General features: G+C 36.2%; 1 protein-coding gene across 1 annotated transcript; it reads left to right on the top strand.

Moving 5' to 3' along the window:
* The first annotated feature begins 47,967 nt into the window (after positions 1-47,967).
* LOC145562403 (uncharacterized) lies at positions 47,968-55,927 on the top strand. The gene is made up of 7 exons (XM_081622670.1): positions 47,968-49,728; positions 49,861-49,938; positions 50,599-50,842; positions 52,815-52,884; positions 53,493-53,661; positions 54,544-54,903; positions 55,353-55,927. The coding sequence occupies exons 1-7, from the start codon at positions 48,286-48,288 to the stop codon at positions 55,587-55,589; spliced, it is 2,601 nt and encodes an 866-aa protein (XP_081478796.1). The 5' UTR covers positions 47,968-48,285; the 3' UTR covers positions 55,590-55,927.
* The last annotated feature ends 16,162 nt before the right edge of the window (positions 55,928-72,089 follow it).

Genomic DNA, 72,089 nt, shown 5'->3' with positions numbered 1-72,089 from the left:
CGCGCAGAATGTGCGGGCGCACACGAGGGATGTGCGGCCGCACACCATGGTTGTGCGGGCGCACATCATGGTTGTGCGGGCGCACACCCCCTGTTGTGTGGCCGCACCAACGTGGGTCTTTTCCGATCGGATTTCGACGATTTTCTCTCTCTTCTTATACCTATTTGAACCCAATTTTTGTAAGAAGTTTTGATAATAGAATTAGATCATATTCTTAGCTTAGTTGAGAGCTTCTCTCTCTAGATTTTAGGGGTTAGTTTTAGGAGTAGATTTTAGAGAGAGAAAGTGAAGAATTTCAATGGTGATTGAGAGATTGAAGATCCAATGGTGACAATTGTATTGGAGATCTACTTTATTATCAATGAGCATTTCTAAACTCTATCTCATTTATTGTTTTGTTTAGTATTCATGTTTAGATTGTTTGATTTTGATTAGATTTTGATGATTTGATGATTGATGTTAGATTAGAGTAATTGTTGATTCTTTGATTGTAGATTGTTGATTTCTTAGTTGTTTGTTGAATTGATGATGTTTCTAGAGTAGTTGTTTGGTTAGGGATTTGGTGAAGCTTTTATTATGTAATGGATTGATGTAGATTGGGGATTTTGATGGAGTTGATGATGTGATTAAATTGGTTAATTGATTATGTGCATGTGTGTGTTTGATTTAGGCTTGATCACCCTAGTTATTCACACTAGATTGCATTGTAAGTTCACATTGATACGGACCATTGATTTGTGGCTTGCATTTACACGATTGAGGTGTCTTGTGATGTTTCCTAGCTAGAGTTTATCGTAGTTGACGCTAGTTAGACCTCTAGGAGAATAGCTTGATATGCTCTTTTGGTTGCATAATTGATCTTCCCTCACATTGCTTGACTTAGTCAACTTCCTAAACCAATTTGCATTGATCATTGCTAATATAAGTGAATCCTAATCCCTAGCATTTTACTTGTTTGGTTTCTTTGTCTTAATAGTTGTTAGTGTCTTCTTCTACCCTTCGTCTTCGACCTAGCTTAGGCACATAATTGAAAGCACTTAGACATTACCGTTCCTTTGGGTTCGACCCTTGACTTACCTCTATACTTGTATTTAGGTTTGTTGAGTGTTTATAAATTTTGTTTGGCTTAGGAGGATTAGTTCAACGACCTAATTTTCCCACGTCACATGATTGAATATTCAATTTTACCCTCTTATTTGAATATAAGCCATAAACCATAACTCGAAAGATTTATTTTATTAATAAAATGATACAAGCATGCAAAGCCATATTTTACTTAATTAAAAGTTAGTTGTCTCTTTATTAAGAAATGCATAAGGAATTTTTTCTCTTTCGAATGGTGATGGAATTAAAGCTTACACAAAAGTTCTTTAAAATGTATAAGGCATTCTATTCCAAAATAAATTATTTATAGTTTCCTTTTACATAACCATAGGATATGAAGAAGACTTGAGAAAAAAAAAAGGATTTAGTCTTAAGATGATACATATGTGTCTCTTTTTGGATGAGATTAATATTAACTTGAGGTATGAGCAATTTATAGCTTCATCAAATGACTTAACTTAAAATATTTTGAGAGAATATTTACCAGAGGTATATATAATAGGGTGACACAAATTACATAATAATGTTCATTCTTTTCTTCCTTAAAGTTCTTAAGGGTTTCAAGTTTCCCTAAACTTTCGGGCACCATAACTTATGTTATAACGGTTGGATTTGAGCATATGATAGATCTTTGGAAAGGTCTACCTGTCTTCTATAACATATCAAAAGTTGGAATCCATCCAACGGTTGAATTAAGAGATAATGAATTTTCTCTAAAATCACTCCAGTTTGGGACGTTCATGGGGAATTGGGTGATAAGGGTCAAAGTACTTCGAAATTGGCATTATCCTTTTAATGGTACATTAAGGACAAATATGTAGATGTTCTATAGGAAATTATCCCTTTTTAGATGTCATTGGATATGCCAAATAAAAAAAGGTATTTTTTATTGGGAAAAACAGCCTCAAACCAGTTTAATATTTTAATACTCCCTCTGTTTCATAATGTTAGTCACATATATAATCAATCACATAAAATAAGAAAACAAATATATTTGGAATCTAACATTAAAGTACAACAGATTTCATAATTAGTTTACCTTATTTAACTTTTTTTTATTTTTCATTAGGAAAGCACAAGTCATAATTGCATAATTTAAGATAAAAATTTCCTTACTTAGAGTCATGCCATCAATCCACAATCAATTAATTCCAAAAAAAATCAAGTTATAAATGAAATATATTCCATATGGGTAGATCTTTTTGAAACGAACAAAGTAGTATATGGGACTAACATTATGAAACGGAGGGAGTACCTTGTTTTGTAAAAATCATAGAAAATAAAGTATTCATCCTATGAGAACGTGTGACCCCAATTCAGAAAGCTTGAGTAATCTACTTTCTAGGTAGTTAATTCAAATTTTATTATTAAAAAATAATATTGGTCGAAATTGGAACATGGACAGACCTGTAGTAAGAAATTTGTGGTGTTACTAAGCCTTAATGTTTGATTTTTTGTGAATTGGTTAAAATTTATTTTTATAAAATTCCAAGTCTCATACACTCCTAAATACATAAGCTTACTATAAAAATTTTATTTTTTATTTTTATCATGGAAAACAATTTTTTTACATAATAAAAAGTAAAGTGGTCAAAAATAGTACTTTGCTAGAATTCCATCATTAATTCTTTAGAGCTTCCCTCATACATTTTGTACAATTATCATTGCTTCCATTTCGTGTTCTAAATAAACATACAAGAGGAACAATCAAACAAACTACGTATACTCACTCTCGAACTCACTCGCGGTCGGTCAAATTCTACTTGGTTTCCAAATTAGGAAACTGGCACGTATAGTGCCCTGGGAGGTTATGGAACACACAAAAGTAGAAAAGTTAGTAAATGTATGTAAAAAATAATTGGAAATCACAAATAAAAGGAAATAAAATATTATCTTTGACTTTGTGTAGCTATCTTGAGGAATTAGTAAAAGTAATGTCAAATATGATCGATGTAATTTTGGGGTCAAGTCCTTGTACAATATTTTTCTTATATATTTTTTACTGTAAAATTTTATTTTATTTTTTTTATTTTTAGATTAACCTTTTTTTTATCTAATAACAATGCCGAAATGATTTAGACTTCTTTTAAAAGTGTATTTTTTTTGGCAGTTTTCTTCGATTTTTTTCCCTTTTCCTTCTTTGTGAAGAGTGGGTGGTATTTATAGGAGCAAATGAGAGCTAAAATACAAAATACAAAGAATATACAGCTTATACGGAATAAATACGTAAGAATACAAGAGTTAGGTAGAAATGGTAACAAAATTCATCTTAATGAGGTCGGGGACAAATAGAATTAGCCTACTACTACATGCAAAACTTAATTACTAATTTGACTGAATAAATGACAAAGTTATTAATGACTAAAAATAATTAAAAGCACTAATATAATTTTAATACAATTATTATTTGATACTACTTTCCTTTGAAGAGTGTATTTTCATGTACTTACTCTTCGTATTTCAAACTTACCATAACCAAATCAGACTACTACGAAACCCACTTATCAGAAAATAACAAGGAGAAAAATGTTGTTTGCCATTGATTATGGATGGTCATATCACCTTACCGTTTAGGAAGAAACACAGCTCAGTGATACAACGTATTGTCACATCACACCATTTTCTGATTTTCGTTGCTAAATTACAACCATGGCTTACCATTTTCTTTTTCTGTAGGGATTTGACATATGAAATGAGTGGTAATGGCAGAGGTATCTTTGCTTAGAGACACTCTTTCACTGTCAAATATTGTCGTCATTGCAATAACCAGGAAGAGAAATAGCATGCATACTTACACTTGTTATTTCTGAGTATATGGAACAGAGAAAAGATGAGTCGTTCTATGGCTGTAATGGTGTTTTGGTGAGGATTTGAAAGGAAGGAAGAAGCTGAAAAATGGAGTAGTAGTACGTTATTAACAAAGTAAAATTAGTGGGATTAAAACAAGTTTAAATTAAGGAAGTTAAACAACAAAAAAAACTAAAAAATAAAAAATAAAAAATAAAATACAAAGGGAGAGCCGTGACTTAGTGCCTTGGTAATTGATTAGTATGCATGCATTACATGCATGCTTTGATAATGTAATGCATGCTTTTGCATTATCAAAGTATGCTCATTTGTCTTTTGTGATTTTTGTTTTCCCTTCTTTTTTTTTTTTAAAAAAAAAAAAAAAAAAAAAAAAAAAAAAAAAGAAGATAGAAAATATTAGAATAATAATAACAACAATAGGATACATAAAATTAGTAGCACTAAAGTTTTATCCAGGGTTAGAAAGTGATAATATAGAAAGGGTTGCGGTTTTAAAATTATGCGGATTAGAGGGTCAATATTTAATACTTCTGACCATGTTATGCCAAACAAAATAATTTTTACATATGTCAGTAGTAACAACATTGTTTTTTATTTTATTTTTAAAAGATAAATTTACTACTATTATTAGACTAAACGATTACACGATTGGGATATGATAAAAATACGGACAAGATTTATTCCCTACAAAAGGGAGATTTCCCTTATCCGAAATCACCATTCTCCTCTTATCTACCCAAAAACACACCCTTGCCTTTTCCTCTTCGGTTTCCATGGCTCTCTGCAACCAAAACTGACAAGCCCTTTCTCCGTTCGAGGAGCATTTTCGAATGCTTAATTTATATTTAGCTTTGATCATGGCGTTAGTGGTGCTACTGATGGTGTTGACGATTTTCATAATCATGAATAAATGACGACTTGATGTTTCCGGCACGGAGTGTACAAGGTTCGAGTTCATCGTGTTTTGTTCGTAAATTAGGAGTACAAATTGTAAGGGTTTTGTATACTCCGAAATTATAAATAAACACTACTTGAATTTGTCTCTTATGTCTAATTATTGCGGTTGTTGTTAGCAAAATTAAATTTGTTATTATATTATGAAATTACAAAAAATTTATTAGTTAATTGAAAATAAAAAAGAAAGTACCGAAAATAGGGGAATAAAATTTCGTGTCTACAGAATGCCCCTCATTGATCGAGTTTGGAACGAACGATGATCAATGATTAGAAAAAGATAGTAAATTTTTAACCCTAAATAGAACTTATAAAGAAACTAGAGTAAAATAAAACAAAACGCAAATAATTATCAAGCATTTGCTTAAATGTGGCGTGGGAATATTTGCGGTCAAATACGACGTATTGATTGTGGTTAAAACTTAATAGTCAATTAATTGCAGTTGAAAAACCAGCTTAAAAATTTTGATTAATTGACTAATGATCAGTTGTTGTTGAAAAAGCAGCTTTGATAAATCTCGATTGCGGTTGAAAAACCGGCTTAAAAAAGTCTTGGTCGATTAACCAATGATCAATGGTGGTTGAAAAACCAGCTTTAGGAATCTTGATTGCGGTTGAAAAACCAGCTTGAAAATTTTGATCTATTGATCAGTCATGGTTGAAAAACCAGCTTTGGAAACTTCGATTAAGAACTTAATCGTTCATTAATTACGGTTGAAAAACCGGCTTAAAAGTATTCATATAGCATGGAGATAATAAACAGCTTAAGACATATCAAAGTGCAACCGTAAAATTGGTTAAAAGGACATTCTAAAGATTAATTTGATTATGTTTGACTATCCTATTCATGTAACAAAAACAGCAAGTCTCACGGGTACTTTAATCATGAGAATATGGAGTAAAAAAACAATCGATTGTTGTCATAACACATGCATGTAAGAAAAGTCTGCATGAAGAAAAATGGCATGTTGTGGTGGGACTAAATGCATGAAAGCTTATTGGTGTTTCAATGTATGATAGGGTTTTTATTTGCCTATATAAGACGTGAGTTTGGGTGATCACAATCACCCACTTCTATTCTCCTTTGAAAACAAGAATACTTAGTTTTTCTTGTTTTTCTTTCCTCCTTTTCCTCAAATTTTCTTTCAAAATTATGAATATGAAAGAAAAAGAACCTAACTACTTGAATGAGATCAATGAAGTAGATTACAAAAACACTTTATTTTCCATGGGGATAGAGGTTGCTCTAGGAGAGAAAAGTTATGCAAAAATCTTCTTTGATTCCCTTCTTCCTCTTCTCAAACTTCCACTTTGCTATGACCTTATTTATGCTTCTACTAAATATTGGGATGAGAAAAAACATGTTTTTAAGTTTAAAGGTGGGGAGATGGTACCAATGATAGAAGAAATTGAAGGTCTCTTGGGTTTTGCTATGAGTGGACCATTGGTTACCACAAAAAAGTGTACTCCTACTAGTAGTTATTTACATGAGGCTTTAGGCCTATCTTATCATGATGGTATGACTTTTCATCACGAATATTCATCCTTATCAACTGTGTCCTTGAACCTTTTAAAGCAAAAGGTACCAATCTTGATCTTGATATTTCGTATGGCTCAGCACGAAGTCGAGCATGCTTGATTGCCCTTATGGGTCATTTGTTGTTCAAGGAAGATCTTGGGTTGTGTCATAACAATGTGGCTAGCTATGCACTACAAATGGTTTGTGGAGGCCGATTAGAGCCATTGATCTTGGGAGAATTGGTCCTTGGTCTTGATCATCAAAAGGAACATCCATACACCTTCATGAAGGGGATCCCACTAGTGCTTCACTTGTGGTTGATGGAGAAGTTTAAGTTGGTGAAACCTTTGAACAAAATCAAGTACCATCCTAAAATTATCCTTAGTAGGGGTTGTTCACCCTTATATCATAAGGTAAAGATAAATAATTCTTGGAGCTTTACTCTTGAAGGTGAAATCCAATAGGTAACCTCCCATTTAGGGATCAAAGAAGTCATATATAGTACTACTAACAAGAGGGGTGTGGTGCTTCCAAGTATCAACAAGATCACTTTTTATTATCCGTGGAGGTGTCTTCGACAGCTCGGGCAGCAATAAACCTTCCTAAAGGATCTTCCCACTGATGAATGTACTACTCATTAGATAGATACCAACATGTTGAGGGATCTGTTCAAAGTTTGGGAACGGGTTAAGAAAATTCCATTTCTCCCGGTCTTAAGAGATCCGACTATTGATGTTTATTATGAAGGGTGGCTTCTCAAAGATGTGGGTTCTTTTAAAAGGCCAAAGATAGAGGATGAACCCTCGATTAGCAATTCGAAGAGGATTAAGGAAGATGAGCGATAAAGTCAAGAACAAAATGATTCAAATGCCCCCTTTTTTTTGGCACTTGAACTTTTCACGTAATAAGTCTAGGGTTTCCTTAGCACCATGGGCATTTGAAGCATTGAATTAGGATCGAACATGATTAATGTTATTAATAAATTGATTAAACCGTTTTAGCCAATTGATTAGACTGACTCATCGTGAAGACTCGAGCAAACTACAAGCTGTCGTCAGACGACAGTACCGTCGCCAGACGCTGATAGCCAACGCCAGAAGATGAGATCGTCGCCTGGCGCCGGACACTAGCATGTAGCGCCACAGTCCAAATCTTTGCGCAAATCTGGAACATCGATTTGGACTTTTTCCAGTACTTTGCTCTAAAGGGATTAACCTAAAAGTCGTACTAAGTCGAGTTTGATCAATTTATTAGACTTTAATCATTATTATTTAATTAGCAAAGTCCTTTTAGTCATTGTTATTCATTTATTTAACTCATACACAAGTCAAACAAACGGTTAGGAAAAACACATAGAGTATGCACATCAAATAATGCACAAGTAGTCATATAGTCACGATATGATGCAATGAGTTTGCAACCTAACCATGGCTCTAGTTCTCTAAAGTTAAGGATATGGGTTAGTCAAAGAGGGTCCATGGTTATAAGTCCGGATGCACCGCGCGGAAGCCTTACCGTTAGAAGGGTTGGCGCGTGTGGATAGGACCCCGCGAGTTAAACTCGCTTCCATGCACTACTAGAATAAGCTCATTTACCGATGGGAAATACCGATGGCCAGTAAAATCCATCGGTAAAAAAATAATTTACCGATGGTTTTTTCAAGCCATCGGTATTTTTAGAAATACCGATGGCATAACCATCGGTATAATTTTTCTGATGGCTTTCTTCCATCGGTAAAATATTACTTTTTTACCGATGGCTTTTTTCCATCGGTAAAATAAATACCAATGGATTTTTTCCATCGATATTTTATGGATGGCTTGTAGCCATCGGTATTTTACTTAAAAAAGTTTTAAAAAACATAAATAATCCGGGTTTTTTACTCCCAAACCCTAACAGCCCACTTTAGTTTTCTATCTCCCTCACCCGCCTCGTCCTCTCTTCTCTTCTCTCTCCTTCTCATCCTCACGTTTCTCCTACTCCCTCCTCTCTTGTTTCTCCTCTCCTCTTTCTGTTCCTGTCTCTCTCTCCTCTCTTTCTCTCTCCTCTCATGTTTCTCCTCTCCTTCTCTCTTCTAGCAGCGAAATAAGTTTGTTTTTGTAGAAAAAACAAGTTTGCGAATGAAGTTTTCAAAGTTTATGTTGTTTTTGGTCGAATTCGACCATGAAAATTCCAGATTTGGAGTTTTCATGGTTGAATTTGACCATTAAAACCTAAATTCAGATGCAATAATTGAAGGTACGTTGATTTTCATTGATGTTTTGTGGGTTTATTTCGTGGGTCTTTTTAGTATTGATTATTGTGGTTGTATTTCGTTTTTTTTTGGTTGATTTGTTTAATTAAATTTCTAACATTTTCGTAGTATAGGTTGTTTAATTTCGTATTTTCGTTTTTTACTTTAATTTTCGTTTATGTTTGATTTTTTGATGATTTTTGGTGGTTGATTTTTGTGTGTTGATTTTTTGGGGTTTTTCGAGTGGTGATAGGTGGTGTTGAGTGGAATTATGGTGGTGGCGGTAGGTGGTGCTGGGTTCTTGTGGTTTAGGGTTATGTTGCGGTGGTGGTAGATGGTGTACTGGTGTTGGGTTCTTGTGGTTTACGGTTGGGTTGCGGTGGTGGTGGGTTGGAGTGGTTTACGATGTGTTACGGTGGTGGTGGGTTGGAGTGGTTTACGATGGGTTGCGGTGGTGGTGGTTCTGGGTGGTCGGGGATGTAGGCAGTAGGGCAGGGGGGAGTCGAGTGGGGTAGGGGTTTAATTTTTTTTTATTTTTTGTAAAAAATTTACAGATGGCCTTAGCCATCGATAATCGAAAAATACCGATGGCTTTTGACTATCGGTAAAAACCACCAATGGTTTTTGCCATCGGTATTTAAAAAATTTCGATGGGTTGTTGCCATCGGTAAAACCATCGGTATCAAGTTTACCGATGGCTTTTCCATCGGTGTTGTCGATTTTTCCGATGAATAGTTATCCGATGGCCAAATACCGATGGCAGCCATCGGTAAATGGAATACCGATGGTATTTTATCCAATTACCGATGGTTTTTGACCATCGGTATTTGGCTCATTTCTAGTAGTGATGGTTTGGTGAATTCAACAATCTCGGATGTACCCTTCGTTGCCAGGAGCGTTCGATTGGGTAGATGGAGCATGAATTCCCAGAGGGTTATATCCATATGTAAAACACATATGGGTTTTAGAAAATAAGGAAAAACTCAATCAGGAAGCAAAACCAAGCAAACAGTACTAAAAAAATACTCAGAACAAGAAGGTAGATTTCTGGCTCGGTAGTGGAAGAATTCGGCGTGAGAAAATAGCGTCTGTCGCCAGACGGCAAGTACTGTCGCCAGGCGACAGAGCCATCGCTCGGTGCTGACTCTGTTTTCTCAGCGCTAATTCCTACATGCCTCGGCAGCTTTCTGTTCTTGAATTTTCCAGTTTTTTTCGTAGCATTATTTCGATTCTAGTTGTGAAAGATATTTCCCTAGATTCCTACGTGTAAAAATCCTATGTTTTTTACTCATTACGGATGGTCTTTCCAATGAGAACCTTTTTTATGCTTATGCCAATAATGTCATTCAAAATTACGCACATGAAATACTTAGAACTTTTCGAGTCTCATCCACTCATTCTAAATTATTGCCAAAATAAATTTCAGGAATTAAAATAGAAATCCTCCCTAGTGGAGTCGCCAAAAAACTGTAGGGAATATTTCAAGCATCCCACACTTGAGCCCCACTATGATCATACACTTAAGCATGGTGGCGTCCAAAGGGAAGGAAGCTAGAGTAAAAGAGTCGCCAACAAGTTTTAGGAACTTGTAAACCGTTCACAGGGTGAAGGTTACACCCCTTAACGATCCATGAGATCATCAACTCCAATAGATCTGGAACCAAGACTGGAAGTTCGGGGATGAGGGTACGAATATAATCTAAAAGAGAAAGAACTCGCCCTATAAAATAGGCCTCTACTTTATTCTTCTCGTATTCATGTGCGCTTTCTGACAAACATGCAATCATTAGATTAACCCTAAACCTGTGTAATCTATGTTGGTTGAATATTAATGCATATAAAAAAACTATTATTTGCGATCACTTGAATTATAATTATATTAGCCTAAACAAGATTATTAATTATCTTATTAAGCGTAATTACAAGTACAAGTTCCCTTTAAATCCTGTAAGAGAGGGCATGATGAGTGTCATTTATGGCACTCATAGGGTAGTCTTTTAGGGTTATTTCTTTCCCTTTTTCATGCTTTCTTCTCTTTTTTTTTGGTCCTTTTTCCTTAGGTTTCTCTTCCTCCTCTTTTCTTTATGGTTCTCGTGTTTTCCTTTCATTTGGCTCTTTTTCCTTTTATTTCCTTTCTTTGTTTGCTTGTGTAGGTATTTGGAGAATCACCTTTGCAAAGGAATCAAGTTGGGACCTTAATGATCAAGTAAGGAAGAAGCATTTGGCTAAAGAGGGCTTAGAGAGGCCTTGGAGAGGCCTCGGAGAGGTCTCCAAGGTATTTCCAGCAGGCCGCGGGAACGGGCGCGGGCTCAAGAAGAGCAAATTGCAAGATATTAGCAGGAGCTTCCCACGGTTGCCCCGTGGGCTCTCCGCGGGCGCGGGAAATCTGGAGAGGGCGCTCCATCTCAGAGAGACCGCGGCCCCCTGATTGAGTTTTGGAAGCAAGGGATTAGCCGCGGGCGCGGGTGTTGCCCAGAAAGCTCACGGAGGGTTCCGTACCCATTTCTCCGCGGCCGCGGATTCATCGAGAGAGGCCGCGGGATTTGCCGGTTTCTTCTTTACCTATAAATAGAATTGTAATTCCTTTTTGAAACCGACTTTTTTTTTGATAATATTTCATCAGCTTAGTTTTAGAGAGAGAATTTAGAGAGAAGTTAGAGAGAAGTTCTTGGTTTTGGATTTGTAACTCAACATTTGATCAATCAAGTTTGGATTTCTTCATTTTCAATCATCAATATTAGTGAGAATCTCTTCCTTCTTTCATCTCTTACTTACTTGCTATTTGATTTATGCTTGTTGCTTGTTTTTCTTTGGATTTGAATTTGAATTTGATACTGTTGAATCTTTTTGATTTCTCTTAGATTTTGATATTAAATGATGATTAATGCAATTTCTAGTTATTTGTTCTTGAATTTCACCATGATTAGTGAGTAGATTAGTTGCTAGCGAAAGGGGGAAGCATGTTTGATTAATGAGATTGCTAGTTGATGCTCTTTGATTGATTGATTTGTTGCAATTAAATTGGTTGACATAGTTTTGCATGTGATTGATTAGACTAGGAGTGATCAAGCTATAAGATTAATCTAGATTGCATTGCAACTCTTAATGACATGAACAGTTGAATTGAAAGTTGCTCTAATTGATTGGGTTTTCTTGTGATTCTTCTTGATTTGCCTTTCAAAGTGATTCCTAGATTGGCCTATAGGAGATAGCATTTGAACTCTCTTGATTGCTACAATTGTTTGTCCATTGCAATACTTGAATTAATTGATTGAGCTCTAAATTAGCATTATCATTGAACTTGCATGTGGAACCCATATCCCTAGTGTTTAGACCTTTGATTTACTTGATTAGACTTGTTTTAGTTTACCATAGTGCCAACCATAATCTCAACTCCATCTTCGAGGTAGCTTGACTTAGACTCTAGTTTTCATCATTGCATTCCCTATGGATCGACCCTTAACTTTCCCTATATTCATATAAGGTTGGTTAGGTGTTTACAAATTTAGTTTGACTTGGGGGAAGGGTAGATAACGACATACATTTTCCTCCTGTCAAAATGGCGCCGTTGCCGGGGGAAGGGTAGACTTGTATGCAATGGACTTTTGCTTTTGAATAATAGTCTTCCTAGTTCATAATGGTATGCACGGTTTGAGATTACGTTTGGTTGATTCTAGGATAAAGCATGCTAAGATAGTTGTCTAGAACTAGGGGGATCATGAAACCGGATTCTAATCGTTTGTGGCATGTTGGTAGTTGCTCCCTATCTTTGATTTGACAACCTTAGTGAGTTTTTGCTACAACCATGTGAGATGCATATTTGTTCAAGCTTTCATCAAATTCTTGCATGAGCGGCATGGATCCTTGATTTTCGCAAACCTAATCTAGAATCTTAGCGTATGATTCCTAAGACCGTGACCGAACTACCTAGGGAGGACAAAGGCATTTTTTCGGGGAGGTATTTTCTTTTTTCTAGGATAGTCCCTTTATGTTTTCTTTTCTTTTATTGGTTTGGGATACATTTGCCTACTTGTTACCCCTTTGAACCTTTTTCCCTCTTTTCAAGCCGCATAATTAGATATCTTGAGCCTTTTGTTTCGTTCTCCTTCTTTTTGGTTTTTGTGAAGCAAGGGTCAATGTTTGGTGATTGTGGCCTATGAAGTTGGAGTTTGGTTCGAATTGGTACACATAATTGAGTTGTTTATATTTGGTAAATAATGGCAAATGCTTATGTAAAAGTCGTCCTTAGTAAAAGAGGCAAGGATGTTAATAAATGCATATTTGAAAAGGCCGTCCGAATTGAAAAAAGGCAAGGACTAATGCTTTTAAGGAGTACGAGAAAATACAAACAAATTTTTAAATGAGAAAATGCAAAAAAAAAAAAAAAAAAAAATATAAAAAGAAAACCATAAATATTCAAGTGTCTTTCTCCTCTCTATGCATTGAGGACAATATTTCTTTTAGCTTGGGGGGAAAAGCGTTTGCGCTTTTTGTTCTTACGTTTGTAGATTGTTGCTTTGAATAAGCTTGGGGGTGTTAATACGTTTTTGTTTGGTGATTACTTAAGTTTGGTGTTAAGATTTGGCCGGTCTTTGCTTCATAATTTAGGATAACCACCAAATTTTAAATTTTAGCCTACCTTAACCCTTCTTGCCTTACGTTACAACCTTGGGGAAGACCTTTGGACCTAGAAGTTAAGTCTTTCATCGATGGAGGGAATCATGGGTTGTAGATTAAGGAAAGGGGATGCGAAATCAAGATGTCGAGTAGCCCAAAATGTTGATCTTTTTCCGGTTCCTTCGCGGAATCTATGAGATGCTCACTAAGGGGAGACATGAGATTAGTAGGGGGAACGCGGTAAGACTGTTTGGGATGAAAGTGGAATGTGATAACTAGTTCCTATGCTTAGCATATTTATGTTTCAATCAACCTTAGGTATCATATAACGTGCATACCATAATTCACTTTAGAAAGGTTGCTATTCATTTGAATTATAGTCTCTTTGTAAAGTCCATTTCGTAAAGATTTTGTTTCCTTTTTCCTCTTTATTTTCCTTTTCTGGTTTGCCTCTTGGGGGTTTGGTGGAGAGTTATGGGTAAACTCTTAGGATACCCTTACGAGAGCATCACTCGTCCTCTAGGGCGATCTAGGGGTTTAAATGGCTTGTTGTAGCTATAAACAACCGTGATTCCTACGACAGTGAGTCTTAGTGTAAATTCTCGCCCCTCTTTTTCTTTTTGCTTCGAATAAGCCCTTCTTATTCCTTTTTAGCCTTTGTTTTGCTCGGGACGAGCAAAAGTCTAGCTTGGGGGAATTTGATGAGTGTCATTTATGGCACTCATAGGGTAGTCTTTTAGGGTTATTTCTTTCCCTTTTTCATACTTTCTTCTCTTATTTTTGGTCCTTTTTCCTTAGGTTTCTCTTCCTCCTCTTTTCTTCATGGTTCTCGTGTTTTCCTTTCATTTGGCTCTTTTCCTTTTATTTCCTTTCGTTGTTTGCTTGTGTAGGTATTTGGAGAATCACCTTTGCAAAGGAATCAAGTTGGGACCTTAATGATCAAGTAAGGAAGAAGCATTTGGCTAGAGAGGGCTTAGAGAGGCCTTGGAGAGGCCTCGGAGAGGTCTCCAAGGTATTTCTAGCAGGCCGCGGGAGCGGGCGCGGGCTCAAGAAGAGCAAATTGCAAGATTTTGGCAGGAGCTTCCCGCGGTTGCCCCGCGGGCTCTCCGCGGGCGCGGGAAATCTGGAGAGGGCGCTCCATCTCAGAGAGACCGCGGCCCCCTGATTGAGTTTTGGAAGCAAGGGATTAGCCGCGGGCGCGAGTGTTGCCCAGAAAGCCCGCGGAGGGTTCCGTACCCATTTCTCCGCGGCCGCGGATTCATCGAGAGAGGCCGCGGGATTTGCCGGTTTCTTCTTTACCTGTAAATTGAATTGTAATTCCTTTTTGAAACCGACTTTTTTTTGATAATATTTCATCAGCTTAGTTTTAGAGAGAGAATTTAGAGAGAAGTTAGAGAGAAGTTCTTGGTTTTGGATTTGTAACTCAACATTTGATCAATCAAGTTTGGATTTCTTCATTTTCAATCATCAATATTAGTGAGAATCTCTTCCTTCTTTCATCTCTTACTTACTTGCTATTTGATTTATGCTTGTTGCTTGTTTTTCTTTGGATTTGAATTTGATACTGTTGAATCTTTTTTATTTCTCTTAGATTTTGATATTGAATGATGATTAATGCAATTTCTAGTTATTTGTTCTTGAATTTCACCATGATTAGTGAGTAGATTAGTTGCTAGCGAAAGGGGGAAGCATGTTTGATTAATGAGATTGCTAGTTGATGCTCTTTGATTGATTGATTTGTTGCAATTAAATTGGTTAACATAGTTTTGCATGTGATTGATTAGACTAGGAATGATCAACCTATAAGATTAATCTAGATTGCATTGCAACTCTTAATGACATGAACAGTTGAATTGAAAGTGGCTCTAATTGATTGGGTTTTCTTGTGATTCTTCTTGATTTGCCTTTCATAGTGATTCCTAGATTGGCCTATAGGAGATAGCATTTGAACTCTCTTGATTGCTACTATTGTTTGTCCATTGCAATACTTGAATTAATTGATTGAGCTCTAAATTATCATTATCATTGAACTTGCATGTGGAACCCATATCCCTAGTGTTTAGACCTTTGATTTACTTGATTAGACTTGTTTTAGTTTACCATAGTGCCAACCATAATCTCAACTCCATCTTCGAGGTAGCTTGACTTAGACTCTAGTTTTCATCATTGCATTCCCTAGGGATCGACCCTTAACTTGCCCTATATTCATATAAGGTTGGTTAGGTGTTTACAAATTTAGTTTGACTTGGGGGAAGGGTAGATAACGACATACATTTTCCTCCTGTCAGGGCATGATCAAGCCATAACAATAATAAATATAATATCAAGCAACATAATAATCATCATAATTATAATCATAATTATAATAACAAAGCATAATAATATTAGCAAGATCCTAGGCATGATACTAACAAGATTAATAACAAACCCTAGCATGTCACTAAGCATTAAAGATCAAAGCTTTAGCCCTAACATGATACTAACATGATGTTAGAAAAGAAATAGGAAGCATCATAATCATCATACATGATAATAGAAATCTTAATTAACCCTAAACATGATACTAGGAAGCAATAAAATAATCTAACATGATACTAGGAAATAATTAAAGCATGATTTCTATAATAAAGCAATTAAAGCAACTACTTACTTCGATGCCTCTTACCTCTTTCTAATAACAAAATACACACGTTAGTAACTTCAAGGAAAATAATAAATCAACCAATTAAATTAAATAATTGAAATAGGAATTTGGGACCAAACCCTCAGAAATTATCAACCTTTCACGTCTAGGGCAAAGGCAGCTTCGAACTTGGCTAGGTGTGTCTAGGACTAATGTATGAGGAATTTTGTAAAAAGGGAGAGGTTTAGAAAAGAATAAAGAGAGAAAGAAAGCTTCTAGCTTTTAAAGAGAGAATAGAGAGAGATGATTGTTGATTGTTGATAATTTTAAAACAGGGAGATTCGACCCCTATTTATAAGAAAAATAGCACGGGATCAAAGAAAATCATATTCGAAATAAAACTCCACCTGTCGCAAACGACAGGAGTCAGCGCCAAATGACGAGCTTCGTCGCTAGGCGACGCAGGTCAACGCTAGGCGACGAAGGTCAGTGCCTGGCAACGACGCCGTCGTCTCGTGTTGGTCCAAAAGTCAACGCGCTTTTCCACGCGTAATTACCTTCAACACCGGGCAGCTTTCGAAATCAGATTTAATATATTTTATTCTAAATAAAAATCCTTCATTTTTAAAATAATAGTTCATAGGCCCTCCTCTAGATCATCGGGCCACCTTTGAAAATAATTGGGCCTAATCTAATTTAATCCATAACTTCTTCATAAGTCATCGGAATTAGGCCTATAATATATCATTGGAAAGCTCTTTTCGAGCCCAATCCAACTACACTATTATTAGACCTTTATCATGGACCAAACCAAATTGGACTGGCTATTTTTCATAAAATAGGAGCAAGAAAAGAAATATTTTCAAAAACAGAAAGAGAGATATTTTAATAAAAACATCCTCATCACTAGACTTTTCACACTTTCACTTCGTTTGATAATCAAATGACGTGAAAAGTATTCATCACTGGGTTTGGTTTTGGGGAGACACATTTGGGTGTCTACAGAAGCCCCCACTTTGACTGAGTTTTGAGAAACGCATGTTTCGAAGACGAAAGTCAAAGTAGCGATAGGAATGGAGAATAATTCAGAACGTTCTGCGATCTTAAATCATTCTTGTAATGCCGATACCAGCAAACTAGCGTTAGTTAAACAGATAAAAGAGTTAAGAAACGCGTATCTTGCACCGTCGAGCACACGTCTCTAGAGTAACCGATTTTGTTTGACGATCTTCCTCAAGCTAGGGAACGTCATCTTGCCATTGTTGATGTTGTGGTTGTGCTTCGTTGCCGTTGATGTTCACTAGTCTCTGAACAAAAGAACTTCTTTTTGAGGAATGTTCACTTGTCTCTGAACAATGGACCTTTTAGAGGGATGTTCACTCGTCTCTAAACAATGGAGCTTTGATAGGATGCCCACGTGTCTCTGAGCAAAATAGCTTGAAAATAAATGTCCACGCATCTCTGAACAAAGAGCTTTTGAATGATATTCCCATGCGTCTCTGAGCAAAAGTGCTTTTTGATAAGTCCACGCGTCTCTGAACAAAAGAGCTTGAAATGATATGCCCACGCGTCTCTGAGCAAAAGAGCTTTGATACTTGACTATTTGTTGCGATCATTCGGTTGGCTGCGAACAGGAGCTTTGCTGAATGGTTGTATCTTGTAAAAATCAAAAGATTGCCAAAAGACTTTGTTGGTGTTTTTCTTAGGATTGACCTAAGGTAATTAACTGACTTGAGGTTGACACAATGTGTTTTGACACGTGTGTGACTCTTATGTGATTTAATGTGTTTTGACACATATGTTAGACTCAATTCGAGGTGACATGACTCAACGTACATGACTCAAGTGTACATTATAATGTGATTGTGCGACTCGAAAAATGAAAAAAAGCAAAAAATTTCCGTCTTTTTTTGTGGAGGGTACCGACTTTCTCCCGAAAAAGAAAGACATAAAAAAGAAAGAAGTGAAGTGTTGGATGGTATGTTGAATGAGCTTAGTCAAATGTATGCGCCCACGTTGTATCTCATAATGAAAGGATTAATTCATCCTAGACTATTTGAATTGTTGACTTGACGATGAAAGTATTTGGGTAACTTAGGCATGGAGGCTAAGCACTTCATACTTTGTTATACAATGATGATTACACCGATGAGTGATTTCGATATGACAAGGCATGCATGCTTCAACGTTGTGTTAAGATTTCATGACAAAGGGTTCCTAAGGGAAGTATATTTGGTCATGTATCTGTGATGTGTGTGATAGTGACACTAAAGTAAGGCCGCAAGGGCTAAGTGTGTGGAAAAATATATTGAAAAGAGTCAAATGGTGGTGACTCTTAGGCTGGGTATGCTAATAATGTAAGGTTCAAGCCCCCAAGTCTAGCTTTAAATGGAAAAGGAGGAGCATTGGAAATTCCTTGATATGATCAATTATGAATGTAAATATGAATGCATTTTTATTACGGCCGCACCCCAATGTGAGGTTGCCTACGTATCCGTTAGGAATCAGGCCAAACGTAGCTCTAGCCGAACCGCGCACAAGTGTGTATACCTCAAAAAGGTATTTTGAAGGGTTGTAACGTGTTTAGGCTAAAGTTTGAAGAAGAAAAGGATAAAGGCTCAAGACCCTAGATAAGCCCCCAAGGTGTGCAACCTTACTTTTGAATCTTTGTATTATTATACTTGAGGTTTCTCACTTTTGAGCTCTTTCTTTTATTTTTGCTCTCCTTTTTTTTTTTTTTTTGCTATTGCATTTTTCATATTTGAATCTTTTCTATAAGTGTGGGAAATCCCGATCATGCGGTCTATCACTCACTTGGCATTCATGTTTCTCAGGCACGGTACCGACCACTCGATAAGAGACGCAATCTGAGACGAGTTCATATCAAAGACATGTTCATGTCAAAGACATTGGAACACTTGCCCTTTTGTACACTTTTATTGTTTTTTCTATTTTAATCTTTTGATTCACTCAAGCTTTTGTTCTTTGAAAATTGCATAAGTTACACACTATCCCATCCCAAGGTTAGGTAGATGTGGGTTGAAGAAAGAAAGGTCTATTGTTAGACGAAGCTCAAAGTGGTTTATCAAGAAAAGATTGTATATATGAAAGGTGAAAGGTATAACATGGCTACAAGAGGTGCCTCTAATCATGGGTATACCTTGTTCTTAGTTCGAAATGGACTTTTTTTTTTGGCAATGCAATGCAATGATCATATGCAAGGAAATAAATGCTCATTTTATTAAAGGGAGAAAAGAAACATACAAAATAAAAATCTAAGGAAAAAGGTGCCTATTGCTAGACTTATTGGCAAAAGGAAAATGAAAAAAAGAAAAAGAGGTCACGAAATTTTGTCACTAAAGCTCGCCTCGTGTCTTATGCTTTATCATCACTCGGACTTCTTGTCGTTTAGAGGTATGGGAAGTTTGTTATTGTCAATTAGATGTTGGATGACTTCTTTTAGCTTCCAACAGCTCTCAGTAGTATGACCCCTACCTTGATGGTATTTGCAGTGTGCATCTGGATTCCAACTAGGTAACCTCTTCTTAGGTGCGGGATCTTGAATAGGTCCAATGGGAGTTATGAGACCTTTAGCATGAAGGCGATCGAATGTTGTGTCATAACTTATGCCAATAGGTGTAAAGGTTCTCTTTTTCTCTCGTATGTTCATGGCAAGGACCTCATCCAAATTAAACGTGCTAACGTTGTTTGAGTGGGTAGTTTTGGAAGAAGAAGGATTGTCGTTCTTCTTTCTTTTCCAGCCACTGTTATTATTGTTACTATTCTTGGCCTTCCTGTTGCTAAGAGGAACATTAAGGTGATTTGAATCAATGAGGTCTTGAATGCGATCCTTGAGGGTAAAACACTTTTCAGTGATGTGACCATGGCCTCTATGATATTTACAATAAGATTTTGGATCCCAATTGGGAGATCGTTTCTCAGGTGGCGGGTCTTGACTGGGGCCGACGGGATGAATGAGACCTTGATCATGAAGATAGTCAATAGCTTCATCATAAGTCATTCCTATTGGTGTGTATTCTTCAATGGTCCGTTTTGCACGCGGCTTAGGAGCATTGAGTTCTTCATTAAATCCCTGGTGGGAGTTTTGTTCGATAACCATCATCCGATTTGCTAGTCCTTCTACCACATTCAAGAGCATGGCAATGACATCTTGCAATTTTCGAAAGTCTTCTTTTAGACTTGACAAATTTCCCCAGGTATTAACTAAGAAAATTCTTTCATCCTCCTCAATCATGGCCACTTCATCAATAGAGGTTATATAAGCTATCTCGATCATGGGCTCACCTACAGGTGTGATAAGGAGTGATGGATCGAAGGATGTTTGATCTTCTGCGATGGCTAGAATCTCGGAAGTTTTATTGTCATCGATTAGGTCTTGAATAGCTTCTTTGAGTTTCCAGCACTCCTCAGTGTCGTGACCCTTTCCTTGATGATACTTCCAGTGTTTATTAGGATCCCACTTAGGTGGCCTAGCTTCTGGAACCGGGTCTTTGATAGGTCCTATGGGCATGACCAGTCCTTTGTGGTGTAGCTTTTCAAAAGCTATTTCATAACTCATACCAAGTGGAGTGAACACTCTTTTAGACCTTTGGATTCGAGGTTTAGAGGTATTCGTGGCATGTACTTCATTAATAGGAAAGGAAGAAGAAGGATGGTCGTTCTTCTTTCCTCTCGCACTATTATCTTTCAAAAGGTCATCTTCAATGTCAATGCCTATATTATACACAGCCATGAAAGTATTCAAGTTGTGTTGGTATTTTAAGTGCTTTGCATATTTTTCTTGAAAATTCTTAATGAACATCCTTACAGACTCTTTTTCGGTAGGAACCTTAACCATATTAGCAGAAGTTTCCCTCCATTTGTTAAAGAAAAAAGTGAACCCTTCGTTTTCTTTTTGTTTTAACATCTCAAGTTGTTTGTGGTCTGTTTCGTCTTGGATGTTGCACTTATATCTATCTACGAAAGCGTTTGTTATGGAATCCCAAGAAGAGGTTTTCTCTTTTTCAAGAGAAAAGAACCACTGTTGACAAACGGTTTCTAAAGATAGTGAGAACAAAGAATGAAAAATCTTCCTATCAATCCCCTTAATATTCATTATAGTTTCAAAGGCCCTTAAGTGAAAGTAAGGATTGTCTGTTGGCTTGAACTTAGGGATGTCACTGACATTGAACTTCTGCGGAAGAAGCTCCTTATCCACTGAGACTCCTTGTGAGCTACTGCCCTGAAATTTATAGTCACTAGATATTTTGCTCAAGATTTCTTGCATGAGCTCCATTTGTTGTTGCCTCGCAGGGTCATTGACTTGAAGAGCTATACCCTTCATTAATTCAGTTAGGTTGGCCACATCCTTCTTGAGTTCATTAACTTCTTTTGAGACGCCATTATCTTCTTAGCCTTTCTTTTCCGACTAATTGGTTTGTCAAAAATTGAGACCTGAACAAAGGTATTGTCCTTAATTAATCGCCCTTATCTCCTTGACCAAGTGCTGTGGAAAGGGAAATTAGGGGTAAGTTTTTCATTTTTGACTCAAGCTCTATTCAACATGAGATGGACGGGAAGAAATCATGAAAGAAAGGGGAGAATGATAGGTTTGGACAAAGTATGGAGAAAATGATGTAGATGGAGAGATATGAAAGAACTTAGGAATAAAGTGTACCCCCCAACTCAAATGACGAAAAGATCGACTCATGCATGAATCTAAGACATGGTCATGGTGGCATATACACAAAGTGTGTGCTAAGTCTAGTGAGTGTAGGACTGAACATGATTACTGTCATTAATAAATTGATTAAATCGTTTTAGCCAATTGATTAGACTGACTCATCGTGAAGACTCGAGCAAACTACAAGCTGTCGTCAGACGACAGTACCGTCGCCAGACATTGATAGCCAACGCCAGACGACGAGATCGTCGCCTAGCGCCGGACACTAGCGTGTAGCGCCACAGTCCAAATATTTGCGCCAATCTGGAACATCGATTTGGATTGTTTCCAATACTTTGCTCTAAAGGGATTAACCTAAAAGTCATACTAAGTCGAGTTTGATCAATTTATTAGACTTTAATCATTATTATTTAATTATAAAGTCCTTTTAGTCATTATTATTTATTTATTTAACTCATACACAAGTCAAACAAACAGTTAGGAAAAACACATAGAGTATGCACAGCAAATAATGCACAAGTAGTCATTTAGTCACGATATGATGCAATGAGTTTGCAACCTAACCATGGCTCTAGTTCCTAAAGTTTAGGATATGGGTTAGTCAAAGAGGGTCCATGGATATGAGTTCGGATGCATCGCGCGGAAGCCTTACCTTTGGAAGGGTTGGCGCGTGTGGATGGGACCCCGCGAGTTAAACTCGCTTCCATGGTTTGGTGAATTCAACAATCTCGGATGTACCCTTCGTTGCCAGGAGCGTTCGATTGGGTAGATGGAGCATGAATTCCTAGAAAGTTATGTCCATATGTAGAACACATATGGGTTTCAGAAAATAAGGAAAAACTCAATCAGGAAGCAGAACCGAGCAAACAGTACTAGAAAAAGTCGAAACAAGAAGGTAGATTTCTGGCTCGGTAGTGGAAGAATTCGGCGCGAGAAAATAGCGTCTGTCGCCAGACGATGCCTCCGTCGCTAGACGGCAAGTGCTGTCGCCAGGCGACAGAGCCATCGCTCGGTGCTGACTTTGTTTTCTCAACGCTAATTCCTACATGCCTCGGCAGCTTTTTGTTCTTGAATTTTCTAGTTTTTTTCGTAGCATTATTTCGATTCTAGTTGTGAAAGATATTTCCCTAGATTCATACGTGTAAAAATCCTATGTTTTTGACTCATTACGGATGGTCTTTCCAGTGAGAACCTCTTTTACGCTTATGCCAATAATGTTAATCAAAATTACGCACATGAAATACTTAGAACTTTTCGAGTCTCATCCACTCATTCTAAATCATTGCCAAAATAAATTTCAGGAATTAAAATAGAAATCCTCCCCAGTGGAGTTGCCAAAAAACTGTAGGGAATATTTCAAGCATCCCACACTTGAGCCCCACTGTGATCATACACTTAAGCATGGTGGAATCCAAAGGGAAGGAAGCTAGAGTAAAGGAGTCGCCAACAAGTTTTAGGAACTTGTAAACCGTTCACAGGGTGAAGGTTACACCCCTTAACGATCCATGAGATCGTCAACTCTAATAGGTCTGGAACCAAGACTGGAAGTTCGGGGATGAGGGTACTAATCCAATCTAAAAGAGAAAGAACTCGCCCTATAAAATAGGCCTCTACTTTATTCTTCTCGTATTCATGTGCGCTTTCTGACTAACGTGCAATCATTAGATTAACCCTAAGCCTGTGTAATCTATGTTGGTTGAATATTAATGCACAAATAAAACTATTATTGGCGATCACTTGAATTATAATTATATTAGCCTAAACAAGATTATTAATTATCTTATTAAGCGTGATTACAAGTACAAGTTCCCTTTAAATCCTGCAAAAGAGGGCGTGATCAAGCAATAACAATAATAAATATAATATCAAGCAACATAATAATCATCATAATTATAATCATAATTATAATAACAAAGCATAATAATATTAGCAAGATCCTAGGCATGATACTAACAAGATTAATAACAAACCCTAGCATGTCACTAAGCATTAAAGATCAAAGCTTTAGCCCTAACATGATACTAACATGATGTTAGAAAAGAAATATGAAGCATCATAATAATCATACATGATATTAGAAATCTTAATTAACCCTAAACATGATACTAGGAAGCAATAAAATAATCTAACATGATACTAGGAAATAATTAAAGCATGATTTCTATAATAAAGCAATTAAAGCAACTACTTACTTCGATGCCTCGTACCTCTTTCTAATAACAAAATACACACGTTAGCTTAGTAACTTCAAGGAAAATAATAAATCAACCAATTAAATTAAATAATTGAAATAGGAATTTGGGACCAAACCCTCAGAAATTATCAACCTTTCACGTCTAGGGCAAAGGCAGCTTCGAACTTGGCTAGGTGTGTCTAGGACTAATGTATGAGGAATTTTGTAAAAAGGGAAAGGTTTAGAAAAGAATAGAGAGAGAAAGAAAGCTTCTAGCTTTTAGAGAGAGAATAGAGAGAGATGATTGTTGATTGTTGATGATTTTAAAACAGGGAGATTCGACCCCTATTTATAAAAAGCACGGGATCAAAGAACATCATATTCGGAATAAAACTCCACCTATCGTAAACGACAGGAGTCAACGCCAAACGACGAGCTTCGTCGCCAGGCGATGAAGGTCAACGCCAGGCGACGAAGGTCAGCGCCTGGCGACGACGCCGTTGTCTCGCATTGGTCCAAAAGTCAACGCGCTTTTCCACGCATAATTACCTTCAACACCGGTTGCAGGTAATTAAGCGTCCGAGCAGCTTTCGAAATCAGATGTAATATATTTTATTCTAAATAAAACATCCTTTCTTTTTAAAATAATAGTTCATAGGCCCTCCTCTAGATCTTCGGGCCACCTTTGAAAATAATTGGGCCTAATCTAATTTAATCCATAACTTCCTCATAAGTCATCGGAATAGGGCCTATAATATATCATTGGAAAGCTCTTTTAGAGCCCAATCCAACTACACTATTATTGGACCTTTATCATTGACCAAACCAAATTGGATTGGATATTTTTCATAAAATAGGAGCAAGAAAAGAAATATTTTCAAAAACAGAAAGAGAGATATTTTATTAAAAACATCTTCATTACTAGACTTTTCACACTTTCACTTCGTTCGATAATCAAATGACATGAAAAGTATTTATCACTGGGTTTGGTTTTGGGGAGACACATTTGGGTGTCTACAATAATACTTTTTGAGTTGATCAAGATTGGTGAAATGGAGGAAACTATCACCATTCATATCGACTAACTTTATTGCTCCAGGAGGAGTACGTGATATGCTTGACCAAGAACGATCCAGACCAATTTGGTTTAAATTTGCCCCGAGGATCATGAAGAGGAGCTCGGTTCTCTTTTAGCACCAGATCACCCTCCTAGATGTCTCTACCTTGAACTTTCTTATTGAAGGCTCGAGCAATGCGTCGTTGGTAAAGTTAGGTATTGTAAAGAGCCAGTAACCTTCGTTCATTTGCTAAGGCGAATTCATCATTCCGAACTCTGAACCATTGATCTTCAGAGATTTCACTTTCATTCATGACCCATAAGGATTGAATTTCGATTTCTACGGGAAGGATGGGTTCCATTCCATACACCAAGGAGTAAGGAGTCGTTCCTGTTGGGGTCCGAATGGAAATTCTATACCCCCAAAGTGCGTATGGCAACTTGTCAGGCCATTCCCTCGTCTTTTCAGTCATTTTTGCGATTATAGTCCGAATGGTCTTATTGGCTGCTTCAACCGCTCCATTAATTTGAGGGCGATAGGGAGAAGATTGGTGATGTCTGACTATATACTTTTCAAGAGTTTCTTTCAATTACCCCTCGAATTACGACCCATTGTCCGAAATAATTTCAAAAGGTACTCCGTAGAGACACACAATGTTGTTTATCACGAATTTTGAGACTGGTTTTGCGCCTAATTTGGAGAATGATGCTGCTTTAATCCATTTTGAAAAATAATCAATTGCTACCAAAATGTATTGATGTCCATTTGAAGATTTCGGATGAATTTGTCCGATGATATCAATACCCCAACTTAAGAATGGCCACGGTGAGGAGAGATTATGTAGTGAGATGGGTGGCATATGGTTGAGATTCGCAAATATTTGACACTTCTTACAACTCCTTACAAAATGGATGCAATCTGTCTCCAAGGTGGTCCAATAATACCCGGCTCGCAAAATTTTGTGAGCTAGCATTCGTCTGTTCATATGTGGTCCGCATTCTCCTCCATGGATTTCTCCCATGACTTTTCAGACTTGTTCACCATGAATACACAGTTGCAAGGTTCCGTCAAAACCTTTATGGTACAATTGATCTTTTAATATCAAAAAGTGAGCGGCTAGCCTTCGGATTGCAAGTTGATCTTTTTTCTGACTCCCTTCAGGATATTCCCGAGTGACCAAAAAAATTTTATGTCGCTATACCAAGCATCCTCTTCGTCTTGCATAGTTAATGATGCAATCATTTCTTCATCCATGATCACTGGGGAACTTCTTTCTTCGACAGTTTCAGACTGAACCTTAACGTTACCTTCCCATGTTAGATTTACTACCAGATTTGCTAGCGCATTAGTGAAACTATTTTGTTCTCAAGGGAGATGTTTGAAATCGATTTCCTCAAAGCATGGGATAAATTGTTGGAGATTACGTACACTATAAGGTTTCTTGCCCCTGCTACTAAGGCTGCCTTTACACCGTAGATGCAAGCTTCATACTCAGCGGTGTTATTGGTTGTTGGGAAACTAAGTTTTGTTAAAAAGGGAATATGAACTCCATAAGGATCAATAAGTAACACACCTGCACCATTCCCCCTTCTATTGGATGCTCTATCAAAGTACATCTTCCATTGTGATGTATTTATATTGAATAAATGTTCATCCGGGAAGTCATTATCGAATTCATCTCCTGATATAGGCCCATCAGCTAATGCTTCAGATATGGTCTCCCTTTAACAGATTTTTGACTAACACATTGAATATCGAACTTCGAGAGAATAACATGCCATCTCGCAAATCTTTCACTTAGGATAGGTTTCTCAAAAATATATTTGATAGGGTCTAATCTTGAGATGAGGAATGTTGTATGAGCTTGTAGATAATGTCGGAGCTTCTTCGTTGCATAGATTAGAGCGATGCATGCCCTTTCTAAGGGAGCATATCTAGTCTCATATTCTAAGAACTTTTTTCTTAGATAATAAATAGCAACCTCTTTCTTGGTACCTTCTTGATATTGAGCCAATAATCCCCCCATGGCAATTTTCGTAACTGTAAAGTACAAAAGCAAAGGCTCCCCGGGCTTGGGTGGCATCAAAACTGGAGGATTAGAAAGATAATTCTTCATTGAATCAAATGAAGCTTAACACTCATCATTCCACCTTTTTGGCACATTTTTTGGAAGAAGTTTGAAGATCGGTTCACATCTAGTTGTAAGTTGTGATATGAACCTACCGATGTACTGGATTCTTCCTAAAAAACCTCTTATCTCTTTTTCACTCTTTGGGGGAGGCAATACGTTAATGGCCTTAACTTTATTTGAATCTACTTTGATTCCTTCTTGACTCACGATAAATCCTAGAAGTTTTCCAGAAGTTACACCAAACACACATTTCTGGGGGTTTAATCTTAAGTTGTATTTTCGAATTCTGTCAAAAAAGGACTTTAGTGCTGATATATGTTCCACACGGTCATGGCTTTTAACAATCATATCATCCACATATACTTCAACAGTGTCATGAATGAGGTCGTGTAAGATGGTTGTTGCAGCACGTTGATAAGTAACACCAGCATTTTTTAGTCCAAAGGGCATCACTTGATAGCAGAATGTCCCCCATGGGGTAATAAATGATGTTTTTGGTGTATCATCCTCTACCATCATTATTCGATTATATCCTGAAAAACCATCCATGAATGAGAACATTGCATGGCCCGCAATACTATCCACCAAGACATCTATGTGGGGCAGTGGAAAATAATCTTTGACGATGCTGCATTTAAATCTCTAAAGTCGATACATACTCGAACCTTCCTTCCTTCTTTGGAACTATCACCACGTTAGCCAACCATTCGGGTTGTTTAATTGGGCGAATGAATTTTGCATCAAGCTACTTTTGATCTCCTCTTTGACCTTAACACTGACCTCTGGCTTCATTCTTCGCAACTTTTGTTGTTTTTGCTTGCTTTCGGGATAGAGAGGAATACGATGTTCAGCTATGTTACAGTCAACCCCCGGCATATCGGCGTATGACCATGCAAACACATCTACATAGTCTTTAAGTAATGAAATGAATGCAACTTGTTCTTCAAGGGAGAGGGAAGATCCTAATGTGACCTCTCTTATGTCACCTTCTATGCCTATATCTATGACTATGGACTCTTCTATAGGTTTCATGCATGATTTAGCTCATTGAAAGATTCATTGTCAGATAACTCATGATAATCAACATTAATTTCTTGCATACAAACATGTTTAGATTCTACAAGAGCTTCGATGTCTTCATGATCAGAGAAATCAGATTGTGTGTGGAGGGAAAATTGGCTAGATGAAGAACTATCTGTTTCATAACCATCCGAGTGGAAGAAATGAATCTCATTTGTTTTTGAAAAAAGTTTAAGGGAAGGGTCTTTTAGGTAGGGTTGGTTTTGTGTTTTTTCGGTTTTCATTCGAAGTTGAACATCACCCCCAAATGGTACTATGAGTGATAATGGATCTATGTCTTCAATATCTCCAAATTTTGTAGAAAATAAATTTCAGGACACCATGCTTCAAGTACTATACAATCAACATATTCCTTTTGTTTAGGCTTCTCGTAAAACCACTTTTTTACCACATCCTCGTCTCTAGCCTCAACGAAGAAGATCTCTAGTCCAGGGAGTGTTTTTTGTGAGGCAAAGTCATACCACGGCTCAGGGAATTCATGGTATGGCTTGATATAATTTTGTAAAACGAATTGTCCATTGAGTATTAGAGATGATCTTTTGTGAATGTGAAAGTCGTGGCTAGGATCATATCCTAAACCATGGCAATTCTTCTTGTCAATGATGGGGATGGGGTCCCTCCTTCCTTCACTGTTTCGACCTAAACCTTGACCAGGTATGTTACCCATTTTCATCATTAATTGTTGACCCTTCGTAAGTGGTTAGGATATCAAATCTTGGTTTCTTAGGATGGGATTTTCTGGTCGGCTTTAAAGGTTGGTTTCTTGAGAGTGATTGGTCATATTTGTAAAGAGAAGGCTTCCAAATCAGACGTCTGTTTATCCTGGGTGGTTACCTATACAAGGGGTATTAAAGTCAACCCAAGTTGGAATGAAAAGATATGTATGAATCATGCAAATTCGTATGCCAAATAAGATTTTCTTTTTTTTTTTTTTTGAAAAGAAAGGAAACTTAGAAAAAAAATGCATATATATGAATTTTTTGTTTGGAAAAAAGTAAATGACGTTTTGATAAAGGAAAGAAAAAAGTCAGTAAGGACTATTGATTAAGGTGTTAGATTAGGGGTTTCTTTACATACCAGGTACCCAAGATGTTGAAACTCGCTCATTGTTTGACATTCAGCCATGCTACTGAAACCATTTGGGTATGCAAACACGGAAATTTTATTACTATTAATTAATAAAGGGAAGTGATATGAGTTAACAAAAGGGTTTATAGGTGTTCATCTCTCATGTTATACCAATTTTGAAAAAGAAAATAAAGGATAAAGATGTAGAACATGGGCCTGTATCCCTTTAATAATTTTCTTCGGCGGATGCAAAGAAATTCAACAATTTTCTTACGCGCTTACATATCTCCTTGTCCCTTGTACGAGTCCAAATTCTGCATAATCTCAATTTTGTTTGTAATACATATATAAAGTGGATGGTTGGTTATGTGTTTAAGCAGTTGAACTTATGTCTGAGTTGCCTACGTACCCCCAATGGCGCGGGTGAGAAAAGAAAGTACTGAACGATATAGTAATATAGGAGTTTTAGTGTTATGGTGTGCCATGGGGGATCAAGCTGCACATAGTTCTTAGGGTAGTAAGAGGAGGCATTTTTGTGGATTTTTTATTTTTTGGTTTTTATTGTGGTTTTTTATATTTTTTTTTTTGGTGGTTTTTCTATTTTTGTAGACAGAAGTTGTGTTTGAACGAGGTTGGCTAAAAAGGAAAGGAAATACGGATCGCATTTCTTTTAATGTCCTATACCTTCGCTAGGTTCTTCACCGAAACCATCCTGCTTCATTTTATACAACCATCTAGCCCATGCTTTACATACTTGAGCACATGCTTTCCTAGTTTCATTGTCAATCCGTCCTAGAAAGATATGTGGCTCCATGATTGATTAAATAGAAGCAACTTTCGTTGCGGGTGTATCTTCTCCATCGGCAGTTACGATAAATTCATCACCACTCATCCAAAAGAGCTCTTTGTCACCAAGTGATCTATCAAATTATGGTGCAGGAGATAATTGTTCATTCACAGTCATACGTCCCATTACTTCACTTAGAGGATCATATGTCATAAGACTCGTAGGGTCTTCAATATCATTAGAAGTTGATATGACATTAACGGATATTGACCTTTTACGACTCAAATGTGATATCTTGGTAATATGTTTGATGCGCAAGCGAAGAGCGTGACATCCGTCGGTGTCGTGACCGTGAAGTTGATGGTAATGATAATATTTGTGGAGGTCTACTCCAATAGGACTGGCTCCAGGTCGTCGGGGAATGGTTTGATAATGCCTTCATCAAGTAATCCTCGAAAGATTGCAGATTGAGACGACCATTGCTGCGATGAAAAACGTCATACAAGACTGTGTCCAGACCTAGCTTTCGTGTGGATTGGGTCGATTATCCTATGATCAATTAGGTCTTGGATAGAGCATCAATTTTTGAAAATAACTGCAATACCTCTCCATATTAATTTCAGGTGGCGGGATTGCACACACGTATCCCTTTATTCTTATAAGCCCTTGCCCATGTAAATGATCTGTTTGTAGATGTCTCGACACACGGACTGACCCTTGGCCTATAGTCTAGTAATTTATATGTGTCGATGTCGAATCCATGTTGTTCCATATGCCCAAGAATATTGTATTTCATTGTAACCATTTGACGGTAATAGAAATCATTAAGGTTTTTTAACATGATGAGCATAAATTCTTTATCAGTGATAGGATTTCGGAGTTTGGATCGTATCATAGAACATCTAGAGCAGAAATGAGAGAGTGTTTCTTGATTTGTATGTAGTGTTGAAAACAAGACCAATTTCTAAGGGTCTGTTTGCCTGAACTTATAAGCCCAATCACAAAAGCTTTTATTATCTCCTTCCAAGTTTCTTCGCCAATACGTTCAAGATTGTAATACCAAGATAATGCTTCTCCCTCCAAGCTACGATCAAACAATGTAGGGAGGTGTTCTTCTGGGACATCCAAAGGGACAAGGATGTTGACGAACTTATTAAGATGGGTCATTGGGTCGCCTGTGCCATCAAATTTGTCTAACTTTGGAAGGTCTTGGTATCTTGGTTCATGCTTATAGCCCGGTATTAAAATTAATTTTCTAGGCAAATTTCCACTTCATAGACTTTAACATCATAATCTAAATCAAAGACGTTGCGCGCGTCACCAACATTCATGCGTCTATCGCTGCTAGTCCACGACTCTCCTTCTTGTTCTTGTTGTTCATTATTAATCCCATCACTACTAGAAATGAGCCAAATACCGATGGTCAAAAACCATCGGTAATTGGCTAAAATACCATCGGTATTCCATTTACCGATGGCTGCCATCGGTATTTGGCCATCGGATAACTATTCATCGGAAAAATCGACAACACCGATGGAAAAGCCATCGGTAAACTTGATACCGATGGTTTTACCGATGGCAACAACCCATCGAAATTTTTTAAATACCGATGGCAAAAACCATCGGTGGTTTTTACCGATGGTCAAAAGCCATCGGTATTTTTCGATTATCGATGGCTAAGGCCATCGGTAAATTTTTTACAAAAAATAAAAAAAAAATTAAACCCCTACCCCACTCGACTCCCCCCTGCCCTACTGCCTACATCCCCGACCACCCAGAACCACCACCACCGCAACCCATCGTAAACCACTCCAACCCACCACCACCGTAACACATCGTAAACCACTCCAACCCACCACCACCGTAACACATCGTAAACCACTCCAACCCACCACCACCGCAACCCAACCGTAAACCACAAGAACCCAACACCAGTACACCACCTACTACCACCGCAACATAACCCTAAACCACAAGAACCCAGCACCACCTACCGCCACCACCATAATTCCACTCAACACCACCTATCACCACTCGAAAAACCCCAAAAAATCAACACACAAAAATCAACCACCAAAAATCATCAAAAAATCAAACATAAACGAAAATTAAAGTAAAAAACGAACATACGAAATTAAACAACCTATACTACGAAAATGTTAGAAATTTAATTAAACAAATCAACCCAAAAAAAAACGAAATACAACCACAATAATCAATACTAAAAAGACCCACGAAATAAACCCACAAAACATCAATGAAAATCAACGTACCTTCAATAATTGCATCTGAATTTAGGTTTTAATGGTCAAATTCAACCATAAAAACTCCAAATCTGGAATTTTCATGGTCGAATTCGACCAAAAACAACATAAACTTTGAAAACTTCATTCGCAAACTTGTTTTTTCTACAAAAACAAACTTATTTCGCTGTTAGAAGAGAGAAGGAGAGGAGAAACATGAGAGGAGAGAGAAAGAGAGGAGAGAGAGACAGGAACAGAAAGAGGAGAGGAGAAACAAGAGAGGAGGGAGTAGGAGAAACGTGAGGATGAGAAGGTGAGAGAAGAGAAGAGAGGACGAGGCGGGTGAGGGAGATAGAAAACTAAAGTGGGCTGTTAGGGTTTGGGAGTAAAAAACCCGGATTATTTATGTTTTTTAAAACTTTTTTAAGTAAAATACCAATGGCTACAAGCCATCCATAAAATATCGATGGAAAAAAGCCATTGGTATTTATTTTACCGATGGAAAAAAGCCATCGGTAAAAAAGTAATATTTTACCGATGGAAGAAAGCCATCGGAAAAATTATACCGATGGCTTGAAAAAACCATCGGTAAATTATTTTTTTACCGATGGCTTTTACTGGCCATCGGTATTTCCCATCGGTAAATGAGCTTATTCTAGTAGTGCATCCTCTGGGGTTCTAGGTTCTTCTTCCTTTTCTTGACACGGAGGTTCATCGCCTTCTTTTGGGATCTCAATCGGGTTCTCCAGCTCTTCATTACTGTTCTCATCAGATTCTTCTATCCACCCACCAATTTGAATGCAAAAGACATTAAAACCATCCAAACGACTTCCTTCTTCTTCATCTGGGTGTAGCACAGATTTCTCGATAGGTGAAATGTTCATGATATCTGGATCTCCAGGGATTTTTACTACTCTGTGATCGGTCAGTAATTTCACCTTTTAATGTAACGTTGAGGCTACAGCCTTGTTTTTATGTAACCAAGGTCTTCCTAGCAAGAAGTTAAAGCATGCTTTGATGTCAATCACTATAAATTCCACTTTCTTGGCTATTGGTCCATATTCAATGAGTAATTCGATGGAACCAAAAACTTCCCTTGTAGCGTTGTCGTAGGCTCGAACCACTTGGCTTGATGGTGCCAAATCATCCTTTGAATGACCAATCTTAGTGAGCACTCGATAGGGACACACATTGATTGCAGATCCGTTATCAACAAGAACTCTGGGCATTGTCCATCCATTACATCGGACAGTGATATATAATGAATTATTATGGTTTGAAACTTCAAGGAGATCTTTGTCCGTGAACATGAGGGTACGATCTACACCATGAATAAGGCCTACCGTTTAATCTGGGGTAATGGACAGATCAACTGAAAGCTTCATTCAAATGCTTAAGGACCGCGCTTCGATGAGGTTGCGAATGCATAAGAAACTTTCATATAGTAACATTAGCATTGACCTCCTTCATTCACTTAATAGTATCGTCTTCTATGTTGACTTCATCTACCATTAGTTCTTTCCCTTTTTCTTTTCTTCATAAAGCATCTAATGGGTTATCTTCTTCAAGATAAGAGGGTTTGAAGTGTCGACCTGCTCGAGTTAAATGAGTTACTTCCACTACTTCATAATCACTAAGATCAACAAGGCATATAGGGTGCCTATAGTTGTTTGGGGTGGAGAAATACGCCCCAGTATTTCTTTCAACAATAGCCATTGTAGATGCAGCATCTTCATCTTCCTCATGGTCCAGTATAAAGTATGCGTTGTCGTAATCTATAGCTCCACATATCCCAGCAAAAGGATCTTTGCGGAGGGTGAAGTTGTGACCTTCTATCTTGATGATTCCATGACAAGAAAGTTCATGATCTAGACACGTGTATACTTCAGTCGACGATGTTTCACATTCGCGGGATTCATTTCTGGTGATCAATTAGGTTGGGTCAAGATTATTTGTGTAGGTAAAGATAGCATTTATGGAGGTAGGGGGTTTGTGATTTGGAAGGGGGTTATTTGTGATGCTAGGTTGAGTGTTATTGGGTTTGTTGGCTAAGGTTCCAACAGAGAGCCTTCCACCATCTATCAAGTCTTGCAGTCGATGCTTGAATGCCGTGCAACTTTCGATGTCGTGTCCGGCTCCTTGGTGAAATTCACAATGCTTGTTGTGGTTGTAGGTTAGTGGAGTGTTCCTTGGTGGAGGTCTTAGGTTCAAGGGTTGGATTAGATTGGCCTTTTTAAGTTGGAGAATGCCTGGGCATATGTCATGTTTAAAGGAGTGAACTCTCTTTGTGGAGTTGAAATGCTAAAGTTGCCCCGATATTGTATATCATGTTGGTAGGCTTTGAAGCAGATGCATCATTATTGGTGACTTTCTTATTAGCCCCGAACCTTAAATTTTATGAGTTGCCATTGTTAAAATCTTCCTTCTTGATATCTCCCTTCTTTATAGCATCTTCAACCAATGACCCAGTTGAGATAAGAGCTTTAAAAGATGGGAAGTATTGATATGCCATCTGTTTTTTATATACAGGAAGGAGATTTTTCACAATCATCTGCAATTGCTCTTCTTCATTTGGCCTATTTATCATTTTAGCTGCTTTATTTCTCCATCTAGTAATGAGGGAAGAAAATGTTTCGTTAAATATTTTGTGCAGTAGTCTCTAAATCTCTTCTCGTTATGTCAATCTCTTCATTGTATTTATATTGGTTGGAAAACTCTCTCACAGTGTCAGCCTAGGTGGATTTCTTTGAATTTTCCAAATTTAAAAACCAATGTTAAGCAGCTCCATCAAGATATTGTTGAAATAACTGAGCCATCAATGGTTCATCTACACCCCAAGGGCTCATGGCGCCAACATAGAGTTTTAAGAAGTTTGTAGGACTTCCTGTTCCGTCAAAGTGTGAAAGAATTGACATTTTAAGACCGTAATGGAGGCGTGCTTTAGGAAAGAGGGTTAGCCCGTGGATCTCCATCCATGGTTCGGCCTGCGTGATACCCTTCAAAACTTCCTTCATCCTGGTCATTTCCTCTTCAATCTTAGTCGGAATTTCCCTGTCATTATTACCATTATCCAGTGGGAATGGTGAGGCTACCTCCGATTCCGATGCATTAGGATGTATCTGTGTGTTTTGTTTTATGAAATTCACCATAGTTTGCTCTACAGTATCTTATAGTTCGATTATGCCTTGCATCATCCCCTTAAGTTGCACGAAAGGATCTAAACTGAAGCTTGAGTTTTGTTGCTCATTGTTTGAAGTTCCAACCATGCTACTACAACTGGGGGAGGAGAATATAACTGATATCGGGCAAGGGGAGAACTCTGCAGAAAGGGATCTTCTACAATTAAAAGGGGCTTGGCAAACGAGTCTAGATCCAGCACGGGTCCATATAGAACTCTTGTAAAAAGGACATGGAATAATGATGTGAAAAGGAAAAAAGGAAAAAAATGTTAGTATCCATAAGTACATAAAAAAATGCGATTAATGAAAACTTAACAGAGAGATGAACACCTAAAATACTCATTTGAAAAGATTCCCCTTTTATTTTTTTATTTTTTATTTTAAAAAAGTTTTGTCGAGATTCATAGGTTTGCCTCTAGCTTTTGTTAGATGTTTGAGGATTTTGTTTGTTACCTCCTTGTGTCTTGAATTTTGTGACACGCTATCGACTGTTCCACTACAAACTCTAGCCTATATAAGTTCATCAGTTATTCTAGAGGTAAAATAACCTTATTCCTCCTTAAATTAAACAAAAATAAGAGAAAATCATAAAAGAAAATTAGAAATATTCCCCAATGGATCTTAACTTGCCTCCTCAAAGTTCTCGTTCATCCCGTGTAAGGAGGTTGATCCAATTTTTCTCAGAGGACCCTACTCCTTCTCTTCAAAATTTGAGGGATAGGGAGCATGAAGCGGTTCTTGCTTCCATGTCATTGGAAGACCTACTAGTCGTTGGTTCTGCTACAAGGTTTTCTAACCAAATTCTCCTCACAACTACTTCTCCTACCCCTTTAGTGAGGCCTATGTTGGTAGGTAATTTCTCCCAAACATTTCGTATGAGTAATCTTTCAGAGTCCTTAGTTCTATTCGTGGCGGATACTACGGTTTTAGCCATGTCTCTTAGTCTACAGTTTCCTATAAGATTGACTTCTATTTTGGCCATCATAAGTCATAAAACACTCCATTTTCCTTATAACTTTAGAGAGGGTTCTAGCTCGACATCGCCACCACCTGTTAACTTTACAAGCCATAGGGCACTTAGGTTGCTATTGTGGGATGTTCGAGATCAACCCATGACTCGTCTTCCTGGTCATCTCCTCATGCTGCTCAAAACAAACCAACCAACTTGTTTTGCACTTCTTCTTTCTGACCCTAAAATAGGTGAAGAGGTGGCTAAGGGTTTCGGTATCCGAACATTTTCGGTTCTCCGTGGTTCTGGCTCTCTCCCACTAATCTTATTTTTGTGGAGCGAAACATGCTTCTTTTCTGTGAATCAAATAACTGCAAATTCAATAAATTTATCTGCCTATGTTTCACATCGTAGGACTTCCTTCGAGGTTCCATTACGAGAAGGGAAGGGTCCGATTCAAAGTTCCGCTAACCAAGCTTGGTTAAATTATCAGATTTTGCTTCACCTGGTCGCTTAAAGACCGCAATGGGTGGGCCGTCGAGCTACTTGCATTATAAAGAAAGTTTCCTCCAAAAAATACCTGAATCTAGAATTCCTTCATTCACGATTCCTAAAACGTTGAGGATAATAGGCCAAGGGGTCTGTTTTCTTTAATGGATATATTTTCAAAGGCGCAAACAACTGATCCTTGGCTGCAGTCAAAACCTCATACACTCTCCTTTGCAGTCATCTCCAATGGTGCATTCAAAAGTAGGGGTGGGTTCATATTACGGAATGCTGCGGAAAACTGGGTGGTTGGGTTTGGTTCTAAAGTTAAAGGGCCTGGCCTATCGCTTTTTGTCTTATCGGTACTACAACAAGGTTTAAAAAAGGCTCGTCTGCTACAAGTGAAGTATTTGGAAGTGCTCGTAGATGTTGGCATTTATAATCTAGCCTTGGCTAGTTTAGACATCTCCACTACAGAGGTTGAGTTAATGTTATGTGATGTACTCCAGATGATGTGTTCACACAATTGGGAAATTAGTGTACGACATTTCTTGCAAGGAGATCTAAAAGGGGCTTTACTTCTTGCTGAGTATTGTCAGAGGTTCCCCTGGGGTCATCATGAAGAATTTAAAATTCCCCCATCCACTAGAATTTTTCTTGGTCTTTACTAGCTTTTGTACCATCACCCTAATACTTGTGCTTCGGCTAATAAAGTATGAATAAAGAATTTCGTTTTACGCGAATGAATACGACCTTAGCCATCCTAAAGCATTCTAAAAAAAATAGTATGTTTGCGTGAAAATTTGGCTCAAATGATGGGGTACAATCTCGAATTAGTTAATCATTGTTTTAAAAAAAAAGTTTTTTCTGCTTTTTCATTTCCCGCTTTGCAAAAGTATATAAAGAGATATGGAAGGAGAAATAGGGCTTGTGTCCCTATTACATATGCAAACACTATCGTAATGTCTATCATTAATGCTTCATCATCATAAATCCTGAAACAACAAGCAATAGTTAAGTGCAAAGGGCCGCGCCTGAAGGCTGCCTACGTATCCCGAAACAAAGGTGTTCTCTGGGAATCAGGCCCGAACGTAGCTTTATAAAGCATGTTATTATTTCTCATTACTATTATTTTTTTGTTTTTTTGTTTTTTTGTTTTTTGTTTTTTTTTTTTTACTACTAGTCATACATTTTTTTTACTATTAAAAAAATAAATAGACAATACACATAATATTTTGTTGATGGAGTTTCTTCAAAGCTTGTAACTTCAATGTGGTAAACCCTTGATTTGCTGGATGTCGTTGTAGAACCCTTTGCGTCTTGTCATACAGGTTGAGGTTCTTACTTTGTATCCAAATGATCTTATTGCCCATCCTACCTTCGAGAATTGATCCACCCTCAATTATACGCTTCATTTGTAAGGTCTCCGGGAATGGTAATCACTCCAAGTGGCGTCACCAACTCTACTTTTTGGTGGAGAGTTGATGCGACTCCCTTATACTCGTGTAGCCAAGGTCGTTTTAGGAGTAAGTTATATGAATTCGAACAATTAATGACCATAAATCTGACAGAGAAAATCATGGTCTCGTAACTTAAAGGCAAAATGATGTACCTAGTTAATTCTCGTGGCGTATCATCAAAACCAAGGATTGTGTAAGACAAAGGATTGATATAAGAATCGGTGTAGCCTAACCGATAAAGGAATTCTCAAGAGCATATGTCTAATGCAGACCCATTGTCGACCAGTATGTGATTTATGTAGCTTTGTCCATGTCTTAGCGTGATGTGTAGTTCTTGTGTATGCCATGGGTTTGGAGGTAGATCATCTTCTGTGAATGTCCACACTTGATGATTGGTTTGATGTTGGCGAATCATTGAAGATTCACTGAGCCTATTCCCATGACACAGAACACCAGCGTAAGATTCATGCTCGGGTAGTATGGTGTCAAATGAATCAACCAATTGATCCGAATATGGCCTGTGGAGATCAAACTGGTTACGAATCATTCCTGAATTTCCAATAGTAGATACTTTAGGACAATCCTTCTCATCTTTTGATGTTTTTTCCTTTAGGAAAGCAAAATCTAGCTCAATTACCGGAAGAGTGTATTCTCGATTGCATAGTATGTCCTTAGATATAAATGCTTTAATGTTGGTTGATTCCTCAAATAGGTCAATGGTGGTTGTCTTTAGGTAGTGAATGAGGGCATCTCGATGAGTTTGTGAGCTATAGATGAGCTCCCATAAAGACAACGTGTTGCCCCTATTTCGGGATTTTAGCTGATTGTGTTGAAGCATTGGGTTTTCTATTGACTTGACCATGTTGCAATATATTGGGGGCACTTTTGCCGCTAGTATATCACCGTGGATAATCATCACTCCTTTCGGTGTTTAGAATTTTACTTTCTGATGAAGGGTAGAAACAATAGCTTGAGTGTCGTGGAGCCATGGTTTTCCCAAAACAAGAGAGAAGTTGATAGGAGCTTCAACCACCTGAAACTCTACATCACATAACCAATTTTCATGTCGTAGTTGCAGATTAATGGTCCCTATTGCCTTTCTTGGGATGTGATCATGCATAATTACGATTGCATTAGAAATTCCCAAAGGCACACTTTTTTGTCCTAAGTTACATAAGGACTCTTTGGAGCAAATGTTAAAATTTGATCTATTATCAACCAAAATGCCTAAAATACGGCGATAATTACACCCCAAAGTAACACACAAAGGTTGGCTAAAATTGATGACCCTTGGTAAATCGGCATTAGTGAAGGACAATATAGGTGGGATCCATCCTTTTGGAATTGGGATCTTTCCATCATCAATTAATTGTTGCACCACATGTCTCACATCGAAGCAACCTTCTATATCATGCCCATAGTCGTGGCAGTAAGAGCAGTATTTCCCCATGTTTACTTTGGGAGATGGAAAAATACAATTATAATGTTTTGCTTCAATGAACCCTTGTGGTTTGAGATGATAATACATATCCTTCATAGATTCGCATTTTTCAAAGCAAATAGGGTTAATTGATGTCTATCGCCCTCTATTACTTCCATGCTTGTTCCTTGGTGTATTGAATCCCATATTGTTTGAAATGAAAATATGATACCTACCATTTCATATAAGAACATTATCAGTATCAATAGTTTGAGCGGTGATAAACATGTAATGAAAATTAGCGGGAATGAAATGAAAAAGCATCTCTTACATAAAAAAAAATTGACTCTTTTATTTTTTTATTATTAGTGGAAAGAAAGGATAACAATGAAAGACTTTTCTATGATTACAAAAATTCGCGATTAATTGAAGGCGGGTGACGCTAAGAAGGATCACAAGGGTTTACAAAATTGTCGAGTTGGGAATTATTGAAATCATTTTTCCTTTACCTCCGCGGTTTAGGGACTTGGAAGACTTATCTTCTAAGGTTTCATAACCTAGGTCAAGCACTAGGGATTTTGGTGATTTTCCAGTTAGAATAAGTTAATCTTATTGTGGTTTTAATAGGAAAAGGAGAGGAAAGATAAAATGGTCAGATTAAAAAAAAGAAAATGACTAAAAAAAAAACTTGAGCATGGGATGCCTTTGAAGAGAGCATGTAATGCTTTTAAAGAGATGGTACAATCAAAGTTGGAGATGAAAACTTGTGCACATAAAAAAACTTTATGTAAGGAATATGAAAATGATTAGACATGCATGAATCATAATAATCACAAACGAAGGAACATGTAATAATATCAAGCATGCATTTGTCCATGTGTCCTAACACACAATTTAAGAGGATTACTCATTTAAGGTAATAATTAACCAGATGGTGATGTGGATTTAAACCCTTTAACCCAATGGAGAATCTAAAATCACACAAGTAACACAAGCCTTCCGAATTCCTTAAGAAAATAGAACAATTTAGAGAACAACGAACCGGATATGACTTGTAATTCTACCACTCCTGGAACGAACTCAAGACTATTCAAACTACTTAGACTACTCCTAGAACTAAGTATTTTGATGATCAAAACTTAGACTACTCCTAGAACTAAGAATTGAAAGCTCTAATTATCAAAACAACTCCTTGAATTGAAAACTAGAAAGAAAAAGTTTAAACAAATTGTATTGAAATTAATCTGATTTTCTATGACCCTAAAGGCCACGAAAATCCCTTATTTATAGAATTAAAATAACTAATTCTACCCTAAAAAGGATTAGGACAAATCCCTAACCTTGTTCCCCAAGTATCCTAACTAGAATAGAATTACTACTTCTAGTTAGAATAGGAAAACTAAAACTAATCCTAAACAAACTTTACTTAAATAACTAAAAACTTTCCTAATATACTTAGGAAGTTCATAGCAACTTAATAACAAAAAATAAAGCTTATCCTATGTGCTTAAACCAAGAAAAACCCTTTCAAGTGAAAGGTAAAAACTTGCAAGCAAAAACTCTAAAAAAAACGAAGTTAAAAAAAACCACCATTTCGCACAACCGCCAGAAAACACTCACACGCTCCGCCTCTGACGACACGCGCCCGACCGGCGTGTAGCTGGGCTCACGTCAGAGCCGGTGAGCAGGCGCGTGGCCGCTGCTGCACTCGTCGGAAAGTAACAACTCCTTTCCTTCTTCCTTGATAACCAAGCAAGTGATCCATCCTTGAATTTTCCCTCCAAGTTCGAACCCTATTGGACTCAAAATCAATGTAATTAGCTCTTCAAAAGAATTTCCCTCTTGATTCACATCAGATGGCCTCTTTCGAGGTTGAACGTTCCTGCATAGCCGATTGTAATTAACGCACAGATACAGGTTTACGTCCTTAATTCATTATAAGTTATCTAAACTCTCCGAACACCGCAAATTAGCAGCTCAGAGCCTAGGTTACGACAAAGTCGGTGCTCGTGTGCGGACGCAGATCATGTAAGCATACACAAAGACACATATTTTCACATAAATCATGATATATATATAAAAAAAATGAAACACTTCATGCGACTAACCATAATCAATAGCATTATATAACATATATATATGCTTTCTTATTCAGGCAACGTATTTTCAGGTTTATACCTCTTTAAAAAAAAAACAAAAACCTCCCCAGCGATGTCGCCAGCCTGTGGTATCCATTTTTTTGACTAATTAGAAATAGAAGTCAAAATACCACATAAGTCGATAATTTGACTAAAAAAGAAATTAGAGTCGCCACTCTATTTTTTCCCGAATAGAAACGGTCTTTTTTTATGATCGTTTTCAAATAGAAAACGACATTGACTCCATTAGGTGAGGCACTATATAAGTATGGTCTTAAGAAATTAGAGATCTAGGTACGGGGTATAAGTTAGGAAGATCGAACTTTTGGAACTCGTCTCTTCCTCTGTTCTAACGAACAAGCTCTTACTAGTACGTTGTTAATTGGTTATGGTTATTCACATGCTTTTCCTTAAACTAATGCATAAAAACACGAAAGTTTCTACATTGTCAATCACACTCAAATGTAAAATAAAAGTGTAAACGTTACGAGATATGGTGGGTTTGAGTATTAAAAGTTGCCCTACGTACTGTTCATTGTGGGATTTGAATCCACTCCCGGATCAAAACCCTACGTAGTTCTTACAAACGTCCATTTATACATGGTCAAGATTTCATACGAGGTTTCGAGAAGGTTTATTTTTTTTCTAGGAGAGGTGTTCGATCCGTATAGGGTCATTTGGATGAGGCTGAGGAATCTTGCTTTCGAGATGGAGGTCAATTTATCAAGGTTGAGGAAGTCACTGGAATTAGCGACACCATAGGAGTTTCTTTGAGGAGAATGATTTTTTTTTTGTAAAATGTGTTTCAATTAACGACTTTACTTACGGTTGACCAACTTCTGAAAAGAGATTGTATGGGCTTATTTGAGTGTGCTTCAAGGGCATTTTATTTGGTATGAATCGAGAGGAATACGAAGGAAATGTATTTGGATTTAACTTATGCAAAATGGACATTTCATATGGCTTAAATCTAAATGATAGGTAGCGAATTGAAAACCTTGATCATGTTAGATTACGTAAGTGATCTTTCAGAGATAATGAAACTTTAAAAGTATAATCCTCCGTGGCAAATAGATCATCTCGTAACCTGTCATGATTGAATATTCAATTTTACCCTCTTATTTGAATATAAGCCATAAACCATAACTCTAAAGAATATTTTATTAATAAAATGATACAAGCATGCAAAGCCATATTTTACTTAATTAAAAGTTAGTTGTCTCTTTATTAAGAAATGCATAAGGAAATTTTGCTCTTTCGAATGGTGATGGAGTTAAAGCTTAAACAAAAGTTCTTTAAAAATTATAAGGCATTCTATTCCAAAATAAAATATTTATAGTGTTCCTTTTACATAACCATAGGATATGAAGAAGCCTTGAGAAAAAAAGGATTTAGTCTTACGCAGAGTGAATCGGTCCCTAAGGAACCCCTCGGAAAGAATCCTCCTTTTAATGCTTTTCTAACTGATGATACATATGTTTCTCTTTTTTGATGAGATTAATATTAACTTGAGGTACGAGAAATTTATAGCTTCCTCAAATGACTTAACTTAAAATATTTTGAGAGAATATTTACCAGAGGTATATATAATAGGGTGACACAAATTACATAATAATGTTCATTCTTTTCTTCCTTAAAGTTTTTAAGGGTTTCAAGTTTTTCTAAACTTTCGGGCACCATAAATTATGTTATAACGGTTGGATTTGAGCATATGATAAGTCTTTGGAAAGGTAAACCTGTCTTCTATAACATATCAAAAATTAGGATCCATCCAACGGTTTAATTAAGAGATAATGAATTTTCTCTAAAATCACTCCTGTTTGGGACGTTCATGGGAAATTGGGTGATAAGGGTCAAAGTACTTCGAAATTGGCATGATCCTTTTAATGGTACATTAAGGACAAATATGTAGATGCTCTGTAGGAAATTCTCCCTTTTTAGAAGTCATTTGATATGCCAGATAAAAAAAGGTATTCTTGGTTGGGAAAAATAGCCTCAAACCAGTTTAATATTTTAATACCTTGTATTGTAAAAATCATAGAAAATAGAGTATTCATCCTATGAGAAAGTGTGACCCCAATTTAGAAAGCTTGAGGAATCTAATTTCTAGGTATTTAATTCAAATTTTATTATTAAAAAAGGATATTGGTCGAAAGTGGAACATGGACAGACCTATAGTAAGAAATTTGTGGTGTTACTAAGCCTTAATGTTTGATTTTTTGTGGATTGGTTAAAATTTATTTTTATAAAATTCTAAGTCTCATACACTCCTAAATACATATTCTTACTGTAAAAATTTTATTTTTTATTTTTATCATGGAAAATAATTTTTTTACATAATAAAAAGTAAAGTGGTAAAAAATGGTACTTTGCTAGAATTCCATCATTAATTCTTTAGAGCTTCCTTATGCATTTTGTATAATTATCATTTCTTCCATTAAGTGTTCTAAATAATGATGATACATATAAAAGGAACAATCAAACAAACCATGTATACTCACTCTCGAACTCACTCGCGGTCGGTCAAATTCTACTTGGTTTCCAAATTAGGAAACCGGCACGTATAGTGCCCTAGGAGGTTATGGAACACACAAAAGTAGAAAAGTTAGTAAATATATGTAAAAAATAATTGGAAATCACAAATAAAAGGAAAGAAAATATTACCTTTGACTTTGGGTAGCTATCTTGAGGAATTAGTAAAAGTAATGTCAAATATGATCGATGTAATTTTAGGGTCAAGTCCTTCTAGTATATTTTTCTTATATATTTTTTACTATAATTTTTTTTTTTTTCGAAAAAAAAAGATGATTGAAAATATTAGAATAATAATAATAACAATAGGATACATAAAATCAATACTACTAAACTTTTATCCGGGGTTAGAAAGTGATAATATAGAAAGGGTCGCGGTTTTAAAATTATACGGATTAGAGGGTCAATATTTAATACTTCTGACCATGATATGCCGAACGAAATAATTTTTACATATGTCAGTTTTAACAACATTGATTTTTATTTTATTTTTAAAAGATAAACTTACTACTATTATTAGACTAAACGATTACACGATTGGGATATGATAAAAATACGGATAAGATTTACTCCCTATAAAAGGGAGATCTCCCTTATCCAAAATCACCATTCACCTCTTATCTACCCAAAAACACACCCCTTGCCTTTTCCTTTTCGGTTTCCATGGCTCTCGGCAACCAAAACCGACAAGCCCTTTCTCTGTTCAAGGAGCATTTTCGAATGCTTAATTTATATTTAGCTTTGATCATGACGTTAGTGGTGCTACTGATGGTGTTGATGATTTTCATACTCATGAATAAATGACGACTTGAAGTTTCCGACACGGAGTGTACAAGGTTCGAGTTGTGCTTCTAATTAACATCGTTTTTTGTTCATAAATTAGGAGTACAAATTGTAAGGGTTTTGTATACCCCAAAATTATAAATAAACACTACTTGAATTTGTCTTTTATGTCTAATTATTGCGGTTGTTGTTAGCAAAATTAAATTTGTAGGAAAGTAGTTAATTGAAAGTAAAAAGGAAAGTATGGAAAATAGGGGATCAAAATTTGGTGTCTACAAAGCCAAGAAAGGCAAAAGTTCTCTGATATCGGAAGCGTAATTATCCAACCCATATCACAGCACTGAAATCTGGTTCAACTAGGCTGAAATCCTTCCTGGTTGCCGATACCGAGACTATACTAATAGATGTCAAGTCCACTCCTGATCCTGAGACCGGTGAGGAGGATGTGACCAAAGTTCATTTTCCTTATGCTGCAGGTGTCTTGCTGGTTCGTCCCGGTGTGGTGATCGATAAAGGTCGAATTTATACCTACTACAGCGAGGATTACACTTCTAAAGTCTTCAAAAGCTTTGAAGAAAGGATAAGTTACTTACGTACTTTTTCTATAGGTTAATTTCAATTATTAAGCAGAATCCTTCGATTCAAACTGTATACTTCCATAACTTCTCACGATTCGATGGAATTTTCTTGGTGAAGCACCTAGCGTTACATCATTCCAATTTTAGGCTAAAACCTTTGGTGAGGAAAAAATCTACGAGACAGCCGTCTATACAGGTAATAGACTCTTATTCTGCAGGAGAGACTCCTTGCATCTACTCCCTGGCAAGCTGCATGTCCTAGCTAAGAATCTATGCAAGGGAATTGGCGGGAAAGGCTCTATCGCCTATGACGAGGTAAGCCTTGAAAATTTTCTTATTAAGAAAAATGAGTATATCGAATATATGAAAATGTCATAAGATCTCGTTGATATTCTCGTTATTCTGTAGTCCGAAATACGGAAATAACCCAAAAACATGTTGCGACAAAATAGGTCGCGCGCAACTGCATGAGTTGCATGTGGCTGTCGCGCGCATGTGAATTGGTTGCGCGTGGCTGGCGTGCACAACTCATGAGATGCGCGCGCCACCTGCGGGTGAAATTTCCTTTGGGTGAAAATTGCCAAAAAAATTTACCGTTTTGGTCTATTTAAGCGCGGTTTCGTATAGGCTTTTGATCATCTCACGTTCATTCGTTAATACAAAGAAAATTATTGCTCTCTTTTTTTCTTCTCTTTTTTTTTAATTTTTTTTTATTTTTTTATGAACAATGTTGAAAACTTTTGAGCAACGTTTGAAACAATGGGTCACTTCCCTTTCTAATGAGGATAAATTGGCTTTTAAAATATATTACCTTGATCCCCTATTAAGCTATATACAACTCAATATAAATTTTGATTTTCTCCATGATGCGGTTAATCATTGGGACTCAAACCATCATCTTTTTTTTTAAAGGGGATGAAATTGTCCCATTACCTGATGAGTTTGAGGCTCTACTAGGCTTCTCTGCAAATACTCTCCCCGCGACTTATGCCCCTAACTTGTCAGAAACCTGCATTTCAACAGGATTCATTCCGGGGTTCCCAATGTGCATGTTGACTGCATCAAAATTCATAACTGCTTACCCATAAGATAAACATGGTGAACCAAAACAAAACAGAAAGTACGGATTAACAAAATATGCTAAGTACACATAAGTGCAAGATAAGTAAAGTTCACTTTATTCATAAACATGCTTTCAAAGACTCAAGTTATAAAATTCATGACAACATTAGTTCTTTCAACAAAACCTTCAAATCACTTCTTTAATAATTTCAATTAAACTCAATACTTAAAATTTTAATAACTCAAATACTCAAAATTCCAATAACTCGAATAAAGATCTTAAAGTATTGAAAACCAATTTCTTCACCTAAGTGTGCACACCCCCAAGTTCGGGGGTTGGGGTGGGGCTGCTGATTTACTGGTGGGGAAAGGGAGAGGGTGGGGGAAGGGGGGAGTGGTCGTGTTTTCTGACGAGGAAGGGCTGAAGGGGAGGGGGCGGGGAAAAAAGGTTTTTTTATTTTATTTTATTTTTTTTTTAAAAAAAATCGAAAAATTGGGATTATCTAGAGTAATTCGACCAAAGTTAAAATCTAATATATATATAGAAAGGGGAGTTTTTTCCCGAGTTTTTAGAGAGCCACGTAGGATCTATTTTTCTTAGTGCGCCAAGTAGGATTTTAAATTTTAGTAGTAGCCAATTAAATAAGAGATTATTAAAACCTTTTATAATTAAATAATTCAAATGCAACCTAAGAAAAATTGGCGAATGAGATTTTTAAATTTAAATTAATTAAATATAAAATATATATTTTTTTTACGAGAATTAAATATAAAATATTATCTTTTGATATTAGGAATTTTACCTAAATATATAACCAATTTTAGCAAATAAATTAAAAAATATATATTTTAAAAAATTCAAACAAATCGTGCATTGTACGGGGTTCATCTAGTTATTAAATACTCCCTTCGTCCCCTTTTGATATTCCCTTATGAGTATTTTTCACGGGAATTAATAAACGCAAATAAGAATAGTAAAAGTACATTGAAAAAGTAAATTGACATTGGGTATGCAAAAAATTAGAGAGAGAAAATAATAAAGGTACATGAGAAAACAAAATTTACATGGGAAAGTTAATTTTGCACAAATATTGTTGCAAATTGGAGGAAATTTTGGTAAAAAATTAATATTAATGATTGTTGAAAAAAGCAAATGAGGTGAACATTTTAGGACTAAAATTTGCCCATAAGGACTATCATTTGAGAACGGAGGGAGTAAATTTTTCCTTGCTAAAGTTAAAAATTCAATATAGAGTTATAGACCATGCGCCTTGAAACACAAAAATTCAACCCCCTCTTCGAACTCGTTAACTCGAACATAAATAAATAAATAAAGAAGAAAAACAAGGAAAAAAAAAAAAAAAAGTAAATAGAAGTTGCTTCTTCATCCATAGTCGAAATTTGAAATTAGAGCGACAAGAACAAATCAAAAATTCAAACTGGTTTTCCCGGCATCGCAACAAGGAACAATCCTCATCTTCCCACAAACTTCGTTAATCGAATTTCTTCCTCTTTTAATTTTAGGGTTTTTGATTTCACCTCCAATTTTACAATTCAATCAAGATTTATTTATTTGGTTTTGAATTCGTTCGATTAAGTTTGCAGTAATCAAGAATAATGAAGCGAAAACGTGGGCATAAGAAGGGGAAGAGCAAGAAACGAAAGTCGCAATCGCCTATTGTTCCGACAACCACTGAAGAATCCCCAAATAATGACATTGAAAGTGTAAATTCCGAAGAAAATAATTCTGGGTCTGAGGAGGAAGACAACAATAAGGTGCAGGAAGTGTCGAAACCGATATCAGAACCGGTTATGGTATCGGCACCAGCGATGCCGGTTAAGGCAGTGGAAACAATGCCTGTACTTCCGAAAGTGTTTCAAAGACCTACTCCAACTGCTGTTTATGGGCGTGTTAAATTGAAGCTGAAAACAACGCCTAAACCACCTCCACCTGTTGAGCCTCAGGTTGTTGGTTCATCTATTGGTCAAGTTCAAGGTGACGGGGTAAAAAATAGTGAGGTTGGTAGTGTAGTGGAGAAGAAAGATGATAAAGAAGTTGTTAGTGGCGACAAGGTTGATGGGAGTAGTAAAAAATCTGGGGTTATTAAGATTGTGTCTTCGAAAAGTTCGAGTCCCCCGGCCTTGGGTGGTGTTGAGAGTGGTAAGGTTGTGAATTTAAAAAGTTCGAGTCCTCTGGCCTCGGCTGAGAATGAGAGTGGTAAGGCTGTGGCGAAAAGTTCAAGTCCTCTAGCCTCAGCTGAGAATGAGAATGAGAGTGGTAAGATTGTGTCTTCGAAAAGTTCAAGTCTTCTGGCCTTGGCTGAGAATGAGAATGAGAGTGGTAAGATTGTGTCTTTGAAAAGTTCAAGTCTTCTGGCCTTGGCTGAGAATGAGAATGAGAGTGGTAAGGTTGTGTCTTTGAAAAGTTCAAGTCCTCTAGCCTTGGCTGAGAATGAGAGTGGTAAGCTTGTGTCTTTAAAAAGTTCAAATCCTTTGGCCTCGGCTGAGAATGAGAGTGGTAAGATTGTGTCTTTGAAAATCTCGAGTTCCCTGGCCTCAGGTTGTAATGAGAGTGGTAAGATTGTATCTCCGAGTTCCCCAGCTGTAGATGGTAATGGTAATGAGAGTGGTAAGGCTGTGTTTATGAAAAATTCAAGCCCCCCAGTTTCAGTTAGTATCGAGAGCGGTAATGCTGTGTCTTTAAAAAGTTCAAGTATCCCGGCTTCTGGTGGTAAAGAGAGTGGTGAGATCGTGTTTTCGAAAAGTTCAAGTCCTCCATCCTCTGGTGGTAAAGAGAGTGGTAAGATTGTTATTTGGAAAAGTTCAAGTCCCCCTACCTCAGGTGGTGGTAAGATTGTTATTAGGAAAAGTTCAAGTCCCCCTACCTCGGGTGGTGGTAAGATTATTATTTCAAAAAGTTCAAGTCCTCCAGCCCTGGATGGTAAAGAGAGTGGTGTTAATGATTTGTCACAAACCGAGGAGAAGGTTGAGGAATACAAAGCGAGGTTTCCTCAACAAGAAGCTAAATATAACAAGGAAGAGTTGGAGGCTTCTTTAGAGGTATGAGATGGAGAGTTATTTTTATTATTTTGTAATAACATTTGCTTTTTGAGATGTACAAGTAGAATGTAGAGTTTTGGGATGTTATTTACTTGTATTAATGTAATTTTAACTGGTTGTTGATTTTATTAGGTGATCCAGAAGATTATGAAAATGGATGCTGCTGAACCCTTTAATGTACCTGTTGATCCTATTGGGTTAGGAATACCAGTAAGTATGATGTGATAACTTTATCAATACTGAGAACCTTGTTTCTATAATGCTTAAATTTCAAGGTTAATTGGATGGCATGATACTTAATACGACCAGGTTTGGTTTGGACTGGTGCACTCGAGAAATATACTTATTAGGTATCTTTTCTGTCTAATGAGACATTCTTGGCTTTAGTCGAGTTAGACAGAAACATTTTTAGGCTTATTTTCTTGCTGCATACATTTCTGATTTTGGTGGTCGTTATAGTGTTAATGATGGGTTATTACAATTTTATAATTTATATATCCCCTCTATCAATTTAGTTTCGTTGACTTAGGAGGCTTAGAAAATCATTGTTGTGTGGCATTAGCTTGTAGTCTGTATTTTTAAAATTAGCTTTTGGACTAAGGAGTTCAAGAAGAAGAAGAAGAGTGTTTAATTTGTCAGTTTGTTACTTATTGTTTACTCATTCAATAAGGGTGTTTTAGGCATACTGTGTTAAAGTGGTCAATCATCTTGGTCACTCAAATTTAAAAATGTTCTTAGTTAACAATATGTAGGGTAGAGTGAGCTTCCTTTAAGCGTATTGCAGTTAATGATTGTTTGATACCTTCATACCTTGTTCATCTGAAGAGTGTACTTTGCAACTGGTTATCTTATTCTATTCTTTTGTGATAGGATTACTTTGATGTCATTGATACTCCAATGGATTTTGGCACCATCCGCAGTAATCTTGAAAGTGGAAAAAAGTATATGGATTCTGAGGATGTCTATAAGGATGTACAGTACATATGGGATAATTGCAGCAAGTACAACAATAAGGGTGACTACATTGTTGATCTTATGAAGCGAGTCAAAAAGAACTTTATGAAGTATTGGATGGCAGCTGGGCTGTATACTGAACAAACACAGAAGATGAAAGGTAAGCAAATATATGTTCTCATTTATATGTGGATTTAACTAGAGGCAGGTCATAAGCTTTTAATAGATTGGAGGATGTTTCTTCGCTCATGCCTATACTTTTGTTTATACTATGTATAGAAAACAAAGGGTGACTCATTGGTCACTTGACTGTGGACTAGTTTGCAGATATTTAAGTGATTATGGTTGCGAAATTTAAAATGTATATAGTATATTAGTATGTGTGTTAATTTCAAATTTTAATCTGTATAAGTAATCAATATAGCTCCTATAGTAGAGTTGTAGGATCTTTAGATTTGGGTCCAAATTTAATGATAGTGGATGTATGTTTTTGATATTGTGTAAGCTAGATTCGGTAGTTCTTAGTATTTTGACAATCTCTTTTGCTTATTTATACTTCTGTACAAGCTCTACATCTCCAGCCTCATCCTTGTTCATTCAAATCTCATCTTTCAACAACAATCTCTTTCTTTATATAGTCCCTGTCAACTGTCCCATCCCCTCTTGTGTATAGATTATTTACAAAGCCAAAAGGGTAAAATTGTACATGGACGTGATTATTACAAGTAAATTTACGATTTGACACAAGATTTTTAATTACTTCTTCCGTTCTTTTTTAGTTTACACTTTCTTTTATGACGTTTGGCAATGCACAAGTTCAACTATTAATGTCTCTAATTATCAACTAGTAAAACTTATAAAGTTGATTTTTTTTTTTTTTTTTTTTTTTTGAGAAATATAAGAAGTTGATATTTTGGAAACACATATTGAGATGATTTTAACAAAATCCCACAACCCACTTGACTATGTCAATTTAGGGTTTGTGGATAGTGTCTAAAGTCAAAATGTGTTAATTATAATAAGCGGAGGAAATATGGGAGAGATGAGAAGAACATTACTGAGGGTCAGACTAGGATGTTTCAGGGTAAGATTTGCTATGTCAGAACCCTGTTGAGACACAAGAACCATTGCAAACCAAACATAAAAGTTTTATATGTATTGAAAAGATAGTGGAAGTTAGCCATGAGTTCCAAACTTCCAATGTCCAGTTACCATGAGTCGCCAGGTTGATTCAACATCATTGTATTAGTGACTAAGTAGATTAGATCAGTGTTGATAATAATTCATTAAGGGTATTATTGGCTTGATCTCTACACTATGATAATCACTCTCTGTGGGCTAAAGCTGCAGGACCCTTTAATAGTTATTCAGTGGGAGAAATTCAAACAAACTGGGCTAATTTGTATTCTGTTATTGCTGTTATATGGGCTACTTTTGTACCATGTTTTTTTTTTTTTTTTTTTTTTTTTTTTTTTTTTTTTTGGTAATCCTTTTCTTGTTTCTGTTGATCATAATTTCATGTATAAAAAAAAATTTCGTGATAAAAACTAAAAAATTATATTAGTTTCCTTGCAATTATTAAATTGGTGTCTGATATATGTAATAGAGGTTTATGAGGCCCTCTTGTCTTTGTTTCTAACCTTCTCTCTATACATTTTTGTTGTGGTTGGTTAGAAATAAATCAATCTTTAGGTCAAGTGATTTTCAAATCTTTGTATGACTTGTAATTATTTCTTGCTTTTCTCTTTTTATACTCCTTTCTCCTTTATTACCTCAATTTCATTTTTCTTTTGCTCTTTATTTGGTTATCAAAAACCAAAGAACGGATAATGCAAGTTTGATGCCTGATTTTAGTTGAAAAGAAGCCCAATTTAAAATGTAATAATGTCAATTTTGTTTTATTTCGCATCCCTCCATACCTTCTCAAATTCAATCTTACTGTAAGCATGTTTTTCCTTTTTTTTTATTCTTTGTTTACTTCTGCTTCCATTCTGCTTGCGATTACTTTCATGACTTTGCTTTAGAGCATTATTTTTTATATGTGTTTGTTAGTTAGCCTTTCTCTCTCTCTTGGGTGTTTGTGTCTTATAACAGCATATCAATGATGAGTGTCATGGTCTCCTATTATTTAGGTGAAGAAGGCAGTCCCCTGGATGAACCAACAACTTCAGGTCATGGAAAGAAGCTTAAAAAAGGAAAAGGGTATGTTTCTAGGGTCTGGGATGGAGAATTTCTGAAGTTGCAGCTATCTTATATTTGCTTATAGTTATTAACTTATATGTATTTTCAGTGAAGTTATCAATTAACCTATTCTATATTTTATTTTTTTTTATTATTGTGTTTTTTTTTTTTTTTGAAGAAAACAATCAACCTATTCTTAGTGTATGTATCATATCTAAAGTTACCAATACAGCTATGTTATTAAATTTACTGGTGATAAATTGACCTAAAAATGATAAGGTTACGTTATAATACTGGTGAATTGGTTATTGCCTGGCGCAAAGAGTGTGTGAGTTTGGGCTGCTCCAAAACGCGGTTTTAGGCTACAACATGAGCCCATCCCAAAATACTCTCTTTATCCCAAAAATCCCAATATGATTTTGCAGGTTTGAACAAGAGCTATTGTACAAAGCTCATCCTGGTCCTTTATCTCCTGAACATCAAACTTAATTATTACATATGCTTTTGTGTATACAGGGATTTTTTGTTTTTATTTTTATTTTTTGGGCTCGGTTTTATTGTTAGTTTTGATTTAGATGTTTTACTTGCTTTGAATCTAAAGTAGCCCCTTATCTTGTTGAAACCTACAGAGTTAAGCGTCACAAAGATGACTGTCTTTGTGCTATATGCATTATGAAGCGTCGTAGACGGGAGCGTGAGGCTCGTGAGGCACAACTGGCACGTGAAATGGGAGGTCAAGTTGCTTCACCTCAAATTAAAGTCCCCAAGACTGGGCTACCCGAAGAATACAGGCAAGAGGTGGGTTACATATTTTTTATTATATATATAAGTAGAGTACGGTCCTGTTTTGCATTGGGCTATTAACTGAATAAATTTAAAATCTAGACTGTTCATTTTAAAAAACTGGTCAAGCTTTCATTTCAACGATTGAGTTGAAAATAACCTTTTTCAACAAAATAAATTATTTATTTATTTTTATTACCTGAGGATATAGATTCTATTTGAAAGGATGACATTTTCTAGGCCTTTTGGTATCTCAGCTTTTCAGTTATTTCGTATTTTGCTAGGAAATTTTCACGCTCTTGTGAGATATTAAGTACGAGTATATTCCTACTTACTAGGTAGGTAACCAATTGTTTTTCTTTAAGAGAGTAAGTTTTTGGGGCAATATTCCCAAAGGATAATTATTACTCTATTTTATGAGTGTAAAATCTGTTCTAGGTATAACATGTAGGAACAGATTTTAATTTGATATGTCGAGAATTTGTTGAAACTTGCATTATTTTGTTGATTTCATGTTACCTTTTTTTTTTTAATTGTTAATTTTTTTTTTTTTTTTTTTTTAATGACAAAAAACTGAAGTAATTATGATTTATGAGAATCATAGAATTTATTGAATTTACTTAAGCGATCATTGCTATTTGTTGGAGACTTGATATTTGTAATTGATGCCATGTTTTTGGCACATATCCTTAGCTGCATATGGAGCCATCTTAGTGTGATAGTAAGAAGCCTAGAACATTTCATAAATTAATGTTCATGCCACTATGCCAGGCAGCATCTAAATCAAATGTTAATGATTGGCTCTGGAACCTGTGAATAGGGTTGATATTGCATGTAAACTGAATGTCTAACAAAGCAAAGCATTTGACACATTGCTCTTTGCTGTGATTACTTTAGGATATTTCACACGCCGAAAGTCCTGTTGAGACCTCATCTTATATGGAGACTTCCCATGATGGGGATGGGGATGCAGATGCTGAAATGGAAGACGGGGAGACGAAGCCTGATGCAGTTGCATCTCAGTACAACAATGAGAAGTCGGAGATTGATAGAGCCTACTTACATGATAAATCTGATAGATCTGGAGATATTTCGGAGAAATCATTACATAGTGATAAAGGTGATGCTGAATTATATTCTCATGATGAAGTAAATGTTCAGGATGAATTCGGGATTAGATTTAACAATATTGCCCGGCATCAACCATTGCTTCAGCAAGAAGGACAAACTGCTGGATATCTGCAACATAGACAAGAGGTATTGGCTGTTATTATTTCAGCCCTGCATTCTTCATCTGCTAGTTGCTTATGTTTATACTGGAAGTGGTCACAGTTATTGAATCATAAAATTCTACTAAGCTATCAACTATTTGCTGGTTTGTTTAACCTATATTATGATTGCAAGCCAATGTGTTATAAACTGTCTAGTAGTAAAGATTGCGAAGTATTTGTAATGTTTACCGAGGTAAACAAATTGCTCAAGATAAATGGGTTCGTAATCTGATAGAAATATTGGGTTTCTTTTAATGTTCCAGACAGCTATGTATTCATGGCCTTTCTGAACTTTCATCAGATATTAAATGCACCTCTTTAGATGTATACTAAGCATGTAAATTTGTCTCTAGATGCTAAAAATTCTATTTCTAAAGTTGAAGGAACATTTGATTACTCTTATCTAAATTAACATCATTAATCGTACTGGTGCAGCTATTGGAAATGGAGAAAAAACGTCAGAAGCTAAGAATGCTGGAGACTTTCCGTGATCTTGAAAACCCTAAGCTCTTAGGGTTATGTGAAACCCTCTTTCCGAACAATGTACAAACTGTTTGGAATGGAGCCAACTCACTGGTGCGATGTGAAAGAACATGCCACAGAAGAGACATTCATGAGGCTGTTGCGTCATTCATGAATCCTCCCTGCAAATCTGCCTCCTTTCTGAAGTAATTGTCTGGTGGATATACAAATTAAGCAATCATCTCCAGTATGAGATATTCATTCCAGCATTTCATCTGTATGACTACACAAGCACCTCGTATTTCATGCTCGCTGCAATGCCATAACATAGAAATAAAGGTTGAAGATACACGGGAGATTCTTGAATGTCAATTCTGCTGAGTAATTTTAACTAGGATTACTGATTTGCTTTTTCTTAGAGAGCTAGATTTGTCTAGATTGCATTAAATTCTGTCAATAATTAGTGATCAAGACAGAACAAATTGACATCATGATTTGTAAGTAACAAAATTGTATGCAATATATGGGCAGTCTCTCATTGTCCTGAACCTCTGTTCTCGAGAAGCTTCATTTATCAACTACGCATAAAACGAAAGAAATCCGGTTTATGAAGCCAGCTTTAGACTATAGCATAACATGTTTCTAATAATTATTAAGGGAATAACTTAGGTTCTAGCAACTAGAGTCCTTGAGGCATCCTCTAGTAATTTGGCAGTTTTTGTTGGTATTTTTTGTGACTTTTTGGATCTACCAACTACACATTCTAAAACAAGTACCAAATTGTTTTTTTTTTTTTTTTTTTTTTTTTGGACAATGGTCTAAAAAGGAGGCTAGCTCCCATCTGACTCGATTCTACTAGTAGAACAAGGAGAGGTTTAGTTCTCTTAGCTATACTAACACAAGACCTAAATTGGGGATTGGGGATACAACATTCATGGTCTGCTTGACAATACAAAACAGGAGAATGACAAATTTAATTACGGACATGAGTCATAAGATGCTCCGAACTTGATCCTTTATGCTTCTTTGACCTGCAAAAATGGAAATTGGGATATGTTTTACCTTTCTTTTTCTTCACCCTGGCTTGTGCGGCCTTCCTTGCTTTCTTGTCGTGACAAAGAACATGAAGGAGGATGGTGGAGGGAAAGATAGTGTTTGGCCTGGTTCAAGAGTCATGGGATAATCTTCAATAGAACCTACGGATTTCACTTCATCAATATTAGGTAAATTTGTCTCTCACAAGAACTTCATTCCCTTTTGTAATGCTTAAACCTTCATCGCTGTTATAGTGTTATCAGTCAGACATAGAGAAATAGCTTCATCTCCTTCTTAATGGCCATAGTGCTGGGCTTACCAAACTCAACATGGTTAACTACATCAGAATCAAGAGAGATTATGACCAACTAACTCAATATTAATACATAAAAAATGGAATTTTTATGACATTACAATTTGCTTGTTTCTTAATTAATTATTATTAGTGGTTGATAAGTAGGTGAGGGTTAGATCATTGACTAACCTCCTAATATCAAACAATATTTATAAATTCCTAACTAACCACTAAGCAAGCATAGAGGCAAGTCTGGAGTCGAACCACGAGGACTAAATGTATTCGTTTAAGCTAATTAAACTAGTGGGAAAGGTTGTGAGATAGAGAGAGGAACAACTAAAACAGTACTTAAAACAATTAACAAAATACTAGCTTAGGGAAGATGGAATATAATTACATTAATGAATTCAACAAAAAATTGCAATTAGATGGTCATGATCTCAATTAGGAACAATCAACGCACTCAACTCACTCCCGCGCAATTAAGCATGCTAATTATCCTACTAAGCTAATTCACTCCCCAACTAGCCTAGCATAGGCATGGAAGAATCTAGCATCTCAACCAACTCACTTCCGCACAATTGATTGAAAGCACAATTAAGAACCTAGAATCAATTAGCTAAGAAGATTCTAATCCATGTAAGCATCATCCATACACAATAATCAAGAATACATTGCATACTAATCACAATCAACTATGAACATAACCTTCATCCATTTCCCTAGAACAAAATCTAAGCAATCATAATGAAGAAGAAGATGGAAAACAAGGTAAAACAAGAATTAAAGCAAGAATAAAACAAGTAAACTAATTAACTACTCAAATAAAAAAAGAATTAAGCAAAAACAAGAATTAAAGAAAGTATTGAAGGTGAGAGGAAGTTAGAAAAAATCATTGAATAATTGAGAAGAGAATCCACAAAGTTGCTTCTTCAAACTTTCAAATCTCCATTTCAATCCAAGCTTTCTCTCTCTAAAACTACTCCTAAACTAGAGAGAGAAAATCCTAATCTAAACGTAATCCTTATCAAAAAAGAGAGAAAATGTAAAAACTTGCTTAATAAAGTCTAAAGAAGTCATCCTATTTATATTACAAGAAGAAAAAGGAGGAAAATCGTTGTTTAAACGCGAAGAAAAATCCAGAACACTGCACCCGCGGCGGCCACAGCCATGCTCGCGGAGAGGTATCTCTAGGGCATCTACTGGTCGAAGTGAAAATTTGGAAAGTCGAAGCACCGCGCCCGCGGTGGACAAAATTGAGATGCTGCGCAAAGGTAGGTATGTCGCGCCATGGTCGAGCTCGCCGTACCACGAAAGGGACCACCGTGTCATGGTAGTTCCCACCGTTTCACGACAACTACCATCGTATCACAGTAGATTCCACCGTGTCACGGCGGTGGCTTCCGCACCACAGTGGCTGCTTGCTTGCTTCGTTCTTTGTTCCTTTTGCTCTTGCTTGGTTCTTTGCTCCTTTTTAGCTTCAAGGCTACTTCTAATGTAATTTTCCGGCCTTCTCTCGGGTCATCAAAATCGAGGAATGTGCCAAGTACCTAGACAAATAGACCAAGAGAGAAAATAGTTAAAGATCACATAGCAAAGCACGCAAATCAAGCTAGAAATCGAGAAAGAAGCGCATTATTCACAACTAAGGCCTAAAAATATAAACTAAGACAATATTAATCAAAACAAGACTAAAAGGACTAGAAATAACAAAGAAAGACCAAAATAAACCTAAAACAAAGGGAGAAAAACAACCTAAAACGTTTCATAAATGACACTTATCAGTAGTACTAGTTATTACTACTCTACTACTTACATATCAAAATAAATTAACATTAAAGTTTAATAGTTCACCATGCATGCTTCGAAATTTTAATTCTATATAGAGAGTTTTGACCAATAGATGAACTTAGTTGAGAATGAAACCTCTGGGGTTTTGAGCTTCCGGCTTTACCATGTTAGCTAACCCCATCCCCGTCTTCCTTAGATAAGGCACATCACATATCTAATTCGTTTCCTACCTTAAAACATAGTCTCTAATCAAACAATCTCTATTGTGTTTATGATGAAGCTTTAATTTTAAATAGAAAAATAACTCATTTGAAGTATAACATTTAAGAGGATAATGTTCCCTCTTGAAAGAAACTTTTATTTAGTTTAGAAAGATTACAACTCTCTAAATAAAAGCTTAAAGAGATGACAAGAACTAGAGGTTTTCTCTACTTTAAGAGAGATGGAAAACCAATCGTTCTCTTAACTCTTAAGGTGAGACTTTTCTCTAGAGGACTCTTTATGATTTCAGAAAGACTCTATGATGAAACTGTCTTCAAACTCAGGGGCAGATCTTGAAAAATTTTATTTGGGGGCCGAAAAAATTAAAATATAATATTTACAATGTCATAAACTTATAAACATCATAAATGTATACTTACAACATCAAATCTGTAAAATTGAAAGTAATTTTTTTTTTCTTTTTAGGACTTTGTTAGAGTTGTTACATTTTATTATTTCTTACAATTTAATTTAAGATATTTAGGTATGTTATATAGTTTGTGAAATAAATTAAATATGACACACTGAAATAGTCTATAAAACTTAACCGAATAGTGTTAAACATGATATTTAGAAAAAGAAAAAAAATTATGTAGTACAATACTAAAAGAGTAGTATAAACAAAGCTAGATAGGATTACAAATTTCTCATAACAAAAACAAAGCTACGTAAAATAGTAAATTTCTCATGAAGTTTCAAAATAAAAAAAAAAATCGATTGATGTTAGTTGTGGGCCTTAATTTTAACCTTGAAATATTGAAATGCCAAAAATTCAAATGAAAGAAACAAAAAGTTAAATAAATAAGAAAGATGTGGCCCTTATTAACTAATTATCTGTGCTTGCATATTCTTGTTAACTTTTTAATATGGGCTATCCTTAACGGGTAAATGTAATTTTTTTTTTGGGTTTTTCTACATTATAACCCTCTAACTTTCCTTTTTACACGATACGCCCCCTCCCCTTTTTGAGAAATCCACACTATAACCCCAAAACAAATTTAGTTTCTATACGGTAACCTTGTCGTTATCTCGCCGTTAACAAATTCTGTTAGTAGGGCCAACTCTCCACTTAATAATATTTTTTTTATCGATTTGTATACTGGAAATTGTTCCGTTAAGGGTTTTTGGGGGCTATTTTGACCCTTAAGGGTCCAAATTTAGCTCATACTTGGCAAAAAAATAACGGAAATGCCTTGTTTTGCGTATCAAATACGTAAACACGAAAATTGAGACATTTTTTAATACGTAAAAAGAGGCAATTACATGTTTTTTTCCAAAATTTGAGCTCAATTTAGATCCTTAATGGCCAAAGTAGTCCCTTAAACCTTTAATAGAACAATTTCCAATACACAAATCGATAAAAAAATATTATTAAGTGGAGAGTGGGCCCCACTAACGAAATTTGTTAACGGCGAAATAACGACAAGGTTACCGTATAGAAACTAAATGTGTTTTAGGGTTATAGTGTGGATTTTTCAAAAAGGGGGTGACGTAGGGAAAAGTAGGTCATTATCTAATCTTCCCCAGAGCCAAACAAATTTATAATCACTTTACAAACCTAAATACAAGTATAGAGGTAAGTCAAGGGTCGAATCACTAGGAACGGTTATGTTCAAGTATTTCCAATCAATGCCTAAGCTAGGTCGAAGTCAAGGGTAAAGAGGTAACACTAAACAACTACTAAACAAGTAAACAAACAAATGAAACACTAGAAAATGGGGATCAACCTGCATTCATGGTAATCAAGATAATTAGGGAATCAAGCAATGCAAGCAATGTAAATACAAATAGAAGGAGCAATTAGGAGCATTCAATTAATCATCCTCATATTCTCTAACCTAGATTTCTCTAGTGCTAAACAATAAAAAGAAACATAATAAAATACTCAACCAATTATGATCAAATCGATATCAAGTGGTCATGTCAATCAATTCAATCATATAATCAAGTTTAGCATCATAGTTGGCTACTCTAATCAAACTAGACAATATGCAAACCTCTATTAATCATTTTAATTACAACTTAAGAACTACTCAAATTCTCAAATCAATCTCAACAATCAATCATACATGTTTACCCAATCCCTAGCAAAGCAACCTACTCAAGAATCATCGTCAAATCAACAAGCAAGTAAAAGGAATTCTAGAATCAACAAATATTGAAGAACAACTACACTAATCAAGAATCAATCACTAAAACCAACTCAAACAATGAAATTAAATAAAGCAAATAAGAGGAGAGAGAGTGAGAAATGCTCATTGATTGATAATGGAGATTTTCAATACAATTGTCACCTTGAATCTTCAATCTCTCAAATAACCATTGAAATCCCTCACTTTCTCTCTCTAAAAGTACTCCTAAATTAACCCTATTCTAGAGAGAGAAGCTCTCAACTTAAGCTAAAATATGAAAGAGAAATTCTAAGCTAGTCTTAAGTTGTCCCAAAAATATATAGAAATGTCTCAAGTATATATAGCAAGGGAAGAAAAAGGGCTAGCATGTGGTGCGCACAAGAGGGTGCGCGCGCGCACCACATGGTGTGTGCCTCTCACATCCCCTGCTGCACTCACGCACCATAGTGATGGTTGTGCATTCGGTCTCTTGCTTTGGTTCTAGCGCTCACAAGCATGCTCCTCATAGACGCCCTCGTATGATGCTCACGAAGAGGGAAACCTTCAAATCTTCATTTTTGCGTGTTCATGATCAAGACATGCGATGATGGTGATGCATGAGAGCGCTAGTGCCAAGAGTAGGAGCTTGCTTCTTATCTTGAACTCTTGCCAATGATATGAGGTCTTGTCCCGAGCATCCAAAAGACTTGAAGAACCTTCTAAAGTTGATCCTGAGCTCGAACAAAGCCTACAATAAAAGTAAGTAAAGCAAGTAAAGTAGAAAAGACGAAAATACCCTTATTTCACAAGAAAGCCAAAAATAAGAGAAACGAAGAAACTAAAACATAAATGAATGAAACTAAGGCATTAATTAAAGAGAAAAGCTATAAAATATAAGGAAAACGTCCTAAAAAGCTACTATATGAGTGCCATAAATGACACTCATCAAATTCCTCCAAGCTAAACTTTTGCTCGTCCTCGAGCAAAACAAAAGCAAGCAAAGGAAAATGATGACATTATTTAAGAAAAGAAAGAAACAAGAAAACTAGAGAGGATGGGAACATACACTAACTCACTTTCGTAGGAATCACGGTCAATTTTAGCAACTAAAGACAAGCCATTTTGACCCCTAGATCGCTCTAGAGGACGAGTGATGCTCTCGTAAGGGTTTCCTAAGAGATTAACCCATAACTCTCACAAACCAAACAAATAAGGCAAAGCATAAAAAGGAAATCAAAAGAAAAGTAAAGAAAACATATGTTCTAGCTTGGAAGGACTTTTGCAAATGAACAAGCACAAATGGATGCAACTCTTTCTAAACAAGTAAGGGAGTGCACGTTTCAAGATATCCAAGGTTGATTGAAACATAGAATATGCTAAGCATAGAGAACTAATAATACACATTTCACCTTCATCCCAAACAATATTACCGCATTCTCCTTACTAGTTTCAAATCCACCTCTATTGAGCATCTTAATGATTCCTCAAAGGAACCAGAAAAGAAGAGATTTTAAGGCTACTTGACATCTTGACTATGAAAACCGCTCAATAGGCTTGACTCACATCTCCCTCCACCGACTTGTAACTTAACCAAAAAGGTCAAAAGGTCTTGGAAAGGGTTGTAATGTAAGGGCGAAAAGGGTAAAGGTAGGCTAAAATTTGAAATTTGGTATTATACCTAAATTGTGAAGCAAAGGGTGATCAATCCTCAACAACATAATCAAGCAATCACCAAACAAAAACACCAACACCCCCAAGCTTATTCAAAGACAAAATCACAAACATATATACAAAAAGCGTAATAACGCTTCCTCCTAAGCTTGAACAAAGCATTGTCCTCAATGCTTAACATAGGGAGAAAGACACTTACATCAAAATATTTTTGAGCTTTTCATTTTTTTTTGCCAAAGCATTTGAATGTGCTTTGCTTTTTCTCATTTTTTTTTATTTTTTCACTTTATTGCATTGTCCTCGCCTCTTTTGACTATGGACGGCTTTTCAACTATGAATTTGCCTTTATTCACACAATATATACAAAACAAACTTGCTTTCATCAAAAGAACCAAATAAGCAAACTTACATATATACCATAATCACCAACAAACAATGGACCAATTGCTTCACAAAAACCAAGGATGGAAACAAAAGGCTCGAAGCTAAAGATATGGCTTGAAAAGAAAGGTATTTGGATTAAATGGTTAGCAAGGAGGAAAATGTAAACCTAAAACAAAGAATTGAAATCTATCCTAGAAAAAGAAAAATTACCACCCCGAAAAGATGCCTTTGTCCTCCCTAAATGGTTCAGTCGTGATCTTGGGAGATAAGAGTCAAGTTCTAGATAAAGCAAGCAATAGTTAAGGATCCATGTGCCGCTCATGCAAAATGTGTAGAAGGCTAGAAAAGAACGAAACCTCACATGGATGTAGTGATGAGTGCCATTTATGGCACTCATTTGATGAGTTTTTAGGTTTTTTTTACCTTCTTTTCATGGTTTTGTTCAATAATAAATGTTTAGTTTTATGCATTTTCTCTTTAATTTCCCTTTTCTATCTTATTTTGTGTTTTTATGGTTTTTCTAGTGTTTTCTCCTTTATTTCACCTCTTTTTATGGTTGTAGGTATTGTACCAGGTTCGGATCTTGATATTGGTGGTTTTCTAAGTTGGAAGATGCATTTGGAGCAATCTTATAGCATTGGGAAAGCTTAAGATGCAAGAAAGTGGATGCTCCAAGTTCTAGCTCTTGCGCTCTCAAGCCGCGCTCTCATGAAACTGCGGTGTTGAACCCACCGTAAAGTCCATTTGAATCTGCCATGCTTTGTGACTATCATGAGGGGTGCACCATGCACATCATGCAGGCACTGAAGAAGTGTCCTACTTAGGGTGCGTGGCCGCTCATTTCATCTAGCGCGGGCGCGCATTTCATTTAGCGTGGGCGTGCAATCGAGGTCCATTCCATACCCAGTTATCGTTAGCGCGATCAAGGAGGAGAGGGTGTGCAGGCATGGCCACCTTGCGCGGGGGCGCAGCCTGCTTGCGCGTGCGCGCAACCCTGCTTCCGGGTTCATTTCGAGCTCGTTTTCTCGCCTCTTATAAATACCTATTTAACCTGATTTTTGTAAGAAGTTTTAGACATAATTTTGATCATAATTTTAGCATAGTTGAGAGATTTTCTCTCTAGTTTTAGGGTTAGGTTAGGAGTGGATTTAGAGAGAGAAAGTGAGAGATTTCATTAGGGATTTGAGAGATTGAATATCCAAGGTGACAATTTTATTGAAGATCTCCATAATCAATCAATGAGGATTTCTAACTCTATCTCATTTTATTGCTTTGTTTAATTTCATGTTTATTTGATTTGATTTTGATGTTTGATTCTTAATTAGTCCTATTTTTCTTCATACTTTGTTGATTCTTGATTTTTTAATTGCTTGTTAATTAGATGATAATTCTTGAGTAGTTGTTTGGCTAAGGATTGGGTGAAACTTGTATGATTGATTGATTGTGATTGATTTAGGAATTATCACTAGTAGAAAAAATGAAAAATGCACCCATATAATGCCACGGTTCAGTCCAAACCGGTGGCAAAAAAGGCTAAAAAATGGGAAGATCAAACCGGGGAAGCTCAATGGCATTGGTTTAGTTCAAACCGGTGGCAAAAATATTTAGGCCACCGGTTTGATCCAGTGCCAATTTAAAAAAAAAAAAAACCCACCTAAAGCTTTCTCCCTCCCCCTCCTTTCTTCCTTCTCTTTCGTTCCTTTTCATTTTCGTTCTTAACTCACACCCTTACTCACTGTTGCATCCAAAAACCCTCACACACTCACTGTCCTTCTCCCCTTTTCCCTCCAACACAGCCGCCACCTTCAACGCCGGCCGCCACCTGCATTGCCGGAGGATCAAAAACCCTCCACCACAACCTCCTTCTCTTTCCCCTTTCTTTCTCTTTCATTTTCAGAGGTTCGACCACAGCCTCCACCACAACCGCTTCCACCACTCCATAGCCGACACCACCGCCGCCACCGCCGCTGAATCGTCCTCAGTCTCTCCTCCCCTTAGCTTCCACCTCCAACTAGCTTAATTAGGGTAAGTTTTATTTTTTTTGTTAAAAATTGAACAATTAATTTGAAATATGTACTTATATTATTTTCAATTGCATTTTGAACAATTGTTAAGCAAATTAAAGTTAAGTTTGAATATAATTTTACCCTAATTTTTCTTAACTGTTGGTTGTTTGTTGGGAATTTTTGAACACATTATAGATTAGATAGTAACCTTGTTCCTTAGTTGAAATTTTGTATGTTGTAATGGGTAATTTTAGGTTTATTTAATGAGTAATTTTGAATATACATTAGAGATTAGTAAAAGTGTTACTTAATTAGTTTAATTTTGGTATGTTTTAATGTGTAATTTTAGGTTGTTTTAATGGGTAATTGTGAATATATTAGAGAATTAGTGACCTTTGCTACTTAGTTGTGAATAAATTAGAGAGTTGTGAATACATTAGAGAATTGTGAATAATTTAGAGAATTGTGATTAAATTAGAGAATTGTGATTAAATTAGAGAATTAGTGATCTTGCTACTTAGTTGTGAATAAATTAGAGAATTGTGAATAAATTAGAGAATTAGTGACCTTGCTACTTAGTTTTGAATAAATTAGAGAATTGTGAATACACTAGAGAATTGTGAATAATTTAGAGAATTGTGAATAAATTAGAGAATTGTGAATAAATTAGAGAATTAGTGATCTTGCTACTTAGTTGTGAATAAATTAGAGAATTGTGAATACATTAGAGAATTGTGAATACATTAGAGAATTAGTGACGTTGCTAATTTTTTTTTTAATAGATTCATATGTGAAGCACGAGTTTAGCTTGAGGACTACATATTGAGCTCAAGTGGGTAGTTCATAAGTGTACATCCATTGTACTTGCTATATTGGTATGAATTATAAACTTTACTAAGCTATATTTCTTTCTATTTATCCATTTAATAAAAGTTTATTCATGATATTGCAACTTGTGTATTGTTTAATTGCAAATAAATACAACAATATATAGAATTCTTGCATCATCATATGCCTAGATACCCGTTCAAGGCTTTCTCATTAGGAGAAAGTCTTGAATAGTCCCCGGTTGGGACTGTTCTTGAATGTGTACTCTCACTTAGGTGGTGAATGTATGTCTTCTTTTCAATTTAAGGAACATCTTGGCTTACCATTTCCTCACTATGTTCTCTGGGTACATATGTGGGTAATTAATTATCTACATCGTGTACTTGGAGAACTAGGGGGAAATGCTGTCGGATTTTCCTTAAAATTGGAAAGTTGACATACATTCAGTAGTGTGAGTAGACATTAAAGGATGGGTTAGGTTGGAGTGATAAGGACCCTTTGGAAACATGCATTTTTTCACTATATGAATGGTATATTCACGATGTGTACTTGAATTTGATTTACATAAAATATGTAGCAATTACACATTATTCATTATATGTTGCTATATATGTTTAGAGACAATTTACTAAATGGAGAAGGATCGTGGTTGGATGCATGGTAGACGCGATACACTGGAATTTCGGAATGGGGTTCAAGAGTTTTGCGAGAGGGCTTTATCTTATCAACGCAAACTGGGTGACAAAGGCCTTTATTGTCCTTGTGTTGATTGTAATGATGTGAATGTGGTCGATAGTGTTGAAATCATTAGAGATCATGTATTATGTCGTGGGTTTAGACATAAATACCATGTGTGGATTTGGCACGGTGAAGGTGGAGAGTAAAGTGGGGATCTTGATCGGAATGATGTGCGTGTTAGAAGCAATGAGATTCATGTGGGCTGCCTGGGCTGTTTCGGCCTCGGCGGCGGCTCCCTCGGCTGTTCTAGCCTTGACGGAAGCTGCACTTTTTTTTTGGGATTATTTTGAGCCATTATTTTTTTTAACTCACTCGGTCATTGAAGTTTCAGATTTCGCATAGAAGCCAAACTTCAAAGAGAAGGAGGGTGGAGAAGCTTAAAAGCATTGATCAACCTAACAAGAAGCTGAGTAAACAACGGTCCAAGAGTGAACAAGCGTCGAAGTTGCACTCTTCGAGAGGTTCACCCATGTAACTTACTCCACTTGTTGAAGACATTGTTCTTCAATCGCTCTTTGTTAATTTGACCTTTTTTCACAATCGTGCTTGTCATTTGGTCGATCCCATTGAAGTTGCACTTCCTAAGGCAATGTCCCACTATGACGAGGATGCAGTTGCATGGATTAACAAAGAAGATGTGAAGGAATTTCTACGTGGTGCAAAGCTTAACATTTCCCTCATTCAAACATTTATGAGGTATTTCAATGCCCACATAATCTACACTTTTTTCAAGTTATTCAAATTTGTGGTGATTATCCTTCATTTGATTAATTATTCAATGTTCATGAATGCAGAGCACTACAGGAGCACTTAACTGAAACTGATTCTCCTTGTAAAGTTGGGTAGTTATGCCTCGAGCAGTTATCCACTCCTAGAATCATAGGCAACCCCCGTGACGTGTTGTATTATGTTGAACAGAGTATCAGGGAATCAGTTAGTGCGGGAGACAAGTTCATATTCGCCCCATGTTATAGAGAGTATGTCTAACCATGTCAAATTCAATCGTTTGGCCTCATTATATGTTGACTCCTAAATATTAATTTGTTTGTCTATTGTGAACTTATGTAGGGAGCATTGGAGCCTCATGGTGATTTGTAATTCCAATAACACAATATATCACCTTGATTCAGCTCGATCATTAGAGAAGTGGCTCGTGAAGTCTATATTGAAAAAGTAAATATATATAGCTACCTAGTGATTATTATTGCTAACTAATTTAGTAGTCAGACGACTAATCAAATTTGAATGTACTTTACTACAGTGTTATGAAGAAGCTACATTGTCGTGCTCCTCAGGGTCCAACATGGAAGTCACCGATGGTAATTTACACGATATTGTGATTATCTTAAACATCTATGTTAGTAAATATTTGCTAATTTTCTTTGCATGTTTCACTGATGTGATTTGTTCGTCATATGCTAGTGCGCACAACAAGAAAATGGACTTGATTGTGCTTTGTATGTGATGAGATTCATGCTTGACATAGTGACTCATTGTACGGACAGTCAACAGCTTGATGAGGTAAGTCCTAAAACTTAATGAAATGCTCTTTTGATATGATTTCAAGCCTTAGACATCTAAAAGTAGATAACATTGACATGTTATGAGAAATAAATAGTTCATTTGATAAGAAAGGTGGAAAATGGGCTAAATAAAAGTCATATAGGCTATATTTGGGCCATTTTTTGTTAATTTGCTCTTTTGATGTGATTTCTAACCTTATACACCTAAAACTAGATAATATTGACATGTTATGAGAAAGAAATAGATCATTTGATAAGAAATGTAGAAAATGGGGTAAATAGAAGTCATGCATGTAGGCTATATTAGGGCAATTTTTGGTAAAATGCTCTTCTGATTGGATTTTAAGCCTTAGACACCTAATACTAGGTAATATTGACATTTTATGAGAAATAAATAGTTCATTTGATAAGAAATGTAGGAAAAGGGCAACGTAGAAGTCATATAGGCTATATTTGGGCCATTTTGAGTAAAATGCGTCTTAAAACTTAATAAAATGCTCTATTGATGTGATTTCAAGCCTTAGACACCTAATAATAGCCAACATTGACATGTTATAAGAAAGAAATAGTTCATTTGATAAGAAATATAGAAAATGGGCAAAGTAGAAGTCATATAGGCCATTTTTGATAAACTACATATTGTTTAGCCTATTTAATTAATTCTAACATAATTTTTCTGTATTTCAAGTTTTGCAAGGTACAAAAGGATAGTCCGTTGACAATCAAGGAACTTAATAAAGTTCTTGACATGTTGGCGTCTTTTATCACCTTTAACATGTATATGTCACTTTTATTGTGAATTTATGTTTTATTAACTTTTTAACTATATTATTATTCATTAATTACTTACTATCCTTTGTATATATATATATATAACACTTTTTATTTATTGTATTGCATTTGGGAATATTTATATCTATATATGAATTATTGTTTTTAATATTATTTGCATCTTATTATAATATTTAATAATATTATTATTATTAGTAATTATAATAATAATATTATTAATTATTTTGTTAATATTATTGCTGGAGTTATAGGCCTGAAAACAGGTTATTATTGCTGGAATTATAGGGTTTTTTTTATTTTTTTTATTGTTTTATTGTTTTATTATTATTGCAAGAAAACAGGAAAAAAATAGTAAAATGGCACCGGTTAACCGGTGCCAAAAGTGACTGCCACCCAAAAAAAAATGTGCGGGTTTTTATTATTGGCACCGGTTAACCGGTGGCCAAAATTATTAATGGCACCGGTTAACCGGTGCCAAAACTATTTTATACCACCGGTTTTGAATAGGTGGCAAATTTGGGAGGAATTGGCACCCCCCTCATTATCACCGGTTCAAACCGGTGGCATACATGGGGTAAAAACCGGTGCCTTTTTCTGTTTTTCTACTAGTGTATGTTGATTGATTGTTGATATTAAAGTGATTAATGCAAGTTTGCATGTGTGTAGTTTGATTAGGCCTTGACAATTATGCTAGATTGCATTGTGATTTCTAATGATTCGATCCATTGATTTAGGAATTGCAATTATAGATTGGTTTGGAATGTGATTCTCCTAGTTTGTTATTCGTAGAGACCACTAGCTTAACGATTAGGAGATAGCTCTTTGATTCCAATTGATAGCTCTTATCATTAGTTTTCACAACCTTTGATTGGCATGTTCTTCCCAAGTTGTTGCAATTGTCATGATTACTTATTGATCCCCATTCCCTATTGTTTTATTTGTTTGGTACTTTGTTTTGGTAGTTGTTAGTGTTACCTCTTCACCTCTTGACTTCGACCTAGCTTAGGCATTTATTGAAAACACTTAAACATAACCGTTCCTAGTGGTTCGACCCTTGACTTACCTCTATACTTGTATTTAGGTTTGTTAAGTGATTATAAATTTTGTTTGGCTTAGGGAGGATTAGTCAACGACCTAGTTTTCCCCTTGTCATGTAGTAATAACTCAGTATTAGCTTCAAATCCACTATATGAGGTAACACCTTCTTACCACAGACAAGTAGATTAGGGCTTCAAGGTCCCAAAAGTTCTAAACACACTACCTTAGCATACTTTATCCTAGAATGAACCGAGCATACTCTCAAACCGTGCCCACCGTTACCATCTAAGAAAAAAAGCATTTAATTATTCAAGTCCAAAAATATTATGTCCAAAGCAAGAACAAAACAAAACACAATGCAAATTTGCCTTGATAAAAACAAAAATATTTTTCGAGTTTTCAAAATAAATAACATGGAAAAGCATATACAATTGTGCAAGGCATATATGAATCAAAATCCCACCAAACAAGATAAAATACCCTCCCCCAAGCTTGAATGAGACAACATGCTCAAATATAAATCAAATAATCCACGGGAGGGGAAAAGAAAGAAATCAATCCAACAAATCAACACATGTCCAAAAAGTCATCAACCATTAGAGCAAGAGTAAGGAAAGATATTACGGATTTAGGTGGGTGTAAATACCCGTAAATGACCCAATTTAACCTTTCAAAGCCAATTTCCTCTAAAATTGAATCTTGTTTTCCATATGCTAGCAAAAATTGGGGTCATTCTTCCTTGATTCTCTATCCAAACCAATGAAAAGAGTGTATCAAGTCATGTACCTAGCAAAAGGCACACAAACATTTCTGATAAGTGACTTTTATGTCACTTTTAGGGGTGTTTATTGAGTCGTTTTCCGGCTTATTTTCCAATAATTTAGCTCATTTTATTCTTTATTTCTCTTATTTGCTTATTCTCGTCTTTTATCTTTTAATTTGAGTATTTTAGTAGTTTTTAATAGTTTTTAGTTTATTTCGTGTTTTATTTTATATTTCTTACTTTATAATGTTTGTAGCTCAAGTTCTATGTTTTTGTTTTTAATATTTTCTAACTTCCTCTCATTTTCTTAATTATTTTAGTTTTGTATTTTATTTTATTTTATTTTATTTTATTTTACTTCGTTTTATTTTATTATATTATGTCCTACCCTCGGTTTTGTTTGGTTTTTGGTTGTAGGTGTGTTTGGGCCGATAATCAAGTTTCAAGTTTGGATCAAGTTTGGAATCTCGAATTGAGTCAAACAACATCACAAGCTGTTGCCCCTAACCTCATGTTGCTTCCCTTAAACCTTCACCACACCTTTCATTATCCTGCACCACACATCTCACATATTTTCCTCTCCTCATCACCTCCTCTGCATTCCCACTAGCCACGCAAACCACAAATCCCCAACAGCACGCACCTCCAACCAGAGTCACAACACCGCCATTTCAACCACCACCCACGTAACTAGCAGCCACGCACTATTAACCCCTGCTTCACCTCGCTACATCCATCTCCACCTCACACTCACCAATAGAAACCACCGCCAACAACACCAATAGCTTCCACCCCCGCAACTACTAAAGCTGCAGCAGCACCCTCGCCATCAATTCGAGCCCCAAAACCCGCCGCACCTATTCCTAGCAATCACCACCATGCAGCATCGTCAGCCGCTAAAACCGCCAGCCATAACCCCCTGTTCTCATGCAAACCGCAACCCAGACAACAGCGGGAGCGGCTGCTGCTGCCGCGGGCGCGGGTTGTGGTGAGCTCCCAGCCCTCCAATTTTCGGTAGATGGCTGGGAGATGCCTAGCCACGAGCGCTCCGATTTGTCGCTAATTTTTGTACGGTTTAATGAATTTCGACGGTCATGATTGCTTCGATTAATCCAACGGCCGCGATTTAATTATGCTTGATGAGGATTGTGCTAATTTAAATTGATGAACGGTGGTGATGATGGTTGTTTTGCTGATTGAGGATGATGAATGAGAGCAGCCACGAAACAGGGAAAAGGGGGGGGGGGGGGGGGGGTCTGATTTGTATTTTCGTGGGTTTTGGTTTGTTTTTCCTTTTCATTTTCTTTTTATTTTTAGTTTTTTTATTTAATTATTTTAATTAGTTTTATTTATCTTTTATTTTATTCAACTTGTAATATAAATACCCCTTTGGGGTTTAATACTCTCTCAACTTTTAATTCATCTTAGATTAGTTTAGCCTCTATTTTATTTTCTCCCTCTTAGGGTTAGATTA

The sequence above is a fragment of the Chenopodium album genome, chromosome 10 (assembly GCF_948465745.1).
Source record: "Chenopodium album chromosome 10, dcCheAlbu1.1, whole genome shotgun sequence".
Taxonomy (NCBI): domain Eukaryota; kingdom Viridiplantae; phylum Streptophyta; class Magnoliopsida; order Caryophyllales; family Amaranthaceae; genus Chenopodium; species Chenopodium album.
This window is presented reverse-complemented; position numbering and strand designations above follow the sequence as displayed.

Coding starts and splice junctions, on each gene's coding strand:
- LOC145562403 (XM_081622670.1), top strand. CDS start 48,286: ATGAAGCGAAAACGTGGGCATAAGAAGGGGAAGAGCAAGAAACGAAAG. Junction 49,939..50,598: donor CTATTGGGTTAGGAATACCA/GTAAGTATGATG, acceptor CTTTTGTGATAG/GATTACTTTGATGTCATTGA. Junction 52,885..53,492: donor AAGCTTAAAAAAGGAAAAGG/GTATGTTTCTAG, acceptor TGAAACCTACAG/AGTTAAGCGTCACAAAGATG.